The 71,196-nt window shown below is 47.1% G+C and overlaps 2 protein-coding genes across 6 annotated transcripts; one reads left to right on the top strand and one right to left on the bottom strand.

Moving 5' to 3' along the window:
• Positions 1-542: 542 nt before the first annotated feature.
• On the top strand, positions 543-5,559 carry LOC122376186 (galactoside alpha-(1,2)-fucosyltransferase 1-like). Of its 2 annotated transcripts, none has more exons than XM_043355921.1 (5): positions 543-794; positions 1,528-1,606; positions 2,546-2,661; positions 3,750-3,898; positions 4,697-5,559. In XM_043355921.1, the coding sequence occupies exons 1-5, from the start codon at positions 556-558 to the stop codon at positions 4,831-4,833; spliced, it is 720 nt and encodes a 239-aa protein (XP_043211856.1). In that variant the 5' UTR covers positions 543-555; the 3' UTR covers positions 4,834-5,559. The 2 variants fall into 2 exon arrangements, with proteins under 2 accessions (XP_043211856.1, XP_043211855.1); XM_043355920.1 differs by having other exon boundaries at positions 1,528-1,639.
• A 4,922-nt stretch (positions 5,560-10,481) lies between these two features.
• LOC122376185 (protein FAM13A-like) lies at positions 10,482-59,411 on the bottom strand. Of its 4 annotated transcripts, none has more exons than XM_043355916.1 (11): positions 58,978-59,411; positions 37,412-37,612; positions 22,566-22,731; positions 19,511-19,630; positions 15,574-15,699; positions 14,548-14,703; positions 13,148-13,320; positions 12,554-12,845; positions 11,975-12,190; positions 11,448-11,738; positions 10,482-11,149 (listed from the first exon to the last, which is right to left on the bottom strand). In XM_043355916.1, the coding sequence occupies exons 1-11, from the start codon at positions 59,034-59,036 to the stop codon at positions 11,027-11,029; spliced, it is 1,923 nt and encodes a 640-aa protein (XP_043211851.1). In that variant the 5' UTR covers positions 59,037-59,411; the 3' UTR covers positions 10,482-11,026. The 4 variants fall into 4 exon arrangements, with proteins under 4 accessions (XP_043211851.1, XP_043211850.1, XP_043211853.1 ...); XM_043355915.1 differs by lacking the exon at positions 58,978-59,411 and adding an exon at positions 46,336-46,941; XM_043355918.1 differs by lacking the exons at positions 37,412-37,612; positions 58,978-59,411 and adding an exon at positions 27,819-28,012.
• Between the last annotated feature and the right edge of the window lie 11,785 nt (positions 59,412-71,196).

Here is a 71,196-nt window from a genome sequence, read left to right as displayed (position 1 = left end):
CTCTCTCTCTCTCCTCTCTCCCTCTCTCGATCTCTTCTCTATCTCTCTCTCTCTCTCTCTCTCTCTCTCTCTCTTCTCTCTCTCTCTCTCTCTCTCTCTCTCCTCTCTCTCTCTTCTCTCTCTCTCTCTCTCTCTCTCTCTCTCTCTCTCTCTCTCTCTCTCTCTCTCTCTCTCTCCGCTCAAACACACTGAGCGGTGCGGACCAGACAGAAAATTCCAAACATTCTTGATCTTCTGTTCTTAATTATAAATGGAACTCTATACACATTGCGCTGCAGCAAACATACAATGAAGACACTGATAAAGTCATAAAATATTTGTTTCGATAATGCTAGTTTCCAGACAATAGAGAAGAAGAAATGACCATTTCAGTTATGGAAAAGCAGAATAAACAAACAGCGCTAATCCAAAAAAAAAATTCCGATGAACTACAAGCCGACAAATTATCGGAGGGTCCGGAACTCCGCCCCCCCCCCCCTCCCCCCCGTGGCCGAGCCCCTCGAAAAAGCTGATCTGAAACAACCTCACCCTCTTTCTTCTTCTAACAGATACCAAATGCCAGCGGTGGCCACAACCGACCTTATGCGGATGATGGGCCACATCTTCCCCTTTACCTCCTTACCTTGGGTGTTGGAGTCGTGTACCAGCGGCTTTCAGAAGGTGACTGCCGATCAATTTGAGGCGGTCAATGAACACGACAGAAGAAAATACCGGTGGAAGATCATTCATTATCCTCATAGGATACGACTGTTCTGGTGGTATAGAGACGCGCTCATGAAGGATTTTAGATTCAGGTGAGTTCTTGCAAACCCCGTTTTGAAAACTGGAAGGGGCGATTTTCTTTAAATCAACGACATGCAACTTTAATTAACGTTTTATTGAAAAGGAGGTTGTCACTCTATCAGATCATAACAGTTATAGTTCGTTTTTTTTTCAAAAGGACGCTGGCTCCAAGTATGTTTTCCGAACAAGCACGTGTTTTAGCGAGCAAAACGGGCAAAAACTGAACCTGAGAAACTCGAACGTCGCCTTATTTTAACATGTGAATTATTCCCGATAAATTACATGCCTCCGTTTTGGAACTAGACATGAGAACAGTGGTGACGTCATGCTGTGGATCTTGCATTGCAATGCAATGCAAAACTATCATGGAAAGAATTGCTTACTCGATTGGGGCCTAGGTAAGAACAAAAAACGAAATTTTCCCAAAATTCGTTGGCAATGAATGCTTTCGTACGGACATTGGGTGCCAGCTGCCACCAGTGACGTCATCATCGTATGCTCATTTTTGAAGTCACAATTTCCATGTATTTACCGAGCACAATTTGAAATCGATCATTTTGTCGGCAAGAAATTCTTAGCCAGACGCTGAAGTTGCCAAAACTCACGTGAGAGCTTCGATAATGAACTTTGAGCCAGCGTCCTTTTGAAAAAAAAAACGAACTATAACTGTGCTCACAATGTGAAAGTTACCGCCCAGGGACATATTCAGAAGTGTTCGGCAACAAACCGAATTCCCTTTTACAGGCCCGACCTGGTGGAATACGCCAACTCTAAACTGGCCTCGGTGGCGGGCGGACGGCAGGTCACGTTCGTGGCGGTGCATGTGAGGAGGACTGATTACGCCAAACATCTCAAGGTAAAAATGGGCACCTCTAAGATAAAGAACAGAACAGGCTTAAGTACAAAACAATGGATCTACCACCTCCATGAGAATGTATGAAGATGTACTAGTGAGCCTTGATTGTGTAGCCTATGAAAATATTTTCACCTAATCATCGATAATAATGTAAACTCGCGATCTTAAAATTCGATACACTTCTTCATTCAACCCAATGGACTTAATCGTTTTAACTGCACTCCTATTTAGTATAGATATCATTATTAGTGACCTATTAAAGGAAATAGTTCACTTTTTAACATGGGTTTTGAACTGGAATAGCAGTTCCGTAGCTTGGGCTGAGACGAGCATAAATCAGGAGCTTTTACAGCCCAACGATCACCCTAGGCAAAGATATTCTATTTCTCGTCCCGAAAAAGGTGTCTTGCGCTGAGGATGTGTGCCTTGCATATATTTCCATCCAGTATGAAAAGAGCATGGGTCCCGAAAATTCTTTAGAAACTAGAGAAATTATCTACGAGAACTCTAGAGAAATTCTCGTACTGATCAATTAGGACATTCAGGGGAACATTATCAGATCGAGCAGATCGCCCAAATGCCGGTGGCTGCGATAATTTCTCTGTTTCTGAAGAATTTTCGGGACCCATGCTCTTTTCATACTGGATCGCGTGTGCCTTACAGAAACTGAAAAGTTCTTCCTATATCAAAATATAGAAAATAATATTTTGTTATAAAAAGGTTTTATTTTCTTTGCTGATTATTTTGAACATAAAAAATCATAAATCCGTTGCAAAAAAATAATTTCGTGAAAGTGAACTATTTCCTTTAACTGTTTGCATCGATGAGACACTTACCCCAGAGTATTAAGAAATAAGTAATATAGAAGTCTTTTTCTTGTTAGTTAACCATATTTTCCTTTTTCAGGGATCTAACGGACATTTAGTGGGAGCTCCATTCTACCATTCGGCAATTAACTTGTGCAGGCAGAGGTATTCAGAGCCTGTGTTCATTGTCACCAGCGACGACCTTAAGTGGTGCAGGTCAGTTCTCGGTCAGTCAGTCAGTCAGTCAGTCAGTCAGTCAGTCAGTCAGTCAGTCAGTCAGTCAGTTTGTATGTTTGCCTGTCTATCTGTTTGTCACTGGCTACCGCAGTCAGTCTGCGTCCTTCAGTTAGTCTGCTTGTCGGACAGTCAATCAGTCAGTCAGTCAGTCAGTCACTCACTCAGGCATTGAGTCAGCTCTAACTCCCCCACCTAACCCTGGCTGACCCGCGCCAATATTTGCACATACCTATACATCATCCCACCGTTTTCGCTTCACTCCATACAAAATAAATGGATTGTGTCTGAATGTGTATTTCAATGGTTTGCACAATATCCGTTGGATTAAAGCCCGTTCGCAGTTCGCACAAAGTGCGTCTATTCCACACGGCAGTCCCCCATGTCTCACTCGGCAGTCAGCACTGACCCTCGCCGTCGCGGCGGGCCGGTTCGCCGGTCGGGTCGGCCCGCGCGCCCCAGCGCTCGCCATCCGACCCCGCGGTGTTACATTTCCGGCAGACCTCACGTCACGTCACGTCGGCCGGCCGGCTCGGGTTCCTGTGCACTCTGCAGGCCTGTGCAGCATGCATTTGCATATACGACTGCAACGACACATGTGTACTGCAAACTGAGTCATACTCATTACTCATAGTCATTCTATGTCGGGTTCAGCGTTATATCTCACTAAATATCAGGCACTGGCGAAGTGTCGTTTATAATCTTCCTGAGGTAAATGATTGTATTTCGTATTCGTTTCGGGCTTTCTGGGACTGGTTTTTACCAATTTTTTTTTTGCCTCAGGGTAGTCCGAACGAAACGAATACGAATTACACTCACTATATATCTCACGGCATAGATAACATGAATCTGTTATCAATGCTCACGGTATTTTTCATATTAATGAGACTAATAACCTCCTTCGGCGTTTTTAAATCACGGAAATCATGCTATCACTTTTTTCAAACAACCTATTCCAACCAAATCCACAAATCATGATCAGCCAATTATAAGCCAATAACAGCCCCAACCCACTCTCCTTCACAATTTCAGTTCTATATATCTGATATCTCGCGTATATCCGCCCCCAGGGAGAATCTTTCCGGGACCGACATCTACCTTCTGGGCGATCCGCGCAGCGAATTCCCCGGTGTAGAGAGGGACCTGGCCCTGCTGGCCGCCTGCAACCACACCATCTTCGACTACGGCACCTACGGGTTCTTCGCCGCCTTCCTGGCAGGTCAGCGGGTGGGACAGAGGTCGTGATAGCCGTTTTTACGACGGCCATCTGGTACACATTTGGTGCACATCTGGTGCAGATCAGGTGCAGATTTGGTCAAATCAGGTTCAGTGTGTCTCTTAGCAGCTATCAGCTAGGGTTGCACTAATTGCTTATATGCCTGCTTTGTGATATTAACAGTGAGCATCATCGATTAAAACACTGAAATAAATTCCTACAATAAAGATATTTGCTGTAAAAGAGATTAGGTGCAGATTTGGTCAAATTAGATGCACTCGCCGGATAGCCCGTCGTAAAAACGGCTAATGTCACCAAAGGGGTTATTCAGAAGGAAGTGTTAGATGGAAACAACTTTCGGGAGTCAGTAAGTACGATTTGTTAAGGTTTGTTATTTGTTTGCTTGTCTGGATTATTAAAATACCTAAATAAGTTGAGGAAATCGCGTGCAGGAACCTATTCAAATAAATAACCCTTCACTCGCGTCAATAGATCGCTCCTTCGTGTATTTTGCAACGAGCAAGATGTATGTATTTTTGCAATGTAAATGTTTATTTCACGAAGGCTCAGTGGTTGGACGGATCCAAACCCACCGGTATTGAACCGTATCGTAACTTTATACAAAAACTATGAACAGCTGCCGATGCTTACAGTAAAGTAGAGTTGAACGGTAGAAAGGTAGAGTGGCGGTAGTACCTATCTTTCTTGCATCAAATAATGATCTAACATTGTTTGACAATCATCTAAATACATTTAGCATTTATGTAGGTATATATGTAGCATAACTGTGTCTGATTACAGGAGGAGACATGATACTCGCTGAGGGCTATTCAGAAAGGGAACACGAGATTATCGAAGAACTCAGGGAAGGCAATATCACCGCTACTTACATAGATGGAAACGGAACGGTGCTTCCCAAATGCGCTCGATGTCGGTGACAGTGGTCAGTTCTGTGACGTAATAAATGGCAGCTAAGACAGCAGGAGGATAGATGTAGAACCTACGTCATGCGTCAGTTGTGGATGTCCACATTAAAATAATATGTAGACATTTACGCATCGTTTTGCCGCCAATGCAGGCTGGCTGACTATGCAGCGAGGGTTTATGGCAGCTCAAATGCTTCATATTTTTTTCAGTTTTTTGTTTGTTTTTTTGTTGTTGTTTGTTTGTTTGTTATTGGTACAACGGACCTGAACAATTTCTCTGTAAAGGAACAACAATGTAAACATCCCAAAAGAGTATAAACAAAAGCGAATTGTGAAGAAAAACAACGGCGATATTGTTCAAGAACGATCGCCGTGTAGCCGATTGATTAATTTGCACTTAATTAAATGTTCTTTAGCGTAGGTACTTGAATCGCGTACATATTCCATTTCGACTCTTAGGCGTGCGTTGGCTGTGGCTGCCTAGAAGTGAAATTATTGTGACGATTGCACTGCTACGTGGTTGTGAAAATAGTATTATTCAGTTTATTCCTGTTGCTTTTGATGTGTGTTGCATTGTCATCTATTATGGTGGCTTAATCATCGCTGGATCATTTGGAGTATTTTCATCACAATTATATTCCATGAGAGTGAACGTGACTAATGTTTTTGGGTAGAGTCAGAATTTGTTAGAATTATAAATTTTGTAAAATTGATTGAAATATATTGCTTTGAGAGGTTTGTACTTATGTGTATTTCTTAATTCTTACAGTGCTTCAAGATAAGCTTTCCAGAGTCTATCGCCGTCATGTCAAAGGAACTTGGGAAGAAAGATTTAATGGCTGTTTGCCGTAGACATTGGATAACATTTTCATTCATTTTGATAAAAAAACATGTCGGCTAAGCTGGCCCCCACAGAAATGCCTGATACCCATTTAAGACAGTTAAAATTGAAAGAGAGAGAAAAAATAGCTGCATTAAGGTACTTCCTAATTGCACTGCATTCCACAAATATTATCAAAGACAAATCCTTAAGTGTCCAACCCTGGCCAGTGATAAATTAAGAATGCTGTGCGTAGTTTGCTGACCTTCGTTGACCTTTGCCGGCCGGTCGGCGGTCAGCTGCTGACCTGACTCGGGTGAGCGCTGCCCGCGGCGGCCGGGAGGCGCCGGGACAGGGAGGGAGGGAGGCGGGGCAGCCGTCCAGAATGGGCAGCGCGTCTTGACATGAGTCATGTATGACACACGGTTAGAACGAGGCATATCACTGGCGAAGGTGGCTTAGAATAAAGCGGGCCTATATAAACTTTGAGCTTCTCCTTCATGCGAGACTTTTTGAATGAAAGTCTTTACTCCCTCAGGATCAATTGTGGTCCCTGGATAGACACAAAATAGGCGGGTCATGCAACCATCCCACAGTGGCCCTTTTTCAGAATTAGCACGCATTAATTCCCACATTACCCGAAAGTGGTGCAAGACATCACCACGTGATCAAGGACGTATTCCCTGCCAATGCAAAGAGAAGAAAAGAAACGAACTGCCCCAAAACTGCCCAAGGAGATTCGGCCAAACGGCGACAGGCCGCTCGGCCCAAGATTTGGCGCACGTTCGCACGGCTCGCCCGCCGGCCCAGGCCGCTCCAAACGCAAGTGCGGCGAGCCCGCCAGCCGACCGCGCTGCACTGACGCCCCAGGGCGTCACGTGACCGCATATACAGCTGTTGCCAGCCACCGTTAGTCGGCCCCGGCCGGGCAGCAACAAGGTCAGCGCGACGCGAACAATACAAACGCATAGGCGCTTTTGACGTTAGATCTTAAGCCGACCACGGGACTTGTGCGGCTTGGACATCAAACGCGACAAGAAATCGGAGTTTTTCTTGGGCACAGCGTTATGCCTACATGACATTTCAATTAGCACATCTTATGGCAAAAGTCAAGCCACATTTAGGCCCACACCAGGTGACACCAGCTTCGAGCCAGGTCAACGAGCTTAGTCGTATCGAACAGGAGCCACAGCCGCTCGCGGACTGAACTGGCTCACGTTATCCACCGTAGAAGCAAAATGGCGCAAAATGGCGCGATGCCCTTTGGTGGACATGGTCAGAAGAGATCGGCGATTCGAACGATGTATAATACGACATGTTCCAGAGTGTGCTACTTAACATAAAGCTTCATATGTATGCCGCCATCTCCAGTTAATAATTGTCCTGTTATTGTGTCCACAATATTCGGCAAAAGTGGTCTATTTAAGTTTATACAATGAAAATCTAGGGCTTCTAGGGCTTCTACGTAAACTCAGCTTCACAGCCATGCCACTAATTGTTAATATTTTCTCATCGAAAGTCTTCCAAATTGATGTTCATATCACCCTACTTTTTAGGGTCCGCCGGTGGTGTCCGCGCGCCTCTCGACAAACTTCGATTTTGCGGTCAGTTTTACCAAAGGCAATATTTTTTAGGAGGTAAAAATGGCACCATCGGATAGTTTGGAATGTTTTGCACACGATTAGACTGCTTTTTACTCAAACCAAGAGAAAAAAATATTTTGAATTTATGCGTGCTAATTCTGGAAAAGGGCCACTGTGCATCCGTCATCAGATATCAATATGAAAAACAGGACACACGATAAATAATGGGATACCGTTCCAGTGTGGACTACTGGAACGGACTGACCATTCTGGATCCGAGGCTCCACGAATCTCGTAGAAGGTTCCCAGACGAAAAGTGGTGTCTGATGAAGTTTTTCATTTCTGGTGGCAGGCGACCGACGCTCACACACTATTCTCACTCAAACTCACATCACTTACTGACTACTCGATAATTCACCCAAATTCGCAAAGTAATCTTCCGGATCGCAGTCGCACGAGAAGTTCGCTTCTCACGGCCACGGGCCAGTGTCAGTGTCCACTGTCCACCGTCGAGCAGTGAGCACTGTTCGGCACCAACGCAGCACTAATCACTTCACTTACACTCACAAAATCACTTCACCGCCAATCACCAGACGCAGAAAGTTCACAATTCCATCATAACCTGATCGCGACCAAGCATACGCAATATCAACTCAAACATCTCATGGGCCGCATTTCACGTTCAGTCCCCCAGTGCTTAGTTCACAAGCTTGCCGCTAGGGGGACAGCCTTTCACGAACGAAATAAGGCATGAAACATGAATTGCAGTGCAATGATCTTTGATTATGACCAACAAATTATTTTGGTGTCAACTGAAGAATAGTGAATGGTCTTCCTTCGCCTTCTCTTTACTCTGAATCTGGATTGCGCAAAGGAAATGTTCCCGGGTTGCTTAGAAACGTCTCCTAAGCAGAAACTTGTTTGCCGAGCGGCTGGGGTGGGGGAGGAGAGGAGGAGGGAGGGGAGGGGAAGAGTGGTCTCTCTTATGGACTATGGATATGTTTTAGCCTTTAGGGCCTTTTTATGGAGCATGATCGCTGAGCTCCAGTGTTGTAGCCGCCAGCTGAACGGCCGACACACCAACTAACAGGTAGTCAGGCTAAATCAGGTGAAAGGAAATAGTTCACTTTTAACATGGGGTTTTGAGCTGGAATAGCAGTTTCGTAGCTTGAGCTGAGACTAGCACAAATCAGGAGCTTTTACGGCTCAACGATCACCCTAGACGAAGATATTCCATTTCTCGTTCCGAAAAGAGTGCCTTGTAGAGGAATGCGTGCCTTGCACAGGAATGCAGCCACGTCATCGTCAGCCAATCAGCGTGCTGCTTACAGCCAATGCAGTATGCGTAGGTTTGAGCTACGCAATATGATTGGTCAATGCGTAATAAGCTTCCGCGTCAAACATTATTTTACATAGAATATAGTTCGTCCTATATTAAAATATAGAAAATAATTGTTTTTACAAAAAGGTTTTATTTTATTTCATGATTATTTTGAGCATAAAAAATCATAAATCAATAGCAAAATACTGATTTCAGGAAAGTGGACTGTTTCCTTTAAGTGACAAGACGCAAATATAAATGTACAACCAAGCTCGTATACCTCAATACTTACTTTTCCTACATCTTACCTCCCTGTCTCTCCTTGCAACTTTCTCGGCTTTTGCGAATACCTCCTCTCTCGCCCTTTAGTTTGTATAGTTGACCTTTTCTTCTCTCTCCATCTTTCAAATTTCAATCCGCCGTTCTACTTGTTCTTAGCTCTCTCTCTCTCTCTCTCTCTCTCTCTCTCTCTCTCCTCTCTCTCTCTCTCTCTCTCTCTCTCTCTCTCTCTCTCTCTCTCTCTCTCTCTCTCTCTCTCTCTCTCTCTCTCTCTCTCCCTCTTTCTATCTCTCTCTCTCTCTCTCTCTCTCTCTCTCTCTCTCTCTCTCTCTCTCTCTCTCTCTCTCTCTCTCTCTCTCTCTCTCTCTCTCTCTCTCTCTCTCTCTCTCTCTCTCTCTCTCTCTCTCTCTCTCTCTCTCTCCCATCGACCCTGCCAGTTACCAAGAGGTAGAGGTTAGGGGGCTCGCAGCCCCTCCCATGTTCGCGTCCCCGAACGTCATGTGAACGGGAAGACTTGCAAAAATGGCACACTTGTTCTTTTGAACGTTAACACACTTCTGGCCTTCAACATTTAAGTTGAGCAATGTGCAATGTGCATGATATACCTACATAAATCTGAGGTATTGCCTAATAAATTGACCTTAAAAACTTGAAATACCTATGTAGCAAAAGATGCTTGGCCAGAGTGCAGTTTCAAAGCTTCTCCTACACCAAAATACGGCGTTAACTACCTTTTAAGGCCTGGCTACACTATGCGTGTTCTGCGTGCGTTTTTTTGCGTAATATCGTTCTAGAAAAAGTTATAAATAATAAAACTTTAGTCTTTAATAATAGTTGTTGATTAGTTACTATATACCAAAGTTAATACCCTTTAATATGTAACTAAAATTTAATATAAAACACCTCGATAACAATATCGTTTTTTTTCCTTAGAACGTTATTACGCAAAACACGCAAACTCGCAAAAACGCACGCAGAAGACGCATAGTGTATGTAGCCAGGCCTTTACGTTGTGCCCGCGGCCCCGCATGGGCATGCGTATCGTGTTGTTGTCACTATCCCCCCTCCCCCCCCCCCCTCCATCGTGTCGCCAGCGCCCACAAAGCCGATAATCGCTAAAACGATTATCCCCGCCCCATCCCCCATGGGAGGGGGGTGGGGGGCTGATTGACTGAACCACCGCGCATGCGCTGTGGGCCTACCAGTCGATAACGAGTCGATACCATTCGCGGTCTGTGAGTTCCGCCACCTGGAGTCACGTAGCGCAAAAAAAGCATCGTCACTCGAGCGGCGGCGCAGTTTTCCAAGACTAAATTCGAGTTTCGGATTTGCTCTTAGAGACGATAGGCTAAATATAGCTAGATAGAGACAGAGAGACGGGATAGGGTCACGAAATGAGGATATAGGTTTCTTTTTCTTGCCTTTCTGTTCGTTATGTACAGTGACATTCGTGGTTTCCATTAATCCATTCCGTCGATCGATCGGCTAATTCCTATTCAGTTCCGCCCCTGGGAAACATGATGTTCCTTTGTCTCGCTTCCTCTAACCGAAGGCATCTCTTTGAAAAGTGTTTCTACTGTCGCTGAGCTACCAGTGTTTGGTCACTTGAGTGTTTGGTGTGTTTGGTGTGCAGTCCACTATTCCGTCAAAACAAGTATTATCTACGACAACTCTGCGTATATTTGTCGCGATATTTGTTTTCAGTGGCCGGTGCCGCTGGCCCGCCATATTCCCACTGGTTTGGGAGCGTCCGTATGTAATAAATAATACGCATACACCACTAGACATACGGCACACTTTGCCGATACATAACAGCTGCTCTTCGTTCCGTCTACCAAGCACAACAGCGACGCTCGCAACGTCCAAAACAGCGCCGCGATCATAAGGTCCAACGAGACGCCAACATTCGAGTAGAGCCGATAAGCCTCGATCCCCTGAAACGCTGAACAACAATTGCATCGCCCACCCTCGGGCCCTCACAATCACAGCTCTGCGAGCTCACAGCTCAAATATATATGTACAGCTCTTGTCGATAGCAGTGGCCCACTCTTCCGCCCACACTCAGTTCCATCTGGCGCCATACAATACAGCTTCAGTTCGTCAGCTCGCCGCTAGATGTCCACAGTTTAGTTCGTCATGGGTGTCAATAGATGGCAGCACAAGCAGCCGCTCCACTGCCACCAAAGCGTCCGGTCTATCAGTTCACATGGTGTAGGCTCGGGAACGGTGCTTGGCCACCAGAACTTCGAGTAGCTTGACTTTGGCTTTGGCCTGTTTGTATTCGGAATACATGTCGTCCATCTCGCCCCGGTCGTCCTTCTGAACCTGTGAACAGAAAAGACGGGTTTCGTCAGACACATATGGTTATCAAGGATTGGTTGGGATCTTCTAGGTCTAACGCTCTTAGTTTGCGCCGATACTGAAGGACACAGCAAGAATGCAAAGACAAAATTTTGCCTCGCCGTCATCAGCATTAAAATGAAACTCCAAATCATCAGTATGTTCGCCGCAGAAGACTTAATTACTTAGAATAGCAATGACAGCTCAAGCGCGGGCCATAAGTTGCTCGTTTATACGTCCATATCACATCATCGCCGTCAACCCTTCTCTTGTCCCTGCTCACCTTCCGGCCAACATTGGAGCGGAAGTCTTCCTCGAACACGAGCAGCAGTCCTCGGATCCTCCGCTTGTCCTCCTTTGCCTTTCCGAGCAGGTTGCGGAGCTCTGAGACAGGCAGGTTGTGAAGGTTGTCGTCCAGCTGCAGGCGATCGGTGACGCCGCCTGGCGACCGGCCGCCGCTAGGCTCTAGTTCGTCGTCGCGCTCACAGATGGCGGGCCGGTCGGCGGCCGTGAAGCTCATGGTCTCGTGCTCCAGAATCGGGGTGAGCTCGCCAATCGAGTCGCGCAGCTTCGGCTGTGGAAAAGAGGCGAGAAACTGGTCAGTACTAGCCTTGAACTCGCCAAATTCAAAACGACATCAGCCCATAAGAGATAAAACAAAATTTATGCATTAATTTACAAATGCCAATCAATCGAGCATCATTATCCATACATTCTCATTTGAACACTAACACTAAGTAAGTCATTCAAAAACGAAATAATACCCTAACAAGTAAATCAAATCCCCACAGTGCCCCGTCATCCACTCACCGATCCAGACTTGATGGCCAGCCTCTTCACGAGCCGGTATCTCTCGTACAGCGGCCGCACCATGTCCCTGTCCCGTTTGTGAGCGGGCCGGCCGTGACGCTCCTCGAGGCACAGCAGCGCCTTCTGCAGGGCCAGCTTCTCAGCCAGAACTTGCTCGCGGGACATGCGGTCGGGCTCGGTGGGACGGCCAGCAGTCTCGCGCTTCTCCGTCAGGCGCTGTGAAAGAAAGGGGAAGGTTAAAATTGAGACAGAAGATAATATAGAGAGGACACAAGGTAGGACAAACACAAATCGGAAGAGGGACCACAGGATAAGGAGGAGGTATGTTGCAACAGATTAGTGCCCAAAAAACATCGAACAAGTTGGCGGTATTCAAAGACCGCTAAGAGCGCTAGGCAACTAATAAGAGCAAATAACATAAGAGTCACACAAACTCATCCCTCCTAAGTCACTAACGGAATATAACGTCGAGCTGTCCATAGTTAGAAATAGGTGACTCAGCTTGGTTGGAACTTCAATGCCTCTCGCTATGAGGATTTGAATCACCCACTTCACCCTTAGACTCCCAGTTGTACTCACCCTGGTTACATCGGCCACAGTCTGCTGCAGAGTCCGCTCGACCTCTCCCTCTCCCTCGCCCTCGGGCGGCGAGCGGTTCTCCTTTCCGGCGAGCGTTGTATCGACCCGCTCCACCGGCCTGGCGGGGGTCGGCGTGGGATCCTGCTTCAGAGCCTTCAGGTCGCGTCTGGCCTTGCTCAGCTCAGAGAGACAGCGCTTGACCTCGCGGTCTTTGGCTCTGTCGGCGTGCGAAGGCCGGTAGCCGAAGCGACGCTCGAAGGACTCCTCGTAAGCGCGGATTTTCCTCTTGGCACTGTGGACAAAGAGACGAGGAAGCGTTAAATAGTGTCGGTGTCAGTGTCTAGGTGTCAAAATGTGTATGTGTCAATTCACGAGCACAATATGTCAATTTACAAGCTAAGACATCAACACTTTGCCAGGATTTGAGCTTAGACACCCTTGCTTCGCAATGCCAGACACACTGGCTACACACTGGCTGGGTAATGCCGACCCAAGCAAAACAACCACAACAGCAACGGCCACAACAACAACAACAACAACAACAACAACAACAACAACAACAACAACAACAACAACAACAACAACATCTCTTACCTGGCTATGGTCTGACGCAGCTGATGGGAGCGCGGCTCAGAGGGGCTCGAGGCCCCGGGTGAGGCCGGCAGGCGCTCGTTGAAGCGCGAGCACAGCTTGGCCTGCTGCTCCGTGAACTCGGCATCCGGCAGAACGAACGAATTGCGAGGGGAGAGAATGGCCTCGTCCTCAGTCTGTGGAGAGGGGGAGACAAGGTTAGAGTTGTTGAAAGGGGACATAGCAATGGTAAGGTCTGAGTAAGATGACACATCGATAAGAGGTGTTCAAGAACAAGAGGATGTGGAGAGATTACGCCCCTCAGAATGCATTGACGGTATTTGAATACACGTCTGAATAACGGCATATTCTTAGTTATATCGCTTTCCAGCCTTTCATTTCGGAATTTCCATAGCGCTTAAGATGCATGTGATTCTCATGAGAAGCACGAATGCTCGTGATAGCAAAGGAATTTCCACGAAATGGTCTGATGGGAGAACCGCAAGCGTAGTTAATTTAGTATAATCATCTTTGTTTTCTAAGGCGCATCACAACGGTCAAAAATCCAAGGGCAAAGACCCTAGATAGAATGAAACCACAGACAGACCGATATGACAGATAGGAGGCCCAAAACGGTACTTCAACATCCGAAACTTCGTCAAAGTCGGTTGTTCCGGACATCATCTGTCACTGGGTTCCCATTTTAGCCATCTCAGCAAGTTATCATTTATACATCCCACGCATGTGCTCTAAAAATAGTTCCATTCACTGCCCATAAACTCATCAATCATTGACGCTACTTTGCTACGCAGTTCTCCCCTCCACGCAGTCACTCCAAAATAGCTCTCAATATTCCACTCAACTGCAAATGAAATCGCACCGATCAAGAAAGCCACTACGCAGCAGTGGCGGTACTTGACTGACACCTTTGGTGAATGGCAACGTCTAAAAACGGCACGGGACTAGGCCTGACCGACCACATCAATGACCAATGCTGAATGGTGGGTACTTCCATTCATTCACACATTTCTGGTGGCATTTATCTCCTTTCACATATTTCTGGGAGTGTGAGAGCTGAGGTTTACCACGTAGGTCTCCTTCAGCCTCGGACCGATTTAGCACAGCATTTATTACGGACGGGATAGCAATTTTGTTTGATTTGCGTCACGTGCTGCTTTAGGTCTCTATGAAAGCCCACGGATTAACTTAGGACAGGCGGTGATTCTCGACCTGGCCAGTCCATTTCATGCGCCATCAAACGTATATATGAAAAGTCCCAACCCTTGGGACAACAAAAGTCCTGTTTCCTTTCTTGTAAACCTCTCTGTCTGTCTTTCTCCCTCTTCCAAACCCCACTCAATTCTCCCTCCCTCTCCCTGTCTCTCTCTTTCCCTACCCCACTCCATCCCTCTCCCCGCACTCACCAGCTGCCTGCCCTTCAGCACAGAGCTGGGGATGGGCTCCGATCCGGCCATGCTATCCAGGTCCAGCGGAGGAATTGCCTCCGAGTCGGAGAGCTCCTCCTCCTCCTCAAACTCCTCCTCGGCGTCCTCCGGCTGACTGCTGCTCACAGAGGAGTCCTGGGGGAGGAGGCGGGAGGACGGCCGTCAGGGTGGGAGGAATGCAGACGCCGTCATGGTATCGAGAAATACATTCGCTGTCAGGTAGCAATAAATATGACAGGAGAAAAGCTTATTAGATTGTAACTGTGAAGGAATCAAGAGGCTCGGGTTCAAACGTCCCATAATTCAAGTAAAGTTAAATAGGTTGAAGTTCAGATAAGTTCAGTAAGTTCAGTTAGATCAAGTTTAAGCAAGTTCACGCTATTCATCTAGCAGGTAATCCAGCTGTAGCAATTATACCCTGCGCAATGATCTAAGTTCCAAATTTAGCCCTTCAGAATATATTTAGACCGAATCCAGCGTGATAATAGCTATTTGGAGGATATTTTTAGCTGACTGATGGTATATTTAAGCAGTCGCTTTACTGAGCCAGTTACGTGATACCCGATAATCGCCATCGCGGGCCATCCAGCGCCATACATGTCACGAGATCCGGCTAAATTTAGACCCACACTGATAGCCTCCGGCCATATATTGATAGCTGAGTGGGATAGGGCGAAAACAAGCCATCGGCTGATCTTGTTTCTCACGCGATCGTCACACAAACATGGCCAGACCCACACACACGCAAACCGTACAGACGTCCTCACTTTGATAAAACTGGGCGGTTCATGAATAAACGCTTTCTCTGGAACCGCGAACTCACGCACACGAATTGACTATCCTGAAGTGCGACTCTCACTGAATGGATATTACATACGTCAGTGGGTTTACACAGTATGCAATTTTCAAAAAATGTCTGAAATTGAAAAATACAACTAAAAGGAACGTCTGTGACTAACCAAGCATGCCGTACTAAACTAACGTCCTATACCGCACCCCACTAACCTTTCCATCTCCACGGCTGTGGCGTCGGCGGCGAACTTCCCTCGACGGTCGCACCGCCTTATCCCTGGAGCGGGGGAACGTGGCCAGCCGCTCTGACTCGCGCTGCTGCTCGTGACGACACATGATCTGTGGAAGAGATAGAGACTTTGTTAGACACCAATATAGGAGATTAAATGCCAGAATTGGAAGGGAAGGCTGGATGGGATAGGAATTGGTACGGAGCATTATGATCCGTGACTAAAACTTTTTGTCGTAGTCTTACTGAGATATTACAGTGGACTTTGCCGTCGTCTACACAACGTTCTAAACATTGGATGGAATTTAATTTATCCTTCTGGCTTTAAATACACTTGTATTTCCGTTTTCACGAGTTTTATGCGGGCGATTTGGAGCTATCACTGAACTGGTAGCCTGACCCGCAATACACCTCAGCCGGAGCGCCTGGCGGATAGACTGTACCGCACAGCACATCTCGCGGTCTACAGCCGCCGCGGCCGCCTGGACCGGTAGACTAGCCCGCAACGCACCTATCGTCACCTCAGGCTAAATGACACTCAAAAAGCCACCTTCAAAATCATGACGTTGCCATTGGTATACCCAGGGATGCGGAGCCGGAGCCGGAGTCGGAGCCGGAGCCGCCGGAGCCGGCATATTTTGCCCGGAGCCGGAGCCGGAGCCGGAGCCGTGAAACAATATAGCCCGGAGCCGGAGCCGGAGCCGGAGCCGCCAAAAAAGGGGGCGACTCCGGCTCCTTTTTTATTTTTTGAAGAGGAAAAAAATAATTGACCTAGTTCGGTTTGACAGTACAAGGCAATAAAACATATGGTACTTTACTTACGTCATGGGCCATCAAGTGAATGAAAAAAACCGAATATCCCCAGTATCCCACAGTACGTAATCAACTTCTTGTCTGCTCCTCCCTCCCCCCCACGTCTACGGCATCCCCAGAGCATGAGGACCGGTCATCAAGTGACGGCCATTGTTTTGAAGCCAGTGCAGTGGACTGCAACTCCAAGCACCGTCTCTTCCCCTCCCCCCACCCCCCCCCCCCACTCCCACCCCCAATGCAGCCGAGACTGGTGTCAGCTTACGATGGTTCAGTGAACTCCAATTCGCGGCGACTGCGTTTCCAATGCCATCGCTTCCTAGTTCTTTGTTCTGCCAGTTCTCTCCGAGGTGCGTTTGCGCGGGGACGCGGTGAGCCGGTCATGGCAAAGAGTAACGCGTATAACCAATCCAATTTTTCTTCCACCTGTATTTAACCCTCGCATGTGTGCGGCGTTTGCCAGCTTCTAATGTGTAGGGGGGGGGGTCGGTTGGACCCACCCCCCTTGCCGTTTGGCCCCTGATCAAGCTAGAGCTTCGCGGAAAAAAACGAGCGTGTTGCCCGTCACGAGAGGAAGCCGATGATATCCAATTTTAAGGTCCTAGGTCATTGGTTGACCTTCCAGGTCAGGTCAATGACCCAAAGTCGGGAAAATCGGGACCTGTTAGAAAGTCGTAAAGTGTGGCTGCTAAGGGTTTTTTTTTTTGGGGTGCTGATCACGAATATCGTGTTAGTTTTGATCACAGATGATGTCTTGAAGCATTTAGACCAGGTCGGGTCAGGTCAGGTCAGGTCAACCAGTAGGCGTCGTGACGGGTATTCGTAGTACGTGTCAACCGCCTCTGACAGCTTCGTAACATGTTACGAAGTCACCAAAACTACTTCGTAAATGTTCAAATGGTTGCTAAATTCGAATTCAGCTCCAAAAACTAGCCTAGAAACATGTAAAACTCGAAAAAGTGACCCGAGGTCACCCGAGGTCACCAAAGGTTAATGACCTGACCTGACCTTCAGGTGACCTTGACACACACGGGAGTAACATCAAATCACATGTTTGAACGTTTGAAACCACGAAAAGCTTGCAAACACGCGGCTAGTGCGAGCCGACATACGCGAAATCGCGATTCCGGCCAAACATGGTCTCGGAAAAGAGGTCACAGGTCAAAGGTCATTTGGGTCAGGGTCATGAAATTTTCAGGGTAGGTGTCAAATTGATCAATGCGAGGGTACTGAAAGTTTCGTCGCGATCGGCCGCTTTTTACGCGAGTTATTCGCGAAAAGCCATGGGGGGGTCCATCCGACCCCTCCCCCCTACACATGCGAGGGTTAATTGATTGCATAGGGGATGTACTGAGTCGGAGCCGGAGCCGCCGGAGCCGGAGCCGCCGGAGCCGGACCATTTTACTCGGAGCCGGAGCCGGAGCCGGAGCCGCCACAACATTTCACCCGGAGCCGGAGCCGGAGCCGGAGCCGATTTTTTTCTCCGGAGCCGGAGCCGGAGCCGGAGCCGTCTGAAATTTCCACGGCTCCGCATCCCTGGGTATACCGCCTAGTCCCTGAGGAGTCACGTGCGATCAGCTCCGGTCCATACCGGTTTTAGGCGGTCGGTGTTGGCAGAGCGTTGCAGTCACCCTGCTCCGGGCACGACACTCGTCTTTTGGGCGGCGTGCCGAGAAGTGACAGAGCTGGCAACTCGTCCCAATGACGTCATAGGACCAGGAATGCACCCACGGGTGACTCCAGCCGACAAATGTTTATGTAGGCCGGTGGGACACCCGGAGACTGATACGAAAATATATCCAAGGACAAATTTTGTTGGCTGCCCTTCGGGTATGAGGCGACGACGTTTTTAACCCGACACTGTCGCTAGTTTTTAAGCCGTTTCTTTAAACCAGTGGGTCGAATTTCACCACCTCAGCTAAAATCTAGCAGACTACGAACCCGACTTGAAGAGACAGCACATTCTTGGCAGTCGCGACTACCTACAACTTTGTTGACGGGGCCGTTTTTTACGCTGACAGAGCGAGCATAACGTCGACTAAAGCAAAACCGAAGGCTAACCGATCTTACATTCGAAACTCCCACCGTGCACGCCTGCTGAGAGAGCCTGCGATCAAATCTCAACCCGTTTAGTCGGATTTTCCCTAATGACGCTCAGCTGTGATGATCAGCTGACGGTGACGCCGATGACGTGATGACGCCAGCACGTCATCCGGTGCGTCATCCGGTCGGGGTGTCCGGAATTAGAGCTGACCACGACTCCCCACCGTCCGGATTTAGTGATCCAGTGACGTAGCGGCGCGGGGTTGGGTCGGTGCCACTCGCAGTGTACACCCACCAGAGTGGATTTTCGCGCTCGACACTACTGAGTAGAGTTGCAAAGTTTTCCCAATGGGCTGCTACCGGCACCGCCCCGCCCCACAAACATTTTCTGGGATACCGGCATGCTACCACGCCCCAAGCAAAAAAACCGCCAAATTACCGGCATACTAAAAAACCTGCATTCTTGATTCTGGCTTACCCCTACATGAGATGCCACATTTTGGCAATTTCAGTAACCGCCCCACCCAACAGCCACCCATTGTCCAACTTATTACAATTCAATAGCCTCTTAGTGTCCAAAGTTTGAATCATATGCTGATAATTTTTTGTGCAAAATCAAAAATACCGGCATGCTACCGGCAAGACATGCCAGATACCACGAAAAAACCTGCGGTAGTGAAAAATTACCGGCATGCCGGTAGTGCGGTAGGGAAATTTTGCAACTCTACTACTGAGGTCATTGATTCAGGCTGCTAAGATTAGACTCGGCCGATGACGCATCGAGAAGTCATGGCAGGATGAAGGTCAATCAACGGACGACCAATCCATTAATCATTTGGCATGAAATTCATGAAATGCGCCGCTTATTTCAAGATCAAACTTCAAAGAAGTGTTACTTTAGTTTTACTGAAACTGAAACAAAACGCCAAACGAAAAAAATAAACTGTGAAATATTAATTAGATTATGCTGAACACATTTAAACGACAATATTGAAAAATCACCCTGTATTTTACAAAATCAACATAAAAATAAAACAGCCCCCGTCGGGAATCGAACCGCGGACCTACCTGTTGCATGATGGCCGGCGGCGTGTCGGCGCAGTCGCTGCCGCTACTGGAGGTGGGGGACGACTCGTCAATGACCTCGTCCGTGTAGACGGGCGACCACGGCGTCGGCAGGTCGTACCCCTGAAAAGGAACAGAGGGCAGGTCAGCTAGGGTCACCGCGAGGGCATGTTGGTGAACCGGAAATGAGCGAAACAGAGAGGCATCAATATACGATTTTGGACAGAGTAGAAATTGGGTTACCTTTGTGATAAAATCATGACAGCCAACTGTTGACCAATGAATGTCACGCAGAAGTGGATAATTGGCAAACAACCGACATAACTCAGGCATACCTGCACCACAAGTGTCAATATTCCCACGTGAGAGCGGAAATACACCTTTGAGGGGGTTTCCTTACCTGATATCTCCTAGGTTCTTCCACAAACTCTACCAGCATTTTACCGATCGCCATATTCTCCTAACTACGCCACTAATCAGTCAACTAGAAGGAATCCTCCACTGGCTTGATCGGGTAGACACCTGACCAAAAACCGAACAGCCCAGCACTGACTCCGACACTGACTCTGACACTGAGTCAAACACCGATAGTCCGACCACGACCGACCGACCGACCGACCCCGACCCTGGCCTCCGACCGACTGACCGTCCATCCGACCGCTCCGACCGCCCCGACCGTCCCGACCGCTGCCGGCAGGGGTAGGCCCGCTCCAACTCGCCGGCGGCACTACATGACGTCACCACCCCGAGTGACGTCATGAGAGTCATTATGACTCTGTCATGGGTGGTGTCATGGTGACGAGTCAAGCATGGACCGAGGTCGCCTGGAAGCTGATGACGACAGCTTGCTTCAGTTGGCAACAACGGATACAGCAAGAGTTGCCCGTGCGATTCAAGTCTTGCTAACGTGCGATGAATCGTAAGACAGCGAGAGACCCCGTGCTCATCGTGTTGCATCATACTATTGAAATTGCGCGATTTTTTTGTGGAAAAGCCCTCACCTCATTCTTCATGTCTCAAACTAACGCCTAAGAAATGTCCAAAGAATGTCATCATGCTGAAAATCCTTCACACTTCCTCAGGAAATCCGCTGTGGTGACAGACAGAACAAAGCTGGGATAAACAGGTGTGTAGCATAAGTCACCAAGTGACGTAACATGATATCACCAGGCATACCAGAGAGTGGGTGAAACATACTTGAAATCATACCCAGAAGTAAGAAATGACAATTATGACCTATGTGATATCACTTTATTTTTCTCGACGGAAACGTAGGTTTCCTAGGTGTTGTGGTTAAACCAGTCACGGGGTCATAAGATGACAGCATGCCCCCTCGGAACGTGTCACAACTTGTCCCCCTCTCCCCTCGGTAATCGGGAGTGACCACACCACCCACAGGGTCAGGAATTTCCACCGGGGAGAAGGGACAGGAAGGGGAGGGGAGGGATGACGTCGACGACATTCCTGCGCCCACCCTCACGACCCCAGCGGGCCGCGATGAACGGCACATGACAACTGGAATTGATTGTTCCAAAACAGGGGGCCGGTCACGCTCGGTGACCCCTGACCCACGTGTGCGGACAGGTTCCAGACGATATCGACCCCCCACGACGCCGGGACTACGGTGGCCGATCAATGAAATTACCCACAGGGTCGGGCAGGGTCGATACGGGATTCGGTTTGAATGGAAATATAATATGTTGATAAAAAAGTCAGTGCATGTGGAATCTAAATACATCACCTTATTAATCTATGTTTAGAGTTCAATGCAGATCATTAAATTTATTGAGGGACTTCTCATAAATGTCGCCATCAACCCATTGATTTATCTAGTGAAGGAACAAAATATTTACTCGAAATCATTTTTGATGTGACATTAAATAAACAACAAAATAAGTTCCATGATGATATGGATTCGTTCCAAATGCGCATCAGCATTCCTGCTCCCCTTCAATTCAAGGACGTGTCCCAGACCCCCCCCCCCCTAACGCCCCCCCAACAGAGCAGGCACCACCATCGTCACCAAATGGTGATGTGGCACCACTCAGCACGCTCCGTCACCACCCATGTTTTTCAACAGTCGATACTTCAACCGCAGAGCACATTCGAGCTCGTATTTACTCGATAAACAAACACGTTTTTCTGCGCCTCATTCGAAACAACGACGGATAACGGTGTAGAGAACATCCGACAACGTCCAGGAAAACAATGGATAGGTGTAAGATACCAGTGGGCCGTATCGTTACGACACAGCCGTCATAAACCGGAAATCGCCTCTCTTCTGGCTCGGGTATCGTCCTTGAAGATTGTCACTTCCTCATTGATAGGAATCTGACAACCCCAGCCTAAATAATACCGGCTACACTAGTTCTGTCGCCACTTCGCACATTATCACCATCAAAGCCAGATGATCTCGTTTTCAGTACACGTGCACCTTTTGTGCGATTGACGTCACAATACCGACTCCACTTGTGTTATCCGCCCCGTCCAAGCAGGTAGAATACCGAGTAGCGAGATTTTCACGCACTACACGCGTACGCAACCGGTCAGCCGTATCTCAGCGCGATCTGCCGACACGTGAGCAAAGGAGCGAATCGACTTGCAAAATACCCGGCCGGACCAAACTGCAAAAACAATAGCAGCCGCTAGCACCCGGAAGCGAAAGAGTTTGGTAAGTTCAACAACAACTTATCTAAGAGCCCGGTGCGTTGGCGTTTTAAAGAGACGCATTACGCACGAGGATGTTTTCAATTGATAAGACGTTATCTGGTTCCCGTTCATAACGGTACAGGCTATTTCACCCATGTTTATAGAACATGTCCTTTCTGACGGTCTTCTGAGCCCACAAATACCGATCTCAACTCTCTATATCTCAACTCTCTGAATACTCCGTACTTGTCATCCATCTGGACCTCTCAGATCTATATGTGAACTTTCTGTCCATGTGCCCCCTACAATCCTCACAACCCCTTTACAAACCCCTAACCTCTTGGACATCTGACATTTCCACCTCACGTGACCCCTGTGCGCGACCTTTGACCCCGCTCAGCGCACGCACCTGTGACCGCTCCGAGCTGGGCACGGTGATTGGCTCCGTCTCGACCGAGGGCGGCCACGTGACAGCCGCCGGCTCGCGCTCATTGGTCGTGACGTCATCGTGGTTGGTGGCGCGTCGCACGCAGTCTTGAAGAGGTGCGGCTGGCCACGGCTGGTGCGAGGACCGCCTGAGGAAGACAGAGACATGGGGTGAGCCATGCGAGACAATTGAGACACAGGAGCGCCACGGTTGGTGGGAAGACCGCCTCAGGGAGACAAGAGACACAGGGTGAGACATGTGATACAGGCGACAAAGCTGACACAAGTGAGACACAGTGCGAGGGACATCCGGTGAGACAAAAAGAGACAAATAAGACACAGACCGGGAATACAGCATTTCCACGGCCGGAAAAAAAACACCGTTTGGAGGGAGGCATACTGTGAGACACTTGAGACAAGTGGCCCAGCATAGCAACGACTACTCGAGGGCAGCGCTTTTCGAGGAGCGCTGTGGCCCGAAGGTTTGAACTTTGAATTGTGAAAAACGCCCGCCCGCCGCAAAACGCAAACACCGCAAAACGCGCAAAACGCACGCCCGAAACGCCAACGCAAAGGTTGCAAAAAAAGCAAACGCCCGCCCGCCGCAAACCGCAAATAAAAAAAACCGCAAAAACGCCGCAAAACAATAAAACCGCCCGCATCGCACGCCCGCTAACCGCCAACCAAAAACGCCTAAAAATCGCCCGCCCGCCGCCAAAGAAAAAAAAACGCAAAAAAAAACGAAAAAGCGGCCGCCAACCGCAAACAAATTTAACACCGCAAACGACGCAAAAAAAGAAAACCGCCCGCATCGCCCGCCCGCCCGCCCGCCGCCAAAGACAAAAACGCCCGCCCGCCGCAAAACGTAAACACGGCAAAACGTGTAAAACGCCCGCCCGAAAAGCCAACGCAAACGGCAAAAAAATCGCCCGACCGCCGCAAACCACACAGAAAAAACGCCGAAAAAAATAAAACCGCCCGCACCGCACCGACGCTAACCGCTAACCGAAAACGACTAAAAGTCGCCCGCCAGCCGCCAAACGCAAACACCGCAAATAAGCGCCCGGCCGCAGCAAGATAATAATTTATCAACGACTGGCATATCGCTAGGCTGGTCATTTTAACAAATCAAAAAGATATCTGCAAAAATCTCCTAGATGAAAGCGCCCGATTAAAAAACGGATGGCACGTGCGTGTTCCTCGCCCCCAACTTCCCTCAGGTCAATCGTCATTTGGGTCACCTAACGCATTGACGACCGGCTGGGTGGAATGAACATTGCGCCAAGAAACGTAAGTATATTGTCAAAAAGAATCCCCAGAATGGTGGATCCCAAAAGTTTGAAACTACCACTTTGGCCCACTGGACGACACCTTAAACAGTTGCCGACCGGATGACACCCATTGTTTGGTCACCCACGCCATAGTATGCATCATGGGTGCGCCGAAATGACCAAAAGTCCCAATTTCCGGTGTGCAGGGTCATTTTCAACGGCACGTGGCACGTGGTTCTGGACTTTTCCGGCCACTTTGCGACATACCCATGGGTAGTGCACCGAATGGTGGTTGATCTGCATGGAAGAAAATGAGGGGTCGTTTGGATCGTTTTCGAGCAATCTGCCGTGGAACGCATTTTTTCATTTTGCCCATTGGCTTAACACGGGAATTTTCAAAGTCACGTGGCACGTGCACCAGATGGTCCGCGGAGGGGAAACCCATACCAGAACGTAGATCACCTGGCCCACTAGAAATCCTGAAAAAATCAGAATTTTTGGACCAGCCGTTTTCAAGAGCATCAAGTTGTACTGATCTCAGGCAGCTTTTGCCAAATTGTCAGGGAACTCAGATTTGTTTTTCAATAGAAAAACACAATTCTAAAGAATAGTGTTTTAACTATTGACAACAAACCTTCGGTTACTGGTTCAACTGTCTGGGGCAGAGACAGTATACACTATACAGACTGACAAGGACAAGGCATACAATGGTAAACATAAGATTTCATCACCCGACAGCAGCCCCCCCCCCCCCCCCCCCAAGTGACACCCTGGACTGGGAGTCGCGGGGCGAGGTCAACTGATGATCTCTGGCCTATCCATGTGGAGGTCACAGGTCAGCGATCACTTCAATTAAATAAACTTCCCAGCTCGAAGCAAAGCACGGCGACCACATGGATCAACATTGGTCTGCAGAGTGCACATACCGGGGGGCAGGTCAACGGAACCAACCAAGGACAGCGTACAGAGGGTGTCAAAACTGAGCCACTGCAGGCGTCTGGCCAACGAAAGCCTGTTCTGAATGTAAACAAAAGTTCGGCACTGCATACCGTAAGCCGGACAGAGTTCGGTTCAATGTTAACAGGAAATGTCTTCGAAGGACAGCGATTGATGGTATAAAAACGTGCACGGCATCAGACCCTTGCCAAACATATCGGTGTATGTTTCATGTTATGTGGTATGTTAGAAATAAAGTACGACGAACTTCCCACTTTTCATAGAATGTACGGTATTGTTATCATGGAGCTACATCTTTGGTGGTCAATATTGGTCTGAATTCTGCATTGGTCTAAATGTGGATCTGAATTCCGGCTTTAGCAAGCGACCAGCATTCCTTTGAAGCGAAAGCTTCGTTCCTGGGATTGATGCTTTTCAATGTTGTTGCGTTAACTGTTGATAGCGAGAAGATATTTGAGTGAAAATCCGGGCTAAGTTTGAACTCAAAATAGCACCGGCATATTCTTAGAACCCCAAGCTCAACGGCTGAAACTCGTATCGGATGTGCAGTGCAAACTACGCAAAAGGACCGAAAACCACTACCAAAGCTGCCTCAGATCCCATTCATATTTCGGAGGGCTTTCACTGAAGAGACTTCATGATTCTATTTTAGCTATGCGACAAAAGATTGTTTCTGAAGTGCAGCGGAAACTCTGCTAGAAGTTATGTGAATGCAAATATCGCCCTGAAAGGACATGCCCAATGCCACTCTCGGAAGACGTAAATATCCGACACACAGCCCAGAGGCTATTTTGTACCAGTTCCATAGCAAGCATGATAGCTCGCCCTCCATTCTCCTGCAACATCAGGGCATTTACAAACGAGGCATATCTCTCCCACTGGCATTAACGCCTACCAGATCTCCCGACCCGCATCTATCTCCCCATCCCACCCGCCGCCCAGCATTCTCCAATCTACCGCCTCCCTCAGCCACCCCTATACCGCAGGCTTCCAGCTGCCGGTCCAGGTCAGCTCTGGAGCCTTCCCACCTCGGGCAACTCTAGAACGTTCCATGTGGGTCTGCCTGGAGCCTCCAGAGAGCGGCTCAGTGATCAGATGTGTGACTGGGACATCGGCCGGATGGGACTGAGACGGACACGCGACACCGTCTAGGTCGTTATTGGCCACTCCCTAAATAGGTAGGCATCAACCGCAATGCCGATGGTATTGAAGGACCAAATAAGGAAACGGATTTTCCATTATCCTACAATGAAACAGATTAGCCCTATCAATTGCTGACTGAGGCAGCCAGGCTTCCATTTCGAAGCACATTCAAGATGGAAGTAATTAATTGTAAACAAAATTGTTACGCGATGGTACACGCGATTTACATGAACCGTACAACTCAGCTTTCAAAATTACTACAGTTGCTTTTAGTGAAACGAGTCAATAAAAACAGCCGATTGCACATAACCGTCAGGTACCAATGGGACCGGGTGGTCTGCATCAAGGCTCTATATATGTCTGCATTACTTTCTTAGCACGTGACACCGAAGCGTGTAGCTTTCTAACCTTGCTTCTCTTCAATTCCTACAACACAACAGCAACCCTCCCCCCCCCCCTCTTTAGTGTCAAATCTCAGCTCGCCACAAACATTCATTGCTACCATAAAAAGTCACCGGACGGCTGCACCCAGCCCAGCACCGGCCTCACCCACCAGCTCGGCGCCTGGACCCAGCCCAGGCCCCAGCAGCACCTTCACCGACCACAGAACATTCCAGAACGCCTCCCGGCCGCCGCCGCCGCCGCCGCCGCCAGCGACGAGACGGCGGCCCAAGCCGGAGCTCGGCGAGAGAAACCCATCCAAGCCTCTGACCGCATGACTTGGCACCTCTGACCACCGCCAGAGGGGCAGCCTGCGGTGTTGGCAGCGGCGGCGGTGGTGCATGGAAAGAACTTTAATGAGGCTCTGCTGGGTTGGAAGGAGATCCTCAGGCGGGTGGTAGCAGGAGGCACTCTCCTTGACCGTGCTTCCACGAATGCATGAAATTTGGAATGCGCTATTAGTACGGAAGGTATTCTTGTTAGAAGATTATTTATTTTTGGCAACCATAAATACTGCATGACTAGTACCGTATAACTTTGGCGCGATTAACTGAAAATTCAGCTCATAGTCAATTTGCTATGATCCGACATCCGTGACCTCCCTCCCCAAATCTCTACCTTGACCCGCCTCTGCCAAATGAGCTACTCTCCTGCAGAGAAGGGTCTGGGTGTGGCGCCGAGACCGCGCCTCTGCACCATTGCACACTGCAACCGCACATGACTTAGTACGGCGCCGCCGCGGGGGAAGGTAGCTCCGCCTAGCAACTCACCCGGGACAGGCACGGGGGCAGCGAGACTGTGACATTTGGCAGTGAGGGGTGAGTAATACACACGTGCAGACCGCAGGTCTCTCCCAGTTCGCACTGACATCAGACTACTGACGTCAGACAGGTGATGTCATTGTCAGTGATGTCATTGATGGCAAGTGGCAACACTGACAAAGCGCGTGGCTTTGTAAGATCACAGACATGATATGCAGACATAGAGACTAGACCGCAGTGACACACATTGGAAGAGACATTTGACCACGATGACGGGCAGATTAAAAAGCTTACATCACAGAAACGGGGAAAACGCGTGGCCAAAGAACGACTTAGGAAACCTTTCATTTTTCTGACAATGAGAGGAATGAATGGGATCAAGATTGGCTGCATCACCGGGTAAAAATCGCCGACAGCACGAAAGGTTAATAGCGACATGGAAAAGTACAGTGCACTTACATAAGCGGACCCGATGACCGGGGCAATTAACGGACTGAATTGAACACCCGACTGAGCCATATGTGGGCGAGACGTTCAATAGACTCCGGACACCAGAGACGATTTTATGAGGAAGTTATACGCAAAATAAAAAAGGCAGTTGGAGATGAAAGAAGGAGAATATGTGGAGAGTCAATACAATTAGGTTAAGTGATCGGCACTCACCAAAAGTCGCCACTAAAAGTAAATCCCAGTAGATCAATCATTTCTTCAGTCTGTAGATAAAGTTCTTGAACCCCCACTCTCCAAAATCTTCCTCGGCTGCTCGCCGCCCAAGTCCAAGAGTCAGATCACCGGCACAATTCAACTGGAGCGTCACAATACCACACCAGACGAGCTCCCGATGTAAACTGACGGCCGGCGCGCCGCGCTGTCCGCTCCTTCCGTTAGCTGCTGACGACATGACGTCACCGCCGAACTGACCAATCAGAGCGCGGCACGGCGCCCCAGCTCGGCAGGTGGTCGGTGGCTGGTCTCAGGGATGGCGCTTCAGAACTTCTCACCGCGGTGAGCATATTCTCACCGCGCTGAAATTGACCCGCATCCATTTCATGGTCCCGAACGAAGTGACCAGGTTTCCCACCACAGGGCATTCTCTCAACAGGTAGATTGTGTTCACTTGTTCAGTAATCAGCAATTATCTGGTGCTCTTTAGATGAAGTGACCGACCTCTCACAAAAAGCATCTCCTCACTTCGTTGAAATTGTCTCGGTATTCTTTCTCTTCTTTATGGTGTAGGTCTTCTTTATGGTCTCTTCTCGGCTTCTTTCTCTTCAGTGTGTACGCGAATGATATGGCCCTGTACGCTGACGGTGCGACCATAGTGCAGTATGCGGACGACACCCAGGTTATCGTGAGTGGGAGACCCGGAGAAATTGGCACTCTTACTGCATCCATGGAACTCAATCTGTCACTTCTGTCGGCATGGTTTGGCATAAACGGTATGAAAATTAACGCTCAGAAAACACAACTCATGGTCCTCGGGACTCGTCAAAATCTCAAGCAGCTCCCCACGGTTGGAATCAAATTTATGGGTGCCACTGTCTCCGGCTCTCCCACGGTGCGGAATCTGGGTGTTGTGTTCGACCAGACGCTGTCTTTTACCGCCCATGTTGACGACGTCGTACGCCGCTGCACAGGCCTGCTGATTGGTCTTACGCACAGCAGACACCATTTACCTCGAACGACGCTCAGCACACTAGTCAATGGTCTAGTCATCTCTCTCGTTCGGTACTGCATAAGTGTTTATGGATCGTGCAATGCTACTCAGATAGGGCGTCTACAGAAAGTGCTTAACTTCGCGGCGCGAGTGATATCAGGGCGACGTAAATTCGACCATGTTAGCGACGTGCTGCGCGATCTGGAGTGGCTCTCTGCCCGTAATTTGTACCGCTACCATTCACTGACGCTTCTAAAGCGGACCCTGGTCACTGACCAGCCCGAGTCACTCGCCACTCACCTCATGTACAGACGTGATGTGCATCAGCGCAGTACGCGACAGGATGGCATGCTTCACCTGACAAGTATTCGATCAGAAGCAGGAAGGAGGCGTTTTACCTACGCGACTGTGACTGATTTTAACACCATACCAGCGGATATTCGAGCCATGAACCTGAGCCGATTCAAAAAGGAGCTGCACAAGTACCTGCTGCTGCAGCAGCTGCAGCAGCAGTAGAGACGCCTTGGACGACACTGATGTGATAGAAATGTATGTATTGAGTATGATGTGCAATGAGTGTTGTGATGTTTGTATGCATGTGATCCGCTCACCTCATTCACGTCTAGTCTTTATATGTACTTGACACGGGCTCTGGAATAGCCACACATGTGTGGAATGAACCTAAGAAGTGCAATAAATAAATAAATAAATATGGACTGGTGGTGCATCCAATGAACGTTTTCGGGATCCCATTTGCAGTGCAGTCACCAAGGAAGGCAATGCCCGCAAAAACATTTGGGACATGAGCAGGCTTAGGTACTCATAAGAAGCCCATACGTGACTTGGATAATCCGCTACTCGATTTCATGAAACCGGTCCAGTCCAGTGGAGAATTCCACTCGACGGAATGGCGAAAGCCTTTGGGAGATGGTCGCAAAAACCTTTTCAGACATAGCCCATAGAGACAAGGGTGAAGACTACTTGAGGCACACCGGCTTGGGCCACTTGAGTCTCCCTTGAGAGGATTCGGGCAGAATGAGAACGTGCTTCCAGAGGATTGGAAATTATTTGATCTTTTTTGCATTAGTTTATCAAAAGATGAAAAGAATGTGAAAAGTGTTAATTGTATAGCTTTCGACCCCCCTGTGTACTTGCAAAGCTGAACAGCAGTGCTACTCAACATCTGATCAGCAATCTTCCTGAAAATCCCTGGAGGGCCGAAATCAACTACGTCGCAAGATACTGTGTGGAGAAACCCCAATCTTTGTTCGATTTCGTCCCGTGCGCCAGATTTCATCACTTACGAGTACGACGACTTATCTCAATTTCAAGGAACGCATCCCGGAGGTCAAGCACCGCCAACGAAATTGTAGTTGAACGTCTCCAATATCATGTTTGTAATGGACTTCCTCCAGTTACGCCCAGAACTTGGCTAGAATCTTCTGGTACTGACGTCAAAACATGGAACACCCCAGCACGTGAGGTGTTCTTGAGACAGTGCAAGATAAAGCGTTAAATCACCATCACCCTAGAAGCCAAACCAAACACCACTAGCGTCGGATTCCGCCGCTAAAGTCAGTGATGAAACGTGTCGAATATCGATGAAGTAGCGATTCTCTGAACAGGCAGTCGCTCGAACGTTTGGTTCAGGGAAATCAGCCGCAATGTGTGATGTACAGGATACAAATTCAATAAACAAGTGCAGTCTCTGAATTCACAGCCAGGTTTTCTCAAAGAACTTCGATATCGCCAAATAACCACCAGACGAAAAACAACCCAACAAAGAAGAGAACGCGAGTAGGAAATTTGAATGCAGCTTTGTCGAGATACCGCGTCGCTGAGGTTTATTTTACACCTTGACCAACACCAATATCTAAAACCCACTTTAGTGGAAATTCGAGATATTATTCGTCACATTTTTTGACCGACAGGATACAGTCAAGGGCATCTGGGACATCAGAAATCCATATTCAGTGAACTAATGGGTTCGATCGAACCAGCATGCTAATACGGGACGACTGATGTGGCCCATGATAACACATCGTTCTTGGAAAAAGGAAGCGGATCAGATTGGGGCATACCGTAAGGTCGAACGGAAGAAACGACTCAGAAATGGCCGACAGTCACTTTAATTAAACGATAAAAAAATAGAAAACTGGAAAATAAATTCGGCGCTCAAAAACGGCGAACGAAATATACGAAGAAAGAAGATCGGTCATCGATTCAGATAAGGGAAACGCTGAGGGCAATGGCGCAAACAACAATCGCAGGGCGTCTGGTCTGTACCGGCCGCTGTGGGCTTAGATCGTCTAGACAGTCAGCCAGCGAACCCGCTGACCAAGCCAGCTGATGTAACCAGGCCAGGATTGGGGAGGATTACCGGGATTTCAGGTCATCCCGGTTCACGGTCACTTGGGACAGTTCACACGTGCATCCCACGGGTGTGGTTTTAGGATAAGCGGGGATGTAGCGTGACTGATAATCCCCCTAACATAGAGATGCATACAGTGGCGCCCAGATAACCACGTAGCAGTCACAACAGAGAGTTAATTACACGATGCAGGTTGGACCCAACAGGACCGGGGAGAAGAGAGGAGAAGAGAGGAGAGGAGAAGAGAGAGGGAGAGAGGAGAGAGGGAGAGAGGAGAGAGAGAGAGAGAGAGAGAGAGAGAGAGAGAGAGAGAGAGAGAGAGAGAGAGAGAGAGAGAGAGAGGGGGATAGGGCCACCGCATCCCGGTTGCTGTTGCCATGCAGGCGGGGTCACCAGGGAGCCTCTCTGCCCGACAATTACACCGTGAAAGCAGCCACGGGGAGGCAATCTTCGTGACGAAGGCTCAGCTGTCTAGACAGACACTGAATCCGGCCGACCAATTGTACCAGGCCACGCTGCTAATGGTTTCAGTGCATTAGTTGAAAAAAATTGTCTCTCCTCAATGACGCTGTATTGCGTCAGTCTTGAGAAACGTACCATTCATTATATCAACGCATAAGCGATAATTAAAGCTAATGTTGTCCTATAACTTTTCATTGGCTTGATTTTACAGCCGAACTTTTAAGCAAATCTGAAATAAGCACAAGAAAATGAAGAAAAACAAGTATAGGGACCAATTATAAATTATACCTAATACATTATTCATTCTTCCCAGGTTTTCATGACTAGTTGGTCTGTGACCATGATCCACAACTACACAACCCACCCCTTTCTGACCGCTACACTCTCATCGGATCACATCCCCCTACACTCCCCCCCCCCCACCCCCTCATCACGATGACATTAGTGACATCCGGGGGCCCGCCTGTGGAACTGCGTAGTAGCCAGCTGACCGCCGTCCGGCGAAGCGACCGCAGCGACCTCTACGGGCCGCCAGAGGGCAGCCGACCAGAGCCAAAGCCGCCCGACGAGAGCCAAAAGTCGCCACTAATGGCACTGCTGCCAGCCCGCAGGGGTCACGGATGGGCTAGAGCCGGTTACGGTCAGTTTGACAGAAACTCTGCCAAAAGGAAAGTCAGGTGACTGGTTGGAATATTTAATTAACAATTTATAGCGACAGATAGCGACATATCCCTCAAAACGGGAAACAAAGCTTACTGATGAATAAAGTGTGCCATCGAGACCTACGCCTTGAATTAAATTTTAACTGTAGCCCACTTTATACTTTTAAAAGTAATGCGTGATAAGTCGAAAGCAACAGCAAAACATCGAAAGCAAACATCAAAGCAACAGCACACCTAAAAACCCACAGAGAAACTGAATGAATCAATGGATCCTTTCCCACGAAACCAACATTCGAGCCACCATGCGGGGGCAGCCAGCCGCCATTCCTCCGCCCGCCAGAACTCCAGTGGGTGGGTGGTGGGTGGGCGGGATCGATCCGCCCTCAAAGTGTCCCGGCCCCGGCGGTCGGTCGAGGGCCGACGGCCGGTTCGGTCACCTCCAAACATTGATCAGAGAGCTCTGCGCGCCGCCCGGCGGAGGATCGCCCCGGACGAACTCAAAGATGTGCCTTCAGAGAGGAGAGCTCGTCCCGAGGTTTGGTCAGGGGTTAAAAAAGTGGTAGCGAAGAAGAATTCGGTTAAGAAATGAGGAATTTTAGGGGTTGGAAATGTATTCATGATTTTCTTTTTAATGGCTGGTTTCAAAACAAGTACAGCACGTATACCTATACCTACAGCGTAACTAAAATAAATTAAAATCATTTTGAAAATAAGCCAGAAGTAAGCGAAATAGTACCGATCCATCCGAGAAATATACGAGGAACGGCAGCTCCAAAACAAGAATCTCCAATTCATCTTTTCTCATTTCCCTTCCACAACAACGATCATCTTAAAATGAGTACTTCTCCCAGCACAGCCGCATAAAACACCTGTTTTCCACCTGTTTTCCCGCGAAGTCTCATATCCGCTTATTTCAATCCTCACTACGCCTAAGCCTTTTCTTTCCGCATACGCACCACGCACCATGTTTACATCAGCAGACACTAAAGGTGATCTGGGCACGTCGAGAGCACGCCGAGAACGACGAAAGCACGCCGCCAAGGGCGTAGCGAGGGCACGGCCTGCACGCCAGAGCATCGACCAAGGAACGCTGCCAACCAGGAAGCGTTCGTCTTCCCAAAGCCCCCCCCCCAAAGACGTGAAGGTTGTACACTACACACGTCACACATACTGACATACGCACACAAACGTACGCAGAACCTGCCAGGTTTTACGAACTCGGACACGCGTGTAGCGTACTTCCCAGAAATGTCATAGGAATTGTCACAACTGCTTAGCCGTAATCGATCGCCTCTTCAGAAAGCCAGACGGAACGAGCAGTAATAGTGCAGAAGCTCTCAGAAATGTCAGTACCTACCTAACAGAAGTCCGGAATGAGGCAATGGCAAACAACATGTTACTTTTCCGACAGAGCTGTCGCGCGGGAAAAAGTAATGTAATATGTAGCATTGTAGCGTAACGTGCTCTGGTATTTCAGTTGGGCAAACTAGACCTTTGGAATCAAAATATAGAGGCATCAAAAGATTGATTCCTTTTGGGCATAAATGCAGACCATTTCTAACTTACCAATCACATAAAAATAAGAGAGTGTTTCAAGAAGGAGCATGCCTGATCTTGAACAGAAATGCTTGAACTATCTCCTAAGCAAAATAATATTGCTCCTATCATAACAATTTGAATTATATAGGTAGTGAAAGGCAATCAGGGAATTGATTCACTTTAAACAGATAATCATAATATTGATTCGCCATCAGCTGGCTAATCATTATTTTGATTCACAGGTAATGTTAACAGATAGGCAACAATGACTTGCAAGAATACAGCATTTATCTTGCTATTATTCTCATTTAGTGGTATCGTCAGCACCACAACTGATACCTATAGCATTGTTGTACTTTACCTTCACTACATTTGATAACAATTCACAATTTTTAAATGTCAAGAATGCAAAAACTGAAGCAACAGGTAAAAACCATATAAATAATATAAAAGCACTACAACAATGATAATTAGGGGTTTAAAAATTTCATTTTGCCATTTTACACAAATACTGATTGGTTAGTATGTGATTCATGATACAAAAATAACATACAGTGTGATTTCCTCAAAACAGCTTTTACGTGGTGGACAGTGGCTCTGTCTTTTTCCCATTCACAAGGCCAAAGGGACAATTTCTTAGCTTTGAGGTAACACTTTTTGCAAACCTACCACATTTTTCTACCTTTTAGAAGAAAAATCTCACCGTCATGGGCCTTTTTTCAACCGTAACGATTCATTTGAAGTCAAAAGCGTACCCAAATGAATCAAAAAATTGATTCCATGCCCATATTTGGTCATGGCTCCTCCCACCAGAATCAAATTATTGATGCCTCCATATTTTGATTCCAAAAGTCTAGTTTGCCCAACTGATTTAGCGTGATACTGATACCGAGTGCGTAACACGTACTTTACGCAGTTATGTCGCTTGTAGCATGAACTACAAAAGTATGTGTATTTGTGTATTGATTATGAGATACCCGCCTGTTTCTAGTGAATATTAGAGCGCAAGTTGACAGAGTCTATCAGACACGTGTTTCTTACGACGTAGTACGGCATAATCGCGACGATATCATGCTTCGTCAAAACACCAACAACGCAAGATCATGAACTTCGTCCCGTCCTTGATGTAGAATCAATCCTCTTATCGAGTGTACTGGTCATACCATCGTGGCGCCACGCCAAAGAGGTCACGCATCTACGCAGCAGCACGCACACACGCACGCACACTCGCCAATAATTTAGCGCAGCCGGCCACGCCCGTAGCCTAGGCCAACGTCCTGTCATGACGGGCCGCTTTACTGCGCAGAACCCCCGCCGGCGTGGGTGGGGGTGTAGGGGGGACGGAGAGGGGGGGGGGGTGGGGGGCGGTGGCAGCAGCGACACATGGGTATCGATTTGTAATGCCACATCGCCCACGGTGGACAGAACGAAATGTCGGACGTTTGCAATGAAATAAAAGAGAAAGTCTTTGAAACTGAAAGGCTGCTAGTTTTCAGAACGACCTTGATCATCTTTGTAATGTTAAAGGTGATTTAATGGATGAAATGTGAAAAGTTGTCGTGGTCCTTCGCTGAACCCCGATATAAAGCCAATTTAACGCCAAACTCTTGCTGTAAATTAACTTTGACAAGGAGCCGCTATAAATTCTGAACCTAAATTACAATCATGACACCGATTTGTCAAAGCAAGCCATTAACTAACGCAGACGAATGTCGCTGCCGTCCAAGGACATTTAAAACGACCCAAAAACCAGCCGCTGACGCCACAATTCAAACTTCAGTTCATAAAACACCAACTCTGGTCTGTAATATTCCCAAATCAGCATATCCAATTTTTAGGTCGATCGGGCTGTATTACAGACAGGTCATGACCCTCATGGCCATATCATATTGGCGTCAGCGATTACGGTGGTGGCAATGCCCTGACCTGTTTGATTTGTCTGGCAAAGGCCAGTGACCTGACCCGGGCGCTGACCTCAGATGTTTGCTTACTGCGCTCAGGTCATGCTCCGTAGACAAAAGAACACCCAAGCAAAATTTTACAATGGGTCCTATTGAGTTCAAACCAAATGTCACGAGACGACAGAAAGCATTTAGCGTGGGAAAATCGTGGCGCTACCACTACTTTTTATCCAAGATATTATTATTAGCGCTCGATTACACCACATCCCTTCCAAACACTATAATACTGTTCTAGACATGTGCCAAAAGCGAGCAGGATTTTACACACGCCAGTCTGGGTACACCGGACTGACTCATCGATCCATATCGAGACACACGCGTGGCTGTGTAACGTGTAACGCCTGTGCGTGCAGGTGCGGCGGTGGCATGAGTACTGCGTAGCTCGCAGTGTCTGTGACCCCGTGCGACCAAAACGGTCGAAAGGGGAAGTGTGATGGTGCGGGGATCTCGGGTTTTAGGCGGGACAACCACGCTTGACAGGGCATCTCCCTAATAGAGACTTGAGCATATATAGAATAGTGGAATGATCAATGATCATACTCGTATATGATCACCAAGTGAAGCGTTGATTTTATGAATTGACTTCGTCTTTCAATGGGAATCCCGTCGACGATCTTGATAAATAAATAAATAAAAATAAGTAAACAAATAAGTAGCATCCCTTCCCATGGCTTCTGTTCTATTGAATTTTATAAGTTATTTCTCTCTCCTCTCGGCTCTCCCATCTATTTCCTCCATTCGTCATTAGCGGCACGCGACGTGGAGGCGGAAGCGTCCCGTGTAGGGAGAGAGTGTGGGAGCGGATGGAGAGAGGGGCGGAGCGCCGGCTGGCACCGTACGCTCAAGGTGACCCCGTCGCGCGGGCCGCCCGACCGGGCCCACACAGGGAGGGGAGGGGGAGGGGCGGGGCGGCGCCGAGTACACCTGCACTCGGCCACAACACACCAAACACGTGGCGTGTGCGCAGGGGCGGCACCAGCGGAAACGTCTCGGGAGGGGGCAAATAATCAGCTCGTCCTTAGTGAGGATTTTACGAATGACACGGGTTCAACAAATGTTTAAAAAAATGTACCCGTGAGACCGTTACGTATCGTAAGGTCCATCCATGGTGAAACATTGCTAGAGCGGTAATAAGCGGAAAGGATTCTGCGCTACCACTTGTCATCACAAATGCCTGTGGCTAACGCCACTGTCCTGTCTGCGATGTCACACGGCGGGGGGGTCACCCCGACGGAGGAATGCACAGCACACCGTCTCAGGGAAAACCCAAACTAGACAGCAGACATCAACAGATCACAGAGGACAAAACGGCAAAAAAAAAAAAACAGGTCACGTACAAGCACACCGGTCACAACACATTTCATTCCACATTCCAAGAAGAAGGCACGAAACAACGGATATATCCGAGTTCATCTTGCAACCGCGAATGAACCGTGAATGTGACATGCAATTTTCCCGTATCGGAAGAGGACATAAGAAAAAAAAACACAAGAGACAAGACACATGTATTACCATACTAACCACCAATCAAGTGTTCCTATATCCTTCCCACCTCAACCCTTCCCAAACAAGCCAACCAGCATCCCCATGACCCAGCCACCTACCTTGACGACGTGTGATGCGTCCGACCCAGACTCTCAAAGCTAGCCGCGCGACCCTCGGCAAAGCGTTCCCCCTCTAGCCTCTTGCAAGGTGGCTCTTCATTACGATCGCCAGCCTCTCGCCGGGGGTCGACAATACCACCGGCGTGTACTGAGCCCAGCAGGTGAGAGGTTACAGCAGACTGGATTGATTTGTCGACACGTCTGAAATGAACAGAGAAGATCATGGTTAGATGAGAGGGCCGAATGAATTCCGAATGAATGGATTGACTTGGTTACAGCGAACGGACATAGCGCCTTTTCATTGCTATGGGTAATGTGTGTGGCTGCGGACAGGACAGCCGGTAAACAATGAAAAAAGCTGCCTGTTCAGTAAAATGTGTGCCCTGGCCCTGAGTGAAAGACCAGATTCTCATATTCGAGATTTTCTGTTAATCTAATCCGATAGTCATCGTAGACTAAATTGATTCCAAAGCGCACTAATGCATTAGTGAAATTACTTAGCGCCTTGTCCCGCTAATTGTGACTAGTCTGGGTTTAATCATACTAACCCGACCCATTGATTGCATTAATTACGAAAGTCTGCCTCGAAATCATTTTGATGGGGCTCATTCCTGTAGCTAATGAGCGGTTTTGGCGACCTAAGCCCATAACCAAGTGATACGGTCCACAATTATACCGCCTACTAACAACGTGGTCTCGAAAGCAGCACGCAACACTCACGGAACTAAAAAGAAAGTTGTGGTTTTTAATGATTTTGATGTATGGAACAAGACTTTCAACGAATCCTTATCATGTCAACAAGAATGACGAATAGGGATTGCTTTAGAAAAAAACATAAATCTCTAAATAGAAAATGTACATAAATCTCCAAGCCAAGGTAAGCGACTCATTTGAGCTCTCACTCTCATTCTCTCTCACTCATTTGACTCATCTCACATAAGCATTCATTCATCCGAGAGGGTCATTCACCCCATGCACCCTGCGTACCCAGCGCTCAATCCGTCTAAATGGATCCCATGGGCCCCTTTACTCATGTCTACATCCGATTGCTTAAGGTTGGCTCGGCTCTGGCGCAGCGCCTAATAGCTGATGCTCATGTCTTGTAGTCTCAGAATTACCGTCGTTTAACGCGCTTATCGCCCCCAAAATAGACACCTAATCCGCCTCCAGTAGTCCCCAGATGCACCGAGTGCAGTTCAGTAAGAGCAGCCTCCGACGGCATCACCCATACATTCAGTGACCCGACCCATACAGCTAACACGATTACTCGGAAGGTCATGACCTTTCGAGGTACCCGAACGCCCCGGGCTAGAGCGGGGTCAATCGACCTAGCCCGGGGCGATCGAACTTGGCCGGGAGGTCGTGCAAACAACGGGGGCGATCTGGGTCACATGTATCACCTGAACGGAGACAAAACAGTGAGATTAGCGAAGAGGGAGAGGACAGCTTATCGTGAACGGAAGTCGGCATTATTTAGCAGGTGCATTGTGCGTGTTTGTTGATAACAGATTCCTGAGAAAACTTGGTTTATCAATCTTTTGATGGATTTCTACAAAGGTTTTGTCAATAGACAGATTCTCTTCATAGAGAAAGCCCAACTAGTGAAACCAATTTCGGACCAAACTCGTCGCACATGGTAAAAGGTCCACTCCATGAACCCAAATAGGATCTCGAAGTCCTTCAACTCCTCTGCCAAGATAGCGCGAGTCCAACTCGGTCAGTGGAAGATTACAATAACCTCATCCGCAGCCACGCAGGGCCTATTATCCGTCTGCGCGGCGTCCACAGTCAGACCCAGCCCCGTTACCGGTCACTGACTTGCAATACCGTCTTTCTCAATGGGGCAGCCGCATTCCTTGGCGCCTACTTTCATCTTCAACGATCAGGGTCGTTCCTGCGTACTTTTCCAGGGGCTCGCGCTGGGGAATGGAAAAGTACCGCTTGGACGCACGCCTTCCATGACCGCGCGGCAGCGGTGCTGGCGGCCGCTCCAACGCTCAGTATCGATCCGACAACTCCACGGTGGCTGGCGGACAGACAGTGACAGCCGCCGCCGCTTTTGAAACGCCCACGGGGTCCGGCAGGACGCCAGGAGCCGCAACTTATCACCGGACAGTTCTAGACAGAGCTCCAACAACAACACATCGCAAATCTCTCCATCTGGGGCATCGAGGAGCCGCGACCCTCACAATTACCGGGGTTACATGAGCAAGTAAATGCGTATCAGGAACGGATTTTCCTATTCGCTCACCATTGTAGTCCGTTTGTAATGCGTATTAACTCTGCTCATGTAACCCCGAGCAATAACGGAACGCCAGTGCATGGCCAGACGGTCGTTAGACGTTAGGCTTAGACCTTGGCCTCGAATTCCACAGAGGCCCGTAGTTGATTGACGGCGGATGAGCAGTAGCCAGTTCCTACACCCCCACAACGGTGGCAGCCAAAGGCATCGTTTGAGGCTCTAGTACCCCCACCCCAACCCTCGGCACCCCTCTTCAAGGCCGACTCGTTTAGACGATGGCCCTGGGCACTCGGCGAAGCATTGTGGGCGACCTTGGCGATCAAGGTCGGTCCAAATAGCAGGCGAGTTTGGCTGGAGCAGCCCCGCAGCTGCAGCTGCAGGGCCTTGGAAAGGGGAGCGCGGAGGCACTCTCGTCCGAGTTATTGCTGGAAGGAAAGATATTGCCAGGTTGCATGGCAGTGCTTCGCACATGGACTCACCATGCTCACTGCCTGGCATCCACATAGTCCCGTGCTAGTAGTAACATTATGGTGCATTGACACGAAGAATAAGATGTATATCGACTTAGCGCAGCGAACTGCACCAATGGCGTTGTCAAAAGTAGGTGCCTAGTTTCCACCGAAGCAGCGAATAAGATTACACCCGCAGCCACAGCCCCGTGGTTTTCAACGGGAACTGCCAGCAGCTGCGAGGCAAAATAGAGACATGCATAAAAGAATGCCGACTGGCGACCACGTTGAAATCACAACCGCAATGGGATACAGGAAACGGACCGGTAAACCCCACGAAAGATGTCTATGGCGGTGATAAGTTATCGGGTAGAGGCATGAAGGGCACAAAAATTACGAACGCGTCAAACGATATGCGATTCAGGAGCAGCAAATGCTGGTGCTTGGAGCATCAAATACTTAAAACCTAGCGTCAGTGATTTTAAAAGAAAATCGCGGCATTTACACAATTCATTATGAAACAACACTCCCTTATAGCATCAATTTCCACATAAAAATGCTCCGAAACTCATAAATATTCAATATAACGAAACAGCAATGCGTTTCATCCTCTAAATCTCAAAGGCATTAGGAACAAGTTCCCAAGTGCAGACTATTTGATCACGTACCTACATCAGTTCTCAAGTAAAGCGATAAGCCTTTCTTGGAACCGCCTGGATACATTTCCCATGTGAACCAGAACTCATTGGCTTCCAAAGGCCAGTAAACCCTGGTGCACTGGGTCTCCAAAGCCAGGCAGGTGTCCCGGGCTCGAGCGGCCAGGGAATGGGCAGTGGGCACCGTCGCGTTGCAGCAGCGCGCAGCAGAGTGCAAAGGTCACGGAAAGTTCAGGGGCTGAGGCCAGCCAGCCAGGTAGGGTGACCTTAGACAGGTACGGCAGTGATGTTACAAGGTCGCACTTGAACTGCACAGTGCACATTGACCAGAACCTAGCAAAAAAATATTATTTTCAATCAAAGATTCTTTATCATCATTGGACATTGTTCGGCTTTGTGAAAGAACAATGCTAAATGGCATCAGCCTTGACATATAACTAGATTTATCCCATTTCGATTTACCACGAATATTTGAAATTCATTTGAAAAGGAGCGCTGCAATACTTGGAATTGTTGCAAGCTATGCTAATTAGATCACATTGAACATATGCAGATTGCAGGCAGATCTTGTCCAGCCCGCATTTACACCTGCCACAACACAACACGGAAGTAAAATGTGCAGCTGCCATGTCAAACAGCCGCTGGTGTTGCCAGGAGGTAGTGATGGACACAAAGACATCGCGATGCACATGCATAATAAATCGGATCTGGGGCGTTCCAATGCAACATTATTGGGGATTTGGTCCAGCCGATGCAACTTAGAACACCCCTGTCCGGGTACCGGGGACACAGAAGATGACCGAATGACCCCCAGACATGGATGAATGACTATACAAGTTGGTCAACTCGTCAGAAAAAAAAAATACTGACAAACAGGAATGCCATCAGCCAGTGGAAAACGAGGAACTATGCAACCACACAGCATCCCTTCATTGGATCAATCATACCGTAATAGGAGGTGTACCAAAAAACGATATCGGTCTTCTAACGGCGGTTTCTATGACAGAAATAGAAACACTTACAGGTAATGAATGATAGAACAAGGAAGACGGATATTCTGCATATAGTTTCTCCCCTTGCCTTCTAGTTGAGCAAACATTCCAAGGAAGCAAAAATGGCCAAGAAATCACTGCAATCTTATCACCTGGCAAAAGTACTATACGGGTGGCGGTAAATAAGACGTTACATCACTGCAACAGTGCAACATGACTGAGGCCGTAGCGCAACGAAATGATGCGCATCGATTGACAAGCTTTGTGGGAACGAAGTTCAGGCCGTTTTGCGGCAGGTGATTCATCTTTTGCGCAGCAGACCACGGACAACAGATACGTGTGTTGATGAGGTCGCTACAAGCATGCAATCATGCTGTTACGTGGACTAAAGCTGCATCAAAGCGATGTTTCGTAACAGTTACAGATCAAAGTGCTTCTTGATAAAACATACTTGTGTATTTCTTGGATGACTTTGGAAATAAGTTCATACATCTTTCATTACGGTGGCTCTGCCCTTGTGAAGTCTTTCGTGCAAAAGATTGAGACTAAATGTATTTTGAAAAACCTGACTAAAGGCAGCATGATAATAAACTGTCAAGATTTCTATATATGTCTTTGACTATCAATTGGCGCTCACAGTAAAATTTCCTATTTTTGGATGTCACATTTCCATCCTAGCTAAGCCGGTTCCCCCTATCCTCGATATATGATTACAAAACTACTCAGGACGGAGATGTTCTGGGGTTTGTGGGAGCATCCGCGACCACTTGCGGTTCGTTGAGTGGGACGGGCCGTATCCGGCACTTTGAGCACGCAAACTTTACTTTGTTAAGTCTCTCAGTGACCTGGGATTTCCGCATCCGACGAGAGAGGTCAAGGCTGACGCAACAAGTTCGGCTGAACTAGGCCTCAAACTTTGTAAATCTGCCCATCCAAACTGGTGAAGCGAAGCTTTATTAAGACCAGCTTTAAATATTGAACATTTTAGTATACAGTTTCTGAAACAAACTAATCTCAAAAGTAAAATTTAACCACATTGGATGAAAATAACAAATACATCAAGAAAAAAAATAGTAAAATAAAATATTAATCTTATTAATTACAGATAAAACAAAACGGAAAGATAACGCGACATCATCATTCTCTGCCAGCGCTCTAAGCCGAGCTCTAGCCAGGACGGCAGGTCACCCCCTCCCCTCCCCTCTCCCCAAGGACGTTCCGTGGGCAGCGGGACACTGTGCACTGGGTCACCCAAGGTGCGTCCCCCTCCCCTCCCTCCCTCTCCCTCCAGTTGCATCAGCCTGCCTCTGGCCAGCCAAAAACGCGTCTCCGTCGCATTATTATCCTGGGCGAACGGGGGGGGGGGGGGGGCTGCGTAGCTGATATTGATAGCGACGAAGGCCGAAGGTAAAAAAAAAAAGATTGTATCGTGGAAACTTTGGACCGGTGAGTTTAGAGTCTCCGGTTGAGGTTACGGTTCGTTTAGTTCATCGCTTCGGCAGCCATAGCGCAAAAAGCAAGCGGCACATGCAGGATTCTGACGATGCAATACATTGATGTAGGGCGATCCAGGGTTGTATACGACTCAATCAATAGCAATCAATTCAATCACGACAAATCTGGGAAACCAATCAAATCAATCAAGTCAGAGCAGTTTTCGGGAATTGATTCAATCGACTCAAACGCGACAATGAAAGGAATCAATCAACTCAATCAAACGACTCAAACCAAGACATACATTAGGTTTTTTGCCCCACCAACTTGGAAAAGTGTCCATAGCAGTCGGGTGTACCTACCTACCTACCTACCTACCTACAGAAGAAACATTAAAATATTGTCATTTAAAATTATAAATTGCCATGCCATTCAAAGTTTCTATGTAATAAGGAAGGATACCTAGTGATCGACAGGTGGATCATGATATTGAGGTTCAATGGGTAGAATTGGAGCAGAAGTTTCATTTAATGGGTGCAAAATAACCCAGTAGTTGACTCGCCCCTTAACCCAAATCACCACCTTTCACCTAAAAGTTGTCAATTTAATTTTGGCCATATTCCAACTCAATTTACACTAAATATCAGATATTGCAGTTGAAAGTTGGCTGCTCGGATTTTGGCAGTGTTCGTGATTTGGCCATTTACCCTACACCATGTTTATTTTAATGGATAACATGCATCAATAACATATTAACCATAGGGAAATAGAAATAAATATCTTACCTGCATTGTGCATGTGACGGTTTCGGTTAGACAGAGACTGACGGGCAGCCTGAAAAATCTTTCCACCCAATGTGCATTTGAGACGTGGGATGTTGTCAGATTGGGAAGGAAGAGATTTGAAGTATTTAGCTGTCCACGACTCTGGACGTGGCATGTCAATGTTAGGCACCTATGTGAGGAATTCAAAACATTTCATTGCAATACAATTTGAAACTATTAGGACTGGGGGATAGGGATGAGGATTTAAAATATATTTAAAAGGAAATGGAGAGGACAGGGACTCTGGAACCACAGGATAAGTTAAGGACAAAGGAAGTAGGAACATAATGAAAACGTTTTGCCAATAAGTAATAAGTATGCTAAGCTTTTATAAATCCTTATTCTACGTCTTCTGATATTTTGGTAAGATGACGTCATTGATTATCATGTAGTATGGTAGATCATCATAAAATAAATCGGTTGTTCAACACCAAATTCGTTTTCATTATTATTTCATTTGATATAAAACCACTTAATAATATTCGGTAAAATATTTTAAGGAAAATGAAATATATTAAAAATGTTATGCTTAGGCTCTCAGGAGAAAATGATCAACAAACGTTCTGCTGCAAATTAAACAATGCAGCAAATTAGCTATTAATTAGGCACGTAAACGTAATTAGCGAGACGAAAACGGCGCTTTTGTTTCAGTTATTTTTGTAGGGGTTTCATATATTTATAGAGTTTAGTGGGTTGTTTCTGAGGAGATGTGGACTGTGGAGATGTGAATTATTAATTAATCACACTTTATTAGTATATAGGGCCTTGCACTTTATCATCTGGATTAAAAAAAAAAAACGTTTCCTGTTGAGTGCAGAAAGGTAGGTAGGTGCATCGCCAGGTTCTATCACCAGGATTGGTGCAGTTATTGCAGTTGAAAGTCAAAGTCGGCTGTTCATGTTTAGGCCCTGTTCTTTATTTGGCCATCTACCCCATATTGCACTTGTGATGACAAGCAGTTTTCAGTGTAGTTTTGTGATCTTTGATGTCATCAATTGGTGTCATTATTTTTCGTCAACTAAAACTTATTTGAACTTTCCATTCAATCGACTCAATCATACGAGTCACTCTAATTTTCGGGAATCAAATCAGTCAACCAGTCGCTAAAGTCAAACGAGTCAGTCAACCAGTCATCTCGAAAAGTCAATCGACACAATCCAATCAACTCAAAATACGCGTTGAAACAAATCAATCAATTCAATCGGCTTGATTGGTATACAACCCTGGGGCGATCTCTGCAATAGTCCTATCAAGTAAATAACAGACAAGTCTTCCGCATCAACAATGGCACATCGAGGCAAACAAACATCCATCAAAGTGGCCCCTTAGAACAACCCGCTCCTTGTCTTCAAACCAGGACAAGGGACTGAGACAATGTCAAGGACAGTAACAGAAAACGTCTGCAGCAAGTTTCCACAAAAACCACGCTGCAAGCTACAAGGTCACCGAAACCTTCACTGAAACGAAAAACTTGTCATCGCAGTCGCCCCTCAGCTTAGAGGATGAAAAAATGATGCAGCAGGTTATGATACTGATGCAAGTCCGCTGCCAGCATGATGCAACATCACACTTTAATCTGTGCTCATTCTGGTCACTCATACAAAAAGCATGAGTCTAGTTGAATGACAAATCACATCAGTCTGTTCCAAATATTTCATCATCTTCACACGTGTGGATAAAAACGCCAGGCGAAAGAGGTCGCCAGCCGCTCTGCCGCTTCCTCAGCGCAGCACGTAACCCAAGGCTGGGCTCAGGCGTGACAGCAGTAGCGGGGATGGGGAGGGGGAGGGGGCAGACAGGGGCGGGCACGAGAACTATTTCAGCTGTCGCTTCCCGAGGTCGCTGGTTTCGCAGAAAACCGGATCGGAACCTGCTTACAACCTGTTTTGAACCCTTGTTATTCTCTGCACGAGCTGGGTGACGAAACAGGTAGGCACGGCTGAGACGGATAAAATATCAGACTGACCTGTTTGTAGGGCTTGCACGTGGTTATTTTGCATGCCTATACGTGGCTCGTGGGTTGAAAATCCCTATGGCTATTTCTACGCAATATACCCACACATATCTTATACCGTCTTGGCAAAAGAAATGCTAGTAAACACCAGCGAACGTCCGAATGCCGTGGCCAAAAAGTTCTGCCAAAGAACAACAAACTGAACCTCCTGGATCCATTCATAAGGGACACAACCAAACGTTTTAGGCCAAACAATTCCCTTCTTTCAAAGCACTGCCACAAACATTTCATTTCAACCTCAACCTCCCGAGCCAGCCCATCACCTCTCCATTCCCACTCCCTAAATCCGCCACTGATCCACCACTCCTCTTACCTTTCCAGCACATACGGGACCGTCTCGTCGACGAACAGCATATCAAACGACAGGCTGGGTCCGAGATCGAGCTGCTCCAGAGCCTGCTCCAGGCCCTGGGGGTCGAGGACGCCCTCCATTTCGGCAGTCAGTGCAGACTGCTGCCGGCCACAGATTGGGCACATGTCCGTGCCGCCCCTCAGCGACCTCAGAGAGCTCTGCGCGACCTCAGAGACCTCAGGGAGTTGCGACCACGGCTTCGGGGGCTCTCTCACGGGGCTGAGATGTCTTTTCTACAGCCACACAGTCACAAGTTTGATCAGCAAGGTCTATCGATGCCTTCAAGGATCACCGATATGGAGTCTCACAACACTCTTCACTCCTCGGTCTCACAAAGCACTGTCCAACACTTCAGTAGTCCTCTCAAACCTTCTTCCTCCGAAATCTTCAGACCGTCTTGGGTATACGTCCGTCCCCAATACTCTCACTATCCAACTGGCACAAGCCACGCGGCCGGGCAGCCTCGACAATCGACGACGCCCCGGTCCGCGCAGCCGCCCTGGTGCTGCCGGCTGATGCAACAGCGCGCGCTGGCCCGGGCTGAACCGACTCGCGAGCCAGCCGCCCAGCCAGCCGCGTGGGGCTCGGGCTCTCAGGGGTGACGGCGCAGTGGGGGGGGGGGGGGGGGGCGTGCGCAGGCGGAGGGCGAAAACACCCCGGGTCTAGCGCGTGCCGGTGAGATATCGACCGGACGGGGAAGGAGGGGGGGGGGGGGGCGTGGGAGAATGATAGTAGTGGGAGGAGTCAGGTGTTTTCAGGGTCGACAAAAATGACACAGTTCCGATGATATCCCGCGCCCCACTGGGGGGGGGGGCTATTTATAGCCCCCCCTCCCGTTTTTCTGCAATAACTTCCAAACCGCTTGACGGATCGACGCCAAACTTACAGTGCCTTCGGCTGCATCAATTTGACACCTTGTGTCAAAATTTGAACTTCGTAGCTACCATAGGTCGACCGGAAATGACGTCAGAGTGACGTCATGTTCGTCTGATTTCGACGCAAAACATTGAACCACGGCAATCGCTCCCAAGAGCTCAGTTTTTAAGCTAGATCCAATTTCTTTGCATGAAAGGACTCAGAATTGACCGCGCTATCAAACTGCTATCTGGAATTTTCAAAATTTTGAAAATTTCGAAAAGCTGATATAATAATATTCAAAATTTGTATTTTTATACTTTTTTCAAAAAGTTTTTGACTTTTCGAAAAAACCGGAATATATGTGACAGAACGCAAGATTATGACTAACTCTAGCAAGTTTTAGCTAAATATCTTCAAAAATGGCCAAGTTATACGCATTATTGCAAAAAATTCACAATTATTAATTTTTCAAATCAATTTTTCAGCACGTATTTGACATCGTACGCCAATATAAATGGCACCATCGTGTTCCTGAGCTCAAACTGCATCCAATAGATACCTTTTTTGTTGAAAAATTTTAACTTCAAAATTTGACCTTTTTTGACCTGAAAGTGACCTGACCTAAGCTAAATTTGACTCAAAATGACCTCGAATGACACAGACGACATCAAATTCGAAATCTATGACCTAAATGGACCATAAAACATGTGTCACGTGACCGACGCATGATAAAATATTTTCGTGACCTGTGATGACCTGACCTTGACCTGAAAATCAAAGTAAAAGCTTGGTACCCTCAGGGTATCTAGAGCATCTGTTTAAGAGTGTGTGTACCAAAAATGAGCCTGATCTGACTTGTAAGACGGCGGCCAGTGCCCAAGATGTGAACAAGCCAAAATGCTAATAATTTTTACTTTGACCTGACCTGTGACGTCATCGGTGACCTCGAGGTCAATGAAATTAAGTTTGGCTCGACAGTTTTTCCGGGGCTATCAGACGCCGTTTGAATTTTGACGATCGGCCCAGTAGTTTCGGAGTTAGGAGGGGGGGCTATGAATAGCCCCCCCCCCCCCCCCAGTAGGGCGTGTTATACACAGACCCCAGTGGGGCGCGGGATATGCTTTACGCAGTAGCGCGGAAGCTGGGGCATAAGTTTCTCCGTCGAGGGGGATAGGGTGGCCTTTTGAAAGACGGTAAAAAAGACGGAAATCAATGATGAAAGACGACTGGTTCAACGATGCTACAAAATCAGAATCCCACACCTTATGTTGGTAACCTGGCCTGTCGATATACGCAGTTGCATCCTATCTCATGTGTCATGGAAGCTCGACACAGCTTCGATAAGGGCAATAATCCTTATACGAACAATCACATGATATCGTCTGAGGTTAATGCTCAAATAACCGTCGGCGATAGTACGTGCAATCTATAAAAAAGCTGATCTGATAGGCAGCCCATCACCGTGTATGATCATGAACAATGAGGCGCAATCAGTTAACCCGCGAGTTGCTGGGGGGGGGGGGGGCGTTAAACGCCCCCACTTTTTTCGCCGGGCCATAGCATAAAAACGGCTTGGCACCTGTAGGGAATTGATTGAAGTGTATTGTGACAAAGTTTCAAACAAATCGGTCGGAAAAATTTTGAGATATCGAGGTTTTAGTGACGTCATGATTTCTGAGTTTTCGACCAAAAACGGCATATGTTCAAAAAATCATATAAAATCACAGAATAGACATACAGACATGCCGTAAATGCCATTAGACTGCCAATGCCATGAACAATCAAATGACTATCTTCGATTATTGATTATCGTTCCGCATTTTCCAAAATCTTGAACTGAATCTTGGCAATTTCTCGTGACTTTTTCACGACCATGATACATACATTTCTTAAATTGAACTTTTTGAGCCAAACACGTACACATATGATAAAATGAATGTCACCATCGTGTTCTACGCCCCAAATTACCCATAAAACATGTGTCACAAGCTGCAAATATCAGTTTTGATTTTCGGGGATATTTGCCTACCCTGTTGACCTGACCTTGACCCTGACCTATGCTTGACTGACCCCTACATGGAGCTGACACTCTTGTAGGCCTTATATGATGGACTGTGCACCGTTTTGACAGAGTTTATGACGAGAAGCGCCCATTGCGAAGTCCTGAAGTCCATGCTACTGAAAGCCCGATTTCGGGTGTTTGACCTGACCTTGACCCGACCTGTGACCTCAAAATTCAACTTTAAAGTACTCATCTGAAGCGTCTCGTCGCGTTCTTTCGTTTGCCGCCTCGTGCGTTTCGCTGCGCCTATTGGTTCTCGAGTTATCGGCTGGGGGCGTTTAACGCCCCCCCCCCCAGCAAACGGTGGGTGGCGAAATACCCCAGCAACTGCCGGGTTAATATTGCATGTTACAATGTTGCCATTTCAGATACCGTAAACCGGGGTGAGTTGATATGGATTTTGAGGTTTTTCTAGATTTCTTTAAAAACCACATTCATTTACGGAATTCTTTTTGTGCCAGTTTCATGGCACATGCCTTGGTGAGGCAATCAGCAAAAATGAATAAAAAATGTATATATTAAGCCCATTTTTTAAAACGCCAAAGTTCATATCAACTCACCACCCCCCAGGGGGTGAGTTGATATGGTTTTGGATTTTTCAAAATTTCTCGGCTAAAGAAGCTCAGAGGTGAGTTGATAAAATGCCAGTGTTAAAAAAAAGATGAGAGAACACATCCTGAAAGAAACGATCAGAAAAATGGTAGTAGTTTGGCAGCAGACCTCACATTCATGAAAACGCAATCATGTCCAACACAGCGCTATCAAAATGGCTTGATTTTAGCAGCATCATTTTTTCGCTTTATGATACTTAGTTTTACTTAGAACATTCTGAACTTGGCTAGTCACGTGTCCTCAAGCCAACGGTATCAAAACTGGCAATATATTTTGGAATTACAAGTGTATTTTCTTGTAGTTAAAACACATTGTCAGTTGCGGGTCAAGGTTGATATGCCTCTGACAGAGATAATAGATTGATTTGAAATGAAAGAATACATATACTTCTGAGCTTTTGTTGACTGGTAGTCAACAAAATATTAATGAATAAAAGGGAAGCGAATCTAATTCGGACTGTATTCTATGAGGTGAAATAACCGACATAAAACAGAATTCGGCATCAAAAGCCAAAATTAACCCTCGCACTTATAGGCGGGCGAACGGACCACCTCGGCTTTTCGCACATAACTCGCCCCAAAAAGCGGCCGATCGCGACGAAACTTTCAGTACCTCTCGAATTTATCAATTTTACACATGTTCTAAAGAATTCATGACCCTGACTCAAATGGTTTTTGACTTGTGACCTGATCCTCGAGACCATGCTTGGCCGGAATCGCGATTTGGCGTAGTCGGCTCACATTATCCGCGCATTTCCAGTCTTTTTGTGATTGTAACGTCCAAACATGTAAATGATGTTGGTCCCACGCAGTATTGTGGGTGTCAACTGTCAAGGTCACCTGAAGGTCAGGTCAGGTCATTGACCTTTGGTGACCTCGGTTCACTTTTTGGAGCTTTACATGTTTCTAGGGTAGTTTTTCGGGCCGATTTCGAATTTAACATGAATTTGATCATTTACGAAGTAGTTTTAGTGCCTTCGTAACATGTTACGACACCGTCAGTGGTAGTTGACACTTGACACTCCCTACATGGATAGCCGGCAGGACACCTACTGGTTGACCTGACCTGACCTGGCCTAAATGTACGAAGACATCTGTGATCAAAACTAACATGACATTCGTGATCAGCAACAGCCAAAAGATAATAAACTCGCTTTACGAACTTCAAATAACCCCCTATTTTCCCGACTTCTGGGTAATTGACCTGGCCTGGAAGGTTAACCAATGACCTAGGACCTTAAAGTTGGTTATCATCAGCTTCCTCGCGTCTCGGGCAACACGCTCATTTTTTTCTGCGAAGCTCTAGCTCCACCAGGGGCCAAACGACGATGGGATTCCAACGGACCCCCCCCCCCCCCATACGTTAAACGCTGGCAAAACACGAATACGGACGAGGGCTAAAACACCAGTCAATTTCTTTATATTGTTTGTTCCATTTCATTTTGTCACTCATTCTCGGTTGGCAACTGCCAAGCAGGAAAACTAATCAGTTTCACGAGATCAGAATTCCCGCGCTGTTAGCCATACAGAAACGACAGTTCTGTCATTTTCGAAACTACGAATAATTATAAATTTTTTTTTAATCTGTATGTATATAGGTGTTCTATAGTGTTCCTTGGTAGCTTGTAGGGAGCCACCTTGAGACTTGACAGGGAGTTGTGCTGTGCCTTTTGCATGTTAGGTATGTCCACAGAAAAAAAAACTTTGGGGTCACTGATGTTAGTTGTCGGACCTTCGTCCCCGTCTTGAGTTGAGATGTTAGTTGCACAACGCTTCGGCCAGTTACTCTCCGGCCGTCGTCACTCGTCAGGTGTTCTTTGACCCTCAGAAGGACCTGGATGTTGGTGGCGTTGCGCCGTACGCGTCAAACAGTTCGAAAGCTCCTGTAGTCAGCGGGAATCGAACTCGGGTTTCCCCGGCGGTGATAGTCCACGGTTCTAACCACTCCACTATCGAGGCAGATTAGACTGTGGCCGGAGAAGTTACTGGCTGAAACGTTGTGAAACTAACATCTCAACTCAAGACGGGGACGAAAGTCCGACAACTAACATCAGTGATACTAACGGGCCTCGTCTTAAGCATTCAGAAAAAAACTAAAGCTTTTGGGGGTTGATGGAATGATGTGGGGAAAGAAAAGGAGAAGAGTTGGTGTAATTGACTTTGTCTTACCTGCAGACCCATATTTCATGCTAATTTGCATGCATACCAGCCTGGTATCAGCTTTTATCATGCATATCAACTCACCACTTGATGGCATATCAACTCACCACCTGTCACTTTTCTTAAAATTATAAAAAAACGTTGTTATAGGTGAAACCCAAAACTACCTGGGATCAACAGTAAATTGATGGTAGTTTCTTTCCCAGTGCATATTGTTCCATGAATATCCACCGTCTTTGCTGTAGGGTGGGGACTTTTCCTTAGTTTCAAAATCAGAAGAAAAAAAGGACTTTGAAAAAAGTAATGTGCTAAGAAGGCACTGCACCACATGCATGCCTTTCTCAGCTATATGCATCACTTATTGGTTGCTTCACTTCACAGAAAAAAATAAAACTGAAAATTGGTTTACAAATGGATGAGCAGCACACATTTTAACATTTTTCGAGCAATTTATATCAACTCACCACCCCATATCAACTCACCCCGGTTTACGGTACTACGATTTATGTTGTCTGCAGGAGCGTGTGAGCCATCAAAAGTGCTAGCGAGCGAGCAGCAAAAAAACTGTTGTCTATTGATTTTGAAGGCATTAGCCCTGTGACACTTCTGGCTAGACATGGAAAAGTGAAGCCTATATGAGCGAATCCCCATGGCTAAGCAGCTCACCTAACTGCGCAGATGGCAGAGGCCTTCTAAATGGAGAAACCATGTAGGACACCATATGTGTGGGCTAAAATTAGCCGTTTATGCAACAAACGGTGTATATCGGTCATCAATGTAATGTGCAAAAACTATCAATAAATCAACCTTACCATCCATTTGAGGTGATTATCACGCATTAAGGTGCATGAGCCAAATCATTTAGCTAAATGCATCAAATGTCAAAGACATCCGATATCGCTCAACAACAAATAAATATACACACTACACTACACATATGTCTCAACAAAAGAACAACAACTGTGCTTAGACCCATGTCAACCGCTGACTAGTGAACTCGCCATTACATCAGACCTGTCCCTGCGTACTTTGGCCACCTAGCACGGCGTACAACGCCTACTTGTACTGAGTTCAGGTGTCCGTGTTACACACTTGGCACTGACCATTTCTGTTCGTCGGACCAAAGTTCTCTGATTTAGCCTGGTGATAAGGAGAGGAAGCCTTATATGGGCCTCAAAACACGTTTTCTAACACGTGACTCATGGGAGGAACCAGAGTCCAGACTTATTTCAATTGTATTATTTGAAGACAACTACGTGAGCTGTGTGTGTGTGTGTGTGAGAGAGAGAGAGAGAGAGAGAGAGAGAGAGAGAGAGAGAGAGAGAGAGAGAGAGAGAGAGAGAGAGAGAGAGAGAGAGAGAGAGAGAGAGAGAGAGAGAGAGAGAGAGAGAGAGAGAGAGAGAGAGAGAGAGAGAGAGAGAGAGAGAGAGAGAGAGAGAGAGAGAGAGAGAGAGAGAGAGAGAGAAAGGGAGAAAGAAAACAAAGAAAGAAAGAAAGAAAGAAAGAAAGAAAGAAAGAAAGAAAGAAAGAAAGAAAGAAAGAAAGAAAGAAAGAAAGAAAGAAAGAAAGAAAGAAAGAAGGAAAGAAGGAAAGAAAGAAAGAAAGAAAGAAAGAAAAGAAAGAAAGAAAGAAAGAAAGAAAGAAAGAAAGAAAGAAAGAAAGACAGCCACAGTTGCGGGGGATGTGAAGGAGATTGAATACGTAAGGATTACAAATGGTTTGCAATGCTAATCGCAATAGAAAATGTTTCGGGCATATTGGTAGTATAGCTCTACTTCGGTGGAGTCGGACACTTAGCCATGCTTTCAAGGGTTCTTAAAGACGTTACTTCCCCAAGCATACGCCTGGCACCTGCGTATAAGCCAAGGTATAAGCTTATTCTTCGTGCGCGTGCAGACGTCTATTCATGACATTCTTCTAAAGTATTGGGCACTGATGGAACTCAGGTGGGACAGCACAGGGTATCAGTTCAACAACGCAGGAAAGAGGTGATTGTTACTGCCACCTCTGATGTTCGTCCGCCCCATAATGGAAGGAGGTGCCGCATAAGATAAGATAATGGAATAAAAGATAAGGCGTACGATATGATATCATCGTATTTGAACGAGCGAGCTCAATGTGTTCAAATAGACCAAACAAGATCTAAAACAGTATCAATAGATATGGGAGTCCCGCAAGGATCTATCCTGGGACCGCTCCTGTTTATTTTATATATAAACGATTTTCCGAACATTAGCAAGGATTTTACTGCATATTTGTATGCAGATGATACAGCAGTCTTCATGGAGTGTGAAAATGAAGCAGATTTACAAAGTTCCATCGATGCCATTATGCCCAAGATATCCGAATGGTTTTCTGCAAACCAGCTATCAGTTAACACAGATAAAACCTTGTACCAAATATATTCAAACAAGAAAAACAGACAGGATGTAATGCTGAAACTAGGAGGTGTCGAAATTCAAAGGACTGGAACTGTTAAATACCTTGGAATGTTTATTGATGAAGATATGAAGTGGAACACACACATTAACAAGCTATGTACCGTGCTGTGTAGAAATGTTGGTATGATTACCAAAGTAAAATATTTTCTAAGCAGTGACCATTTGTTTCTGCTTTACAATGCTTTGTTCTTATCGTATGTCAATTACTGTTGCTTTATTTATAGTAATACATACTCATCAAGCTTGTCAAAAATTGAAAAACTCCAAAAACGTGTTATAAGAGTTATAGATGGTCAGCCGAGGATGGCACATGCTGATCCAATTTTCAAAAAACTTAAGCTTCTCAAGATAAAAGACATTGGAAATCAGCAAATGCTACTCATCTTGCATAGAAAAATATGCAATAATCTACCACATGGAATAGATCGGATGTTCAGGTTTCATCCCATCGGCAGAAGCAATCGCTCTGCTAGACATTTTGAAGAAATATTTACTTACAAAAAGTATAAAAGGCAAACAATAGCATGGACTGGACCTAGAGTTTGGAATGAAATTATAACCCCCCTGTTTCCTCAAATTCAACATGTACCTCCTTCCAAACATACATTGAAAAGAATTGTAAAAGAGCGTTTAATTAATAAATACTGAGTATTGATAAACGCATTACTCACAGGCGATGTCTTTGACTTCTCATCCTATACCTACGCTACCATGCCTATGGTAATGAATATGTATATTTGCCTAGATACGTATACAAGTGTCTATAATGTATGTAGTATGTATATGTATAATTGCATGTGCATGTATTTGTACGTAAGTGTGAATGTTTATATCTTAGGTGCGTACCTACATTGATTAGGTACGCCCCGTGCAGTGTACATTGTGACAATTGACAAGTGTGACAGAAGTACACACAAGTGTGTAATGAGTAAGTGTATGACATTCTGTTCATGCCTACTCTTGTGCATAATGGCATTTAATTATGTTGAACTAAGTACACACAAGTGTGTAAGAGAATGAGAATGGACCTTGTTGCACACCTACACTGTTGGGTGTGCATCATGGCATTTTATCATGTTTGAATTGAGTACACACAAGTGTGTAAGAATATGTGCCCAAACTAGGGCGCATACCTACATTGGCTGGGTTGCATGATATCATTTATTTGTGTAAATGAGTGTGTAAGTGTGATGTGTGCATGATACTGTAATATGCCACCCCATCTGTTTAGCGGCCTGGGACCTTGGAGTGCCCGGCAACAAGCCTCGCTTCGTTGGGTGCTCTGGGAGCCCGGGCTACCTTGCTGCTGACATGCGCTGAATTTGACCAGAGTTTGATGATGACTTGGCTATGACTGTGGATCCCCCTCTAACTAACCTGCCCCAGTGGACTTTGACACTTTCCCCGGCGTGTGTGGGTGTTGTGAGTGTGATGGATGTGTGAGTGTGCTGATAAATTGGGGGCTTTCAGTAGTGGGCAGTCACCACTGATTGCAGTGTTGACTACTTTGCTTCTTTTTGTTCCCCTAATTCGTATGGCTTTCTCCCTTCTGCTTTTTTATGTTACATTTCATTTCCTAGCAGGGAGTGCCGCGACTTGCAATTTTAAGTTATTATGGTGTTAACGTAAGGTTCTGTGTGTCGCTGGGATAGAGGGAGGGGGCACTCCTGGTCACCTGATAATGGGTGGCGGCATAGGAAAAAAAAAATAAGGCAGGCTATCACCGAATCAAAGGACGTTGGGTACACCACAAACCACATATGTAGACTATGAGTAAAATACGAAAAGCTAGGTGCTGGGAAACGTTACTACTAGAAGGGGAACGGGAATAACTATCGTGGAATAAAACCAGCCGTCATTCTGACGCCAAATGTAGAACGAGCGTGCCTTATTCAACACGTCGGGCATTGAATATTCCGAAGCACTGGAAGGGTCATCGCTCCATCAGATTTCTCGGAGAAGCTAGTTTGGCTCCAGCTGACGGGTGCAGGAAGACCTTCCCTTCCTGAACCCGACAATCCCACAAGGACATTACCAGGACTTCATCGGTCTTCGGGGCAAACTGATTGGATCCAGCAGACCCTGAGGTCGCCGAGCCGCTTGAACTCATTCAGATGCAGGCTGTCAGGCTTCAGCAGGGGTGAGCTTGCATCATCTACCAATGAGAGACAGCCGTGTCTCTGCACCGACGGGGCCGAGCAGGGAGCACTAAAGACGCCAGATTGAAACACTAATGGCCTCTGGACTCCACTGTTTTCCCGAAGGAGGCGTTTACGATGTGAGAATCGGCGCTGCATGGTTTGTACGTTGCATGTTTAGTAAAGGATAAGCGGATTGTGAAAATAAGCGCAGGATGTAATCCGACAGCGTCTTGCAGATTTGATCACGACTGCTGACAAATAAAGCTTGGCTGAAAGCTGAATGCTGTAACTACGTACATATTCATGGCACGCCAGAAACTGAAGCTCAACAGCGGATAGTCATTCCCGTTCAATGATGACGGCGGTGATATTTGGGGTTGTAAGGCGCCCGCCGCCTGGGCTGGAAAAAATCGTCGCCAGCCTTCCGTAAAAACATGGCTAAAAACATGGCATGGCTTTGTAGCCTTTAATGGCTATGAATTATGATAATAAGGAAAACTCATACCACGACAAGCATTAAAAAAATGTTGAAAAGCAACGCCTTATTGCTAAGCAAATAATTGCCCACTCACTTTGGAACGATGTCATTTACTTCCGCTGAAAGACGAAACTCAAAAAAGCAGAAAACCAATTACAGTGCGCTCGACTGACTGGCTCGGGGCAATTAGTTCCTCCTTGGCCGGCAGCTAGCCGGGTTCAGGTGTTGGCATCCAATACAACTAATTTGGTTCGGGTGTCAGCGCTGGCTCAATTTGTCCCAGTCGAGCTGAAGAGAAAAGAGACAGAAGTCGAGGACGCGACCAGTAGCTGATTGATGCAACAAACCACAGTGTCTTCCTGTGTCCGCAGCCAGGAAGCCTTCCTGCCTTCCTGTCTTCGCAGCCAAGTTCAGGCAGCACAGTTGAAACTTCTTTTTAAAAAAATGCTCGCCAGTCGTGTCTTTTGATCGCCAGCTTGTCTTCCGACATACGTGTCATAAACAGTTTTACAACTTCAAAAAGTATGCATATAGGAAGGCTTTAGAGTTTTGATGCATCGACAAGCCATGCTATCCAAAAATCATATTGAGCCTCGATATAAAACCGGCATATAATGCCAATGGGCAACTATGATTAATTCTTGAATCATAATTGCCTGTAGCGCTGTGCGTATGTGCCATCGTGGTCATAAACTAAAACAAAAACAGGATCTCCTAGGACCGCTATCTACGCATTTCCAGCGTCACCGTCACCGCCCGAACGCACCGCTCACGTGAGAAGAAGCCCAGCCAACCCAAACAACTGCAGCGAAAATATCCCGGAAACCGCGACTACGACGTGAGGACGTTAACATCTCAGGGCAGCCAAACGTCTGGACGCCGGGCTTTGAGTCAAAGCTCAAAGGCTTTGATATTTGAGATCCGCACGCCCGGAATGACCAGAGGACGTCAAGGCATAAAGCGTGGTCGATACGCTTTCCAGAAAGGCCCAGTTGAATGTGACTGATATTTATCACGCAGAAAATACCATATTACTGATAAGGGACCATTGTCAAAAAGTAAGATTACAGGGGCAACGTCAATTATGTAGGCATTTCAATCATAATTCTAAAATAATTGTGCATATTGCTCAACCCCACGGGAACGTAAATAATTCATCATGCTAGATATCCTCTCCCGACTCCTTGCCAGACATTTATACCGTAATTTCATCATGCTTTCGCAGAGCCGTCCGGGGGCGTCACGGCCAACCTACTCCACGATGGACGTGTTTCCCCGCTGCCAGCTCTGATCCCGCGCCAGCTGGCACTGACGACACCCAGCTGCAGCTTCAGACTCGGTCCATAATGGTGAAAACGTGCCCTCCACCCGTCCCTCCGTCCTTTAATTTGAGTGCGCAGCCTCTCCGCTCAGATCTCAGACGTGTCGAGTCTGACTGACGCCAAGGTTTTCTAAGCCGTCTGATGCAACTTGAGTTCCCAAAAATATGTCTTATGCGTCACTGATTATGAAATACTGCTTTAAGCAGGGCGACTGCGCAAAAAGACTTACGATCCTCTAACTTGCACGCATAAGATTTAAATACTAATTCAGCACCCAAAGGCTAACTGACCAGTCCGTCATCAGAAATGACAAAAGCCGAATAATAAGCAATGCAGTTCCCTATTCAATTGCACCAAGTTTAGAAGAAGCAATGCAGTTCCTTATTCCATTGGACCAAGTTAAATTCATCAACAAGTTTGGTCCCGAATACAAAGACACGTAAATACTTCCAAAAATAAATGTAGAAGTCACCTTTGAATTATTGACCTGGACATTCATCAACCCATGTATGAATCATCCTCGCACTGACCTGGACTGATCACGGCACATCTCGTAGCACGGAAGTTCGAGTTCACCTGACAGACGCATAACACTGGTAACCTCCACCACAGGGTCACCAAAGGTCACCAGAGGGGCGCCAGAGGTCACCAAAGGAGGCCAGTCTTGGTGAAGTAGTGGAGTTCAGTGACTGTCACCAAGGTCCGCAGATATCACCAGAGTTCAGGTCAATGAAAGGCAAATGATAGTCCACCAATCTGACCAGGTCACCGAGGGGTTCACTGACTTCAAGTCAAACGGTGCAACTTTTGGAATAATTGACAACCAAAAGTGATTATCTCGAACGGCAAAGAAAGCCGACGAACGCTTCGTATCTTGACTCTTGCGAACCGAAGCAAGGCAGGCTTGTTCGCCTCAGTCCGAATCGCTCAAAACACAATGTTGACTGACGTCAAGACCACAGCCGACTGACAGGTGCCTGTGCCCTCCTACTAACCCACAGGGGCCGCGTTATCATCTGCCGGTTCTCCTATCTGTCTGTCCGAGGTCAAACAAGGCGGGCGCGCAGGGCCAGGGTCATCCAGCCGGGTCAAAGGACGAGAGGCGCCACTTCACCTGGGCTACTTGGGTACCCGTGTACCGGGGGCATGGGCGATCGCCTCACGGCACACAGTAATGTGTGTGATGAGAGGTGCAGAGGCGCTGTTGCTAGTTGCAGGCGACAAGGGCGTTTTAAGTGGAGAAGGCTGTTTGTTGTGTATTGTTTAATGAGCTAACATAGCAACCGAAGAGTCTCAAATGGATACAATGCATGAGAGAAATACCCAAAGCAACAGGAGATAAGAGACACATTGCTCAGTGCTCAGGCATTTATGATAATCCCCTTCTTGCGAAAACTAATAGTGCAACTGAATAAAACTGCAAAGCCGTCCGCCGGTAAACCACCAGAGGTTCAGACAATCCACTGTTTGCTCCTTCACCAGCGATTTACCGTAAGCGTCGCACTTGACTGCACCACAGTAGCCGACAATACCAGCTTACTCAAGGACCAAGGCATTGGCAAGGCCAAACATGCGACGTAGACCACTCGCCGCTCTAAGCCCCGTGGAAAGTGATCAATCCACTTCACGATGCACGCCAGTGCAGGGAAACCAAGGCCAGCTTTGTCCTTATGTAGGTGTGATTCACCCTAAAGCTAGTTCCCACTGCCGGCACGACATAAAATATTCCGTGGTACCACTATGGCATCGTAACTCATCAAGAAAGAAACCGAAATTCTCATCAATTTTTTATGTTAACTGACAGGCAGTCCCGTAGAAAGTTATCACCCCAGGAAAATCGCGAAATCCTCACCGGGATCTCGCAGATAACTGAGAAAAAATCCTCTTTTCTATCATCCTCGTTCTTGTCCTTCGGCATCTGTCCTCGACATTTCCCTACCTCCCACTGAGAAGGACGAAGGCCTCTGTCCGGTCAAGTAGCCCTATTTGAAGTACATACATCTCCCTGTTCTGCTCAGGGCACCATCAAGCACTCCACCACTGATGACCTCTGGGCCTGATATCAAAACCACTACCAGATGTGACGCACAACATAGCTCGGTGACATTCAAAAGTCACACACCACTTGAAAAGGACGAGCTTAGTCACGCCATAGTCTCTGGCGGAGTTCTGTAAATAAAATAAAATTCCAGGGTCACGTCTTCTCCAGATGATGCGCAGTGCGCACAGAAGCTGGAGATGACGGTGATTGGTGACATTGAAATTGCTTTATCAATTCTGCATTCACTACCATAAAGTGGAAGAGGACGGGCGGAAGGACGGAAGCGGAAAAATATTAAATGAGGAACCAAAAACTTTAGCAGAGGAAATGATACTTTTAACCAATAAAGGATTTAACAAAAATATGATGCACACCGAGCAGCACCATATCACATTTTGCAAAAACGCATAAAATATGCTTGAAAATGCTACATGCTTGAAGCAACGGAGCTGTAACAAACATCATTATAAAAACCAGCTTAGTCACTTTCTCCGCACATTGTAATCCGAAATCTCCCTCTCACTGAAAACAAGTCAAATCGACAGATCTGAATGATAACCCCAACAGGTCACTTTCTTCTCCAGACTGCATAGTGCATATACTACCTAACCTAACGCACGGTTCCGGGTGGGTTATTCACCCTAAGCGGTTGCACCACAGCGTCCCAGTTCTGTGTGTCTAACTGTGAGTTGTTTTCGTCCTGTCTGCTCGCTGCTGCGTAACCAGATATTCGAGATCGGGGTTCCACCAAGAGCCGCCCTTTGTTGGATCATAAGATGGCGGATTTGTGAAACAACGGGAAACATCCAATCGGCCTTTGTGGATAAGGACGTGCCAAAATTTTAGTCATTTTAAGTCAGCAGTCAGCACAAAAGGAAAAAAGTTTCATGTGGTCACCAAGTCTTGCATTCATGACGGTTTTCAAAAGGGAATTGGAGCCAATGAAATGATTTCCTATAATTGGTATCACATGGTTTTCAAAGAGGACATAATTGATCATGCTTGCACGAGCATCAGCAGCGGTTGCCACGCCGACAGACAAGTCCATGAGTCACTATACTTATCTAACTTGGTTCATCGTCAACAGACATGAATCATTGGAAGGCTCATTAGTCATTATTATCATCATGCAATGTTAAGGGCTGAGGCATTCGAGCCCCCGGGCGATATCCTTCCTTGTTGCTGATAAGCCGGTTAGAGACTATGGCGGACGAGATTGAGACAAAACTGTGAGACGTAAGCAAATAAAATATATCCTGAAATAGTCTGTGAAAGCGACAGCGTAGCGTCAGTTCGAGATAGCGCTACTGGATGGAAAATATTTGACAGCCGGTTTATGGAAATAATAATGGCAATAAAAATAAAAATCACCCCAATTGTTAACATTGAGTTAAAGTGACATCACACATCGTGCCATCACATGTACCGGTCTCCCTTTTATGGCATTGAGTATACGGCGCACTGAGTCACCAGCCAGTTTGAGTAACTGACAAGTTTGTCCAGTGTCCACCCGGTCAACTTTGACCAGCCGCCCCAGCCCCCGCCACTGCGCAGTCGAGTGGGGACCGGAGAGGGCCGGAAGCATCCAGCGTCCGGCGAGCCGGGCCAGCTGACTGGCCAACAGGCAGACAGACAGACAGACAGCCTGTTGCGCACCGTTCTGGGTGATGCAGGCAGTAATGGGTCTTCCCTGGGATGTGGTGACGTAGGGCGCGACAGTAAATAGCAATACAACATAGGATAAAATAAAAACAATAAAAACGCCATAAAGTTCACGTCTACGTCCTTCACCGTTAAGGAAGATCTTTGTAATGAAGAGAAGAATCATGATTCTAAGGAACTGATGAACGCTATTGCATTGATTTGTCAATCAGTCGCAAAAGTCGCCTGTTGTCGGCAAGCGGCCATTTGGCAAAATAATGCGTTGGCTGTAGCGGAGCTTGCAATTTGGACAGGTTCATAGAGGCTAGATAATTGACAATGGCAATACGCTGAACATTCAAAACAATAGCTGCGACAAATGCCATGAGGTAACGCAATGTGATAGCCAAATGGTTACAAATGGCAACAACAGCATACCAAAATGACACGCAGAAAGAACAAAGCAATGACGGAGTCAGACAAGGGTAACAGACAAGCTAAATGTTGCATAGTGCATTGTTCAATGCCAGCAGAACCAACAATGTGCCGTTTGTAACATAACCACACGAAACACGAGACACAATGCAATGCAAACACGATCAAAACATAGCAGCAGAATGGATGGGATTCCGAGCGGGTCGCAGTGCAGCGATGCAATAAACTGCACGATATTAGGTGGGATAATAATTGATGAATGACGAAGACATCAATATCAACAATGTTCAACCGGAATCACAAGTCCACCATTTGGTGGCTTGAAGAATCTCTTAGACAAAACTTTCCACTAGCTTTCAATAAGTCCATGGCATTGTCTCTTTTCTACGAACGCATTACCTGCAGACACGCCAAACTATTGAGAACTTCCGCGCAACAGCCGCTACAGAAAAGTGCTCTCGACAGCTCTCAAGACTTATTGCTATCACGGAACAACGCAGCACACCTGACATGAGCCCGCCGAGCCAAACCTAATTTGGCCTCATGCGCAGTAGGTATATTGAATCGCTGGTCGCCCACGGCCTTTCACAAGCCTTGGACAATAACGGGTGATCAGTGATCCGACAGAAAATCCATAGGGTGAGAGATTTCCGCGTTCGAGCACGCGACGTGAGTACACCCAACAGCCGGCTTTAAGGCTGTGGGGAAATGTAAACGAATAACGAGCACATTTACAGCCATATTTTAGGCAATGCACGATAAGACACGTTACCCGCATGCTTAATGCTTACTTCATGCATATTTTTTGGTCTCGAAAAACAAACATGCTTACTACTTAGTGCTTACGCCTTACTACTTAGGGTTTTAGAGTCAAAGCGTACAATTTTTTTAAAAGAAATGCGCATTCGTTTTTATCAATCTACTACCCAGCATCATTAAAATTCCCACTGCGCAGTTAATCCCACAAAATCATACCACCCACTTGAACCCCGCTCTTCACCTCAAGTGGCATAGCTCGCGTTCTGTTCCACCCTCACCCGCGGCCGGAGGCGCCCCAAGGTAGAGTACCGGAGCGACCAACAGAGCGACGGATGTCCATTGGATGACCTTGACCGTCAAGCGGCCCGGCGCGACGCAGAAGCCAGCAGCCCGAATCGATACCACGAGGTGCGGTCACGTGATCGCCCCGGGCGGTGAGGCACGCTGGATGAAAAAAAAAACTCGACTCGGCGAGGGAAGGATTGATTGCTCCGACGCTAAAGAGGTGGAAGGTGGTAGTGAGGTAGACGCAGCGAGGGTTTTGGCGGTTATTATGGTGGTTTGAGTTCCTGCTGCTAACATGATGGAGAAAATAGAGCTCTCCCCAGGTAGCGAAACAGAGGAGAAATGTGATTACAAAACGAGATATTTGTAGGTCTGAGATTTAAAGCACATTCCTCACACACCTTAAATCGATTTGTCACTTCAAGGACGCCAAACGCTTTGGAACCACCATGGAAAAATTGTGATGGCTTAATCAGTCAATTAAGATGTGGCCGATCCATCAAAAACCCATTATCAGCTGGCATGCGTGACGTCAAACTGTAGAAACTGGGATCAGTGAACCGTGTCGCCGAGATAAATATACAGAAATATGGAAATGAGCAAGGGTCAATTAGATTCCCTCTACAGAACATTTCAAGTGACAGGTTTATCCACAAGCTTGTGCTTTTCCCGAAGTCAATCTATACGAAAAGCAATGACTGAGTGTAAGCGGTTTTCTAACCGTGTATTTGCAGAGCTCTTTGAGTTGCTCATGAAAGCCAATTTTATTTCGGCCTATCAAAAAACATCGCATCATAGTTTTTTCGCTACGCACATTTTCTTGCACGAAATGTCAACCCATCTGCCTTTAGAGTCTTCCACATAGTTTTCCGTCCCATCAGAACGATTGATCCGTACCACGAAGCCCCCAGGAAGTCCCTGAGCCGTCACCAGACATCAGACACCACCAGTGGTGGCTGACATTAGCACCTCTGGTGCATAAGTAGTCTGTTCTGTCCGCATAGAGTGGCAGGCCAGCAGGTTAATTCCGTGGGAAATCCGGCTGATGTGTATGTGTGTGTGTGTGGAGGCGGGGAGAGGTGCTCTTGGTCATCCCTTGTGTTAAACTGTCTGCATTTGCTAAGCTTTCGGGTGACCGTCGCTTCTTAGCTCCTCCCCATCCAGCCGAATGTGTTTATTAATAAAAAATAAAAAGAGCAGTTAACCCGCGCCCCGCTGGGGGGGGGGGGGCAGAATCTGCCCCCCCCTCCCGTTTTTCACCAATAACTTCTAAACGCGTTACGCCAGCAACGTCAAACTTTCAGTACCTTATTATACATCAATTTGACACGTTCCCTGAAAATTTGAGCGAAATCCGTCGGAAATTTTTTGAGAAATTGACGTTTTAGTGACGTCATGTTCGCCATTTTCGCCTCAAAAACGGCAAAATTTCAAACGCCGCTAACATCTTCATTTTTAAAGGAATCAAGACGTAACAAAAAAGGTTATACGTGTTTCTACTTGGTCTATCGAATGGCTATCTCGGTTTTTTGAAAATTTTGGATTTTGGCCAAAATTTTTCCAAAAAACTGACTTTTTTGGGAAAACATTTATAAAATCCAAAATTTTGAGTTTATCGAAAAAAACCGGAATATATGTCAAAGAAATGGTCTATGTGCACTTACATACCAATTTTTAGAAGAATCGGTTCAAAAATGTGGGAGTTATTCAAAATTTTATGACGTCACGACACACAAAAATTTTGAAAAATGATTTTTTGGAAGTTCTAGACCTCGTACGGAAACAAAAATAGCACCATTCGATTCGCCGTGAAAAACTGCATCGGATAGACACCTTTTTAGGCCTTAACAACCAACTTCAAAATTTGACCTCACTTGACCTGACCTTGACCTGACCTCGACCTGAAATTCACCCAGAGGTGGTCCATATCACTTATTGAGTGTGCCTATTGAATTCCATGAGTAAAATGACCCATAAAACATGTGTCGCACATGCCCTTTTCTATATTTTGTTTTTGGTGACCTGACCTGACCTGACCTTGACCTTGACCTTTGAATGACATTGTGTGCAACAAATATTGTTTTGGTAGTCTAAGAACACGTTTTGGGCAATCAGTCTCAGTCCGTTCTTCGGCAACTACGGTGCAAGGCCGATACTGTAGAAACTTGCATTTTGTACCCTTGACCTGACCTTGACCTGACCTCTGACCTACTTAAGCAAAAAAATTTGGGCTCTTAATCCGCCTTGTTGAGAGCTTTCGATTGCCATTTTCCCCGTCTTTCTACGACCATCGGTTCGGAAGTTAGACAGGGGGGGCAGAATCTGCCCCCCCCCCCCCCCCCCAGCAGGGCGCGTATGGCTGAATAGCCCAGCGGGGCGCGGGTTAAATGACGAACAAATAAACACACTTCACTCGCATTTTTATGCTCACCCCTGACGTAGCCAGTCAACAACAAACATCATGCGTATTTTCTAGACTCCACCTGCACCATCCCAGCCCCTAACTACCTCCACGTGTATAGCTGTTCACGCTGACGAAACTCGAACACACAGCTGATCATTCGGGCTGGTGTCCAGCTGGGTCCCCGTCCGTAATAGGTGCTCACTTACGGCCGGCGTGTGAGTGTGTGTGTGGGGGGGGGGGGAGCGCTGGAGTGGGAGAGGTCATATGGCTCTACCTGTGTACAGATGCGGGAGGGGGGGGGGGAGTAGGTGTGCGTGGCCAGTGCTTTTGGGGAGGTGATACGCCCCAGGCGTATGTAGTTAGCGTGCACGTGGTGTTGCCATAAGATGGGGGGGGGGGGGTAGAAATTCTCACCGTCCCAGACGAGTACCGATGAGAAACATTTGCCATGGATGCATCGGGGTGCGAACTAACTACAAACGACAGCCTTGGGGCTGATATTGTTGGAGAAACGGGAGTGAGTGATACTTGCCAGTTGCCACATCAATATTGGACCACACATCTATCCACGAGACACACATACGGAGCCGCCACTAAGTCCAGTAGAAATTTCATTGAGCTTCAATAGCTCGCCTCGTAAAGAACGTACGCCGGCATTCCAAGCCCCCCCCCCCCCCCCGAGACCCTGTCCCAAACAGCTCACCTCTTTAGAGAAACCGTTTTCCATCGGCCAGCCACAACTCATCCTAACCCGGAAACGAAGGTCGCTGGTAAGAATCCCGCCCCTTTTTTGTTCCACAATCTCCTCCACTTCAAAGCAGTTGAAGCAGCTCCGAAGCTGCGTGACGCCAGTTTTTGCAGCCTTGCCTCAGGCCACTGATCAAGGCTAGACCGATCCCCAATTCCCCAGGGCAGAGAGCGTCGGTCTGAGAAAGGCACTGCCAGAGGCCAGTGGCCAAGAAGAGAGCAAAAAGTGCGCAGCGGAACGCAATAACGCGGGTCAGGGAGGCTCACGTGGGAGGCGCTGAACGATATGATCAGCGAGGTGTGCCGTTACGAATCAGATACGTAGGTGAGGATGTGCCTCGTACACAGAGGAGTTCAACAGATTGGTGAGTGCAGTACCGGTGGCAGTAAAGTAGTGTGATGAAATTGCTTTAATATCAGCGGGAACGAAAAAAGGTATCGAACAATAATGAACTATATGAAAGAAGCAATGGAGTGCTACTTTTTCGGACAATGAGCGAAAAAGAAAATAATACCAAGCAGGAAATATTCATTAACTTATACAGCCGCGGGGAGGCCGGAACTGATTTTATTTATGTGAGGAAAACGTATTGACAAGACCTTCTTAAATGAAGGTAACCACTAACCAGGTGTTCACTAGAAAGGAATATTCCATGCGTCCATACTCGCAATGCAAAATCAACAACAGTCCAATGAAAGTTATTGGAAATAGCCAAGGACAATGACAATGCAACGAATAAATACGAGTGATATCACCGTCTCTTACATAACATACATTGTTCTTTGCCCATAACATCTTCAAGACTGTATTGTTTACCAGCCAACCGTTTATTCTGCTTGCATGATATAGGCAAAGAAAATTGACTCCCCCTTCCAAAAAAGCGAAGCGTGAAACGTTTGAGATGTTGAACGTGAGCCTTGAAGTCAGCCTTGAGCAAGCAATATCTATTCTTGATACCTTTATATAGGTACTGAGATTGTTCCAAATCTCGAGCAGCAGTCACAAACAGCACCAATCAACAAGGAAGCATACCAATCGCATACAATAAAAACGACTGTTTATCCACGTATCATGCGACAGACAGACAAACACTTGAGGTTTATCTGTCCGCAAAAAGTATACCTTGGCGACAATCTCGTAGCAAATAATGTAAGGAGCAAAACAACCGGAGGCGCGCCCTTGATGGCTAGAAAACAGGGATATAGCGGCCGGGCCACTTCAGAAGATGCCGACAATTTTTTTTTTTTGCACCTAACGCTTCAAATGGGATGTACTTAAACGTCACTCTTTTAGCCAAACATTCTACTTTTGTATCATTGCATCATATCAATACGTCGCTGGATTTGTAATTTTTACATGAGCGATATGTTTTTAGGGAACACCGCATCTGCTTTGAAAAATCGTGACAAGAGTAAGAAGTGGTCGAGAGAGAGAGAGAGAGAGAGAGAGAGAGAGAGAGAGAGAGAGAGAGAGAGAGAGAGAGAGAGAGAGAGAGAGAGAGAGAGAGAGAGAGAGAGAGAGAGAGGAGAGAGAGGGAGAGAGGGAGAGAGAGAGAGAGAGAGGGAGACGAAAATAAGTGCAATATTTGGATACTCCTTCCACGAAATCTATCATTACTGTAGCCAGAATGAGAACATATATTTTGCTGCTTAGGACTTGTTTTGAAAGCACGTTCCAACATGCGCTGCGGTCGTGCTCCTGCTCCGATAATATTTTTCCAGCTCATTCGTCATTATCGCCACCCCTGCTTGTTTGTCAGGGAAGATCCGTGCCCGGCGGCGGTGACGTCATCTCTAGCACGTGATGACGTCATCAGGCACGCACATCCGGAGGGTGGAAAGCGGCAGTGCGGTATCACAGGAGGGGCTGTTTGTTTGGAGCGTTTGGTTCTAGGAATGGCGATGTTAGTACGTGAAGGAACGAGGGGAGAGGGAGAGAGAGGGGGAGAGAGATAGAGAGAGAGGGGGAGAGAGATAGAGAGAGAGGGGGAGAGGGAGAGGGAGAGGGAGAGGGAGAGAGAGAGAGAGAGAGAGAGAGAGAGAGAGAGAGAGAGAGAGAGAGAGAGAGAGAGAGAGAGAGAGAGAGAGAGAGAGAGAGAGAGAGAGAGAGAGAGAGACCGTCAGTCCTCGAGCGCGTGTCTGTGCGTGCGTGAGATGGGCCACAGCCACTCGACAGGGTGCCACAAGGGACGCCTGGCCGGTATGAGCTGGATAATACAGGATATGATCTACGGAATGTCAGTTGAGGTCAACACGAGGGGCGGGGAAGGGGCGAACTCACGAACGAAGCAGGAGTCGTAAATATCATACGTTTCACGGATACGGCAGACTCGTTAGGGTGACGAAAGTTTTGAGGTTTTGATGTCAAGTGTCAGCAACTCCAATGATACCGCGTCTCGGGTGGCGGGATCAGTCTAGCTTGCAACACATGGCCCACGACCCAGACGATTTTGGAACATCACACAAATTACAAAAAGAATATGTGGACGCATTTTGTCGCCTGAGCACCGTTCGTGGCATGGGGTCAAAGGGTTGTTTTTACTCAATTTTCCATTCAATTCTATGACCATTGAAAGGCGTGCGAAAATGATTCGGTTTCGTTCGCAATGCTTCTCAGTCTAAAAAGTGCCACCCATTGAATACAAAATGCGTTGGGAATTGGCCTGGAGGGATTCACTGAGGCTCACATCTCCCCTTTCCGTGGAAGCAATGAAGACCGTTGCCGGAGGCTGCAGCAATACACCCTTCCCCCATTCCGCTCCCCTGAACCGGGCATTTCCTGAGTTACAGATAACTGACTGCTGCGCAGGCTACACAGAACTGCAAGTAGGTAACAGCGTAATTAATTTGGACGTCAATCATCTCCATGCCCTTGAACAGGGCGATTGGAAAGGACTCAGGCAAATCAGTGCGGTGCATTTATGTGTAGAATGTCCGGAAACTTGTCAGTTCATTTGACTTTTGTAAGAATGTATCAGGCACATTTGATCACTATACATAAGTTCCGTTACACATTGGCTGTCGAACTGAAATTTCTCAGAAGTTATCTTCTAATTCTATCATTTTTACCAATAAAAGATTTACAAGTTGAATGAAATAAAACTTCAATAATAGTGGGGACAAATGGCTACATTGGGGGCTACAAGGCTACATTGAAGCAACAAAACGTGAAAGGAAAGAACGGTGCATAAGGAAACTAATTTTGCACGACATCAAAAAAGAGTATTTCTTTATTCTGAACGCTATCGTGCTCTGACAATTATTGAGGATTTCAGACGGTCATTGCATTGCATTGCATTGCAAGACAGAATTGCGCGGAGAGAAGGCAGAAATGCCCCGAACATGAACGATCACTAACCTTGATCAAGGAAAGGCATGAAATTCGGAGCTAAGTAAAAAATATATAGATAGAGATCGCTTTACCATGTAAATAAGCTCAAGTGCACGGCACCTGTCTGTCAACATCATATCAACCTTCACACACATTTCTCATCTCCACACAGCCCATATAGGTATGCGCTCCACCGTCATCCCTGTCCAAGGCTACGATGACTCAGAGCTTGGTTCACTTTCTGCACTGACGCTGCAAGGTCCAGCTTCAGCCCATAGCGTGCGGAAGGATCAACCGCCTGAGTCATATACTGTGTCCACCAAAACAAGCAGTTACATAACAAAGATATGGAGAAACAAGTTTGAAAATGAACAGCGTCTTATTTGGTTTTCCCCGACGGTAAATAAAATATGAAAGCATTTGTCTTGTAAGACAATGCCAAACGCTTTCAGTTAGCAACCGAAACAATCCATCGTCTAAAGGCGTACGCAGTACACATACCTACAAGAACCCCCTCAAGGCTATAACTTGGTCGCAAGCTGCGAATTGCAGTGCAGATCTCATCCATCGAACTATGTACATAATTAGCAGGATTGATACACAAGTTCGCCTTGCCCTTGCCACAATCAGTCCTTCCACGCTCATTTCATCCTCAAGGTCGACCTCGCTTGTTACACCTGAACATGCCATGACCCAGCGCCCCATCCACCAATGGCGTATCGAGATCCCCCGATGGCGGTACCTGGGAGGTCACCATTGACGTCAAAGGTGACCTCCGATAGGCGCCCGGCGCCCGGGGCGGTCACAGCTGGTCCGTTACCCCCTGTCTGGACGGGCGGGGCGGAGGGAGGGGGGGGGATGGGGACGTGGTAGGTCGGAAGCACCGGAACTCATGGTAGTTTCGCCGACATTGTTACCTACAGGACGGTATAAGCAGCAGAGCTGCAACAGATCACAGGGGATCCTAATGAGAATCAGACGAATATAACATGGCCATCACTCAGGCCTCTGGTAAATCAATCAACATCGCACATGCTTTAGCTTTTAACTTTTAAGGTATCTGACCAGTGACCAACTTAAAACCTTCGGAAGCTGCCAACTGCCAC

Source organism: Amphibalanus amphitrite, unplaced genomic scaffold (assembly GCF_019059575.1).
Source record: "Amphibalanus amphitrite isolate SeventyFive unplaced genomic scaffold, NRLGWU_Aamphi_draft 002046F_arrow, whole genome shotgun sequence".
Taxonomy (NCBI): domain Eukaryota; kingdom Metazoa; phylum Arthropoda; class Thecostraca; order Balanomorpha; family Balanidae; genus Amphibalanus; species Amphibalanus amphitrite.
Note: the sequence above shows the minus strand (reverse complement) of the source record. Positions and strands in the feature narration are given on the sequence as shown.

What these genes read in the sequence shown, in the direction of transcription:
- LOC122376186 (XM_043355920.1), top strand. Translation starts at nt 556, where the DNA reads ATGCCAGCGGTGGCCACAACCGACCTTATGCGGATGATGGGCCACATC. An exon ending in ATGAAGGATTTTAGATTCAG is followed by an intron (nt 795 to 1,527) that starts GTGAGTTCTTGC and finishes TCCCTTTTACAG; the next exon opens with GCCCGACCTGGTGGAATACG. An exon ending in ATTACGCCAAACATCTCAAG is followed by an intron (nt 1,640 to 2,545) that starts GTAAAAATGGGC and finishes TTCCTTTTTCAG; the next exon opens with GGATCTAACGGACATTTAGT.
- LOC122376185 (XM_043355915.1), bottom strand. Translation starts at nt 46,499, where the DNA reads ATGTGCCCAATCTGTGGCCGGCAGCAGTCTGCACTGACTGCCGAAATG. An exon ending in ACAGCCGTGGAGATGGAAAG is followed by an intron (nt 14,704 to 15,573) that starts GTTAGTGGGGTG and finishes CTCCTCCCCCAG; the next exon opens with GACTCCTCTGTGAGCAGCAG. An exon ending in CTGTGGCCGATGTAACCAGG is followed by an intron (nt 12,191 to 12,553) that starts GTGAGTACAACT and finishes TTTCTTTCACAG; the next exon opens with CGCCTGACGGAGAAGCGCGA.